This window comes from Arvicanthis niloticus, chromosome X (assembly GCF_011762505.2).
Source record: "Arvicanthis niloticus isolate mArvNil1 chromosome X, mArvNil1.pat.X, whole genome shotgun sequence".
Taxonomy (NCBI): Eukaryota; Metazoa; Chordata; class Mammalia; order Rodentia; family Muridae; genus Arvicanthis; species Arvicanthis niloticus.
In genome coordinates, this window is record NC_047679.1 from 125,641,378 (window position 1) to 125,713,466 (window position 72,089).

A 72,089-nucleotide genomic window follows, 5' to 3' on the forward strand; every position below is an offset into this window, starting at 1 on the left:
AGGAACTTTCTGGGCAGCAGGTGAGGGTCCTTACAAAGCATACATTATCCCAGAATAAGCCCACTTCAAACCAGCTGTCTATCAGCTAAGGGATGAACAGTACTCTACCCTTACCCCTAAGATGTAGGCCTCTCCTCTCAGGACTTGGAAGTGGGAAATTGCCTGACACAAGAGGAAGACAGACTTTAGAAACATTGCAAAGACCCTGTAAAATGTTACTACATAATGTCCACCACCTAAGTCTTCTTATCCCACCTCAAGGAATCAGAGTTGTATTTAGAATTTTTAAGATAAATAGCTGGGGGAGACTCACTCCTCCTTCCCTCCAGGAACCTCTACACAGAGCTCTTGCACTGCAAAAGGATTGGACATGTTGGGCTTCAACATGGGTCCTCCTCTTGAGCACAGATTTGCCATGGTATTGATGTCTGCTCAGTGCATGACCCGGGACTGAAATACCAGCATGGGAAGCCACATATGGTGTGTGCCTTTGGGGACAAAGGGCAGACAGGCATTACTATACATCGCTATTATCCAGACAACAGTAGGACCAAAGTAAGCTTGAGCACAGTAGTAATTTCCAGGTAGATTTCCATTTCCATAAATGCCAAGGTACTTGGGGCTGTGTCCTTAAGGTCAGAGGGGCTAATGAAGAGGGAAGTCCTCATTGCCATGCTCTTACTGACAGCATAGCAGTCTGGATGGATATAGGAAAATACAAAGAGGGTTGTTCTCTGGAAAAAAATCATAGCTCTATGTAGCCTTGGCTTTAGACTCTGCACTGCAATACTGACTTGTCAGGGCTGTTGTTTAGCTGCTGCATTTGAACCATATCTGCCACCTCCTCCAAGCCCACAGTGAGCACAGCATCCTCTCCAGGGGACCAACCTCTAAAACCACTCCAGGAGTCCAGCGTCCTTGCTCCCTGTCACAGGCACTCAAGTATGCACACAATCATGCACACAGACCCATGCCACGAACCGACTCTTTTCTGACTTTAGCTCTAGGACAGGGACAGGAACTGAGGCCCAAAATGGAGTAGTAACTACTCCAGTCTGAGGAAGCCTGGCTTGTGAATAGCAGCTCAGCTCCTCTTGTGGGTCTTAGAAGGGCTTAGGATTCAGGAAATATCAAGATACAGTCTGCAGCTCACACCAGAACAGACCCTAAGGACTCCTTCCTAAGCAGTCAGCAGCAGGATTGTCACACTTGCTGAGAGCATCAGTCAACTGCTCTGTCAAATCTGCACCCTGGATAGGGCAAGGCCTCAATCTCCTTCAGGGTCATTGGCCACCACCCCTTCTGCATCAAGGACTGGAAAGCCATTTATATGAGCATGCAGTAGTCTGAATTGGCCTCTAGGAAACCAAGTTGGACTCAGACTCTGGGAAGCTCTGGATATTCAGTGCTGGGACAATGTCTGTGTGTCATCAGAGCCAGGGAGGAAAGCAAATTGAGAAGAAGAATGAAAAGGTTAAAGGAGTCACGGTGAAGCCGTGTAAGGGCAGTGCTGAGAGTGCTGAGGCCTTGCTGAAAGGTCTGGAAAAGGTCCAGAGGACAGCTGTGAATGAGCTGGGATGCAGGGCTGTGGGAGGAGCAAGGCAGGGCCCTGAGTGCTTGGGACAGCTGGGGTCCAACAGGAGAATCATCCCTGGCTGGACTGTTGGGGTAATGTAGGGGTGGGGCTCAGAGGGCTGACATAGAAGTCAGGGTAGGACGCTGACTACTGACATTGCAGGACAGGGATGTGGGACGAGCTGAGCCAGGATGTGAGTGGGGCTGAGAGTAAGGATGTAGAACCTGAAGGGCTGAGGAAGGAAGAGAGAGGGGCTGTGAGTTCTGAGGGAAGAAGTGGAGGCACAGCTGTGAATCCTGACCCAGGGAGGCAGACATGTAGAGTACCAAAGAGAGGTTGGAGCTGGAGTGTGAGGTGGGTGTCAAAGAAGGGTCCATGAATACTGATGTAGTAGGCAAGATCTATGTACTTGCAGGAAGGGAGTTGGAAATTTTGAGGCAATTTTGCTTTGAATTCTGAGGCAATGAGATCCCTGAGGTCGACTTGAAGGGTCTATTGGAAGAGCTGGTAGGCTGTGAGTTCTGAGGAGGAATTGGAAGGAGTATTCAGGACTTCCAGATGAAGAAGGGGAAAGTGGATATTGGTAGAGTATGGAGAAGTACAGGGCAGAGCTGTGGAACCTGAGGTAAGGTGTTTGGAGTGGGGCTGCAGACAGAGGAATAGATTTGTAATGTTTGGGCTGAAATAGGATTGTGGGTAGTCCATGTGCTTTGTTGTAAGGTGGAGAGAGGGCTGTGGGACCAGGTGCAGGGCTGGGCATTGGTAGGTATAATCAAACTGTCCTGTAGAATTGCTGGGATGAATTGGAGGAAGACTTAATAAATGCTGGGTTACAAGGGACTGTTCTCTCCTTTCAAGTGAGATGCTCTTCTCCTGCCCAAAATGCTCCAGAAAATAAGGATTATGGGATGGGGTAGAGGGAAGGTCTGTGGCAGAGAATGCTTTCCTCATGGGAGAATCCATGAATGTGGCCAGGGCCCTCAAGGTCACTGGTTACTCTTTCTACCTCTGCCAGTATCATGCAAAGCCCCTTCTTCTTTGATGGCTCCTACTTCAACCTACCTCTGGAGCACCACAGGTCCTCTGATCAGGATGTAAAAACTCAATCCTCTTCTGTATTGGTGGATCAATGATGGAGAAATCAGTATACCATGGTGCAGGCTTGTGGCATTTGTGTACCATTGAACAAATGACCAGAGTACTCCTCTGTCTTCATATTTAACTTCAAGCAGTCTACAGCATCGCTGTTAATGATCTGCTTCTTGAGGCACGAATGCCCTTCTCCTCAGGGGCTTCTTCCTTCATTCCACTGATGGGGTCCTGGAGGGATCCTGACTATTCCCTCCACTTATCTCCCCAAGGCCAGCCTTTGTTTCACTTTGTTCTTTGAGAGAGCACTGACCAGAAGCAACTTGAGGAGAGGACTTATTTGGCTTAGATTTCTAGATCACAATCCACCAAGAAGGAAAGTCAGGGAAGTAGTTTTAAGGTAGAAAGTCTGGAGAAGCTGGCTTCATGGCAGTCAACTATTCAGCTACCTAGATACCCATTGTTGTGATGATTTTAAGTGTGTTCACAAAGCCTTCAATCAGGAGTCTGTTTCTTCTTAATCCTCTCCACTCAGAGCTTAAGACATAAAGTAGAGTTTACAGATGTGTCTCTGGTGGGGACTTGTAGGTTTTTCATTCACCCTTTCTCCTTTACTTATGTAATAACTTCATTCCTTTCAGGTAAATTCTTAAGTGGTATATGTATATTATACATATATATATGTATAATTACATATACTTATAAATTAAATAAATATTTTACACATATAAAATATGTCAATATTTTATTACAACCTTTATTAGCAATCCCAGCTGGCTCCATGTCACTTCAATAAAATGGCTTTAAAAATATTTAAAAGGAAAAGTTTTAGTTGGCTCCTGGCTCTGGAGATACAAATTTGCTTGTCACATCTCTTCAAGTCTCTGTTGTGGGGAACCACACAGGCATATGAATGAGTGGTACAGAACCCTGCTGATACGCAAGCCAGGAAGCACAACTAATGGATAAGGTGGGCAGGGAACCCAAAATTGCTTTCCTAGGCATTCCAGGAGGCTTAAAGGCCTCTCACCATATCCCACATACAGGTAATATTTCCCTATTGGCCAGGGCTTTAACACAGGAAACTTGCTGATACTTTCAATATCCAACCTGCAGCATTAACATGTGGATTCTGCTTATTCCTTGCCTTCCAGGCTCCAATTCCCCATGTTTAGCTGCATGATTGAGAGAACAGCCTATGGGACAGACTCTAGGGAGGCACCTTCAGTGAGACAGCTTATTTGATTGGAGTAAATTAAAGGCCATTTAAACCCTTGGATGGTGAGTATGGCCTACTGGGGTGAGTGTCGATCATTGCCCTCTAAAACCAGGATGCTGGGGACACAGCACTTCTATAAGTTGGGATTCTAGTGGCTTAGTGGACCTTCACTTATAAGGGGAGAGATAGACTAACCTGGCTACTGGGTTATGAAGTGACCTCCTCTAGTGGGGCAAGCGGGGCCGAGGCCTACATGCACTAATACAGAGGTCTGGGGTCACTGGGAAGCTATCCTATTCCTGCTAATCTCCGGAGGCATTTGTCAAACACATGTAACAAACTGAGCATACACCAGAGATGCCTGCAATGCACAAAATGGTGGGCTTGTGGGTAACAGCCTAGAAAGCAGTGAAAAAGTAAGGCCTGTGCTATTCTGTATCACTCCCTTTCTTCTTTACACATCCCTTTCACCTTCTCCTAAACACTTGGAAGAGGACATGCCCCCCACCAGGGAGAGTGCATGGAGGTTCCTCTACCTCTTCCATCTACTGGTTCTAATATTCCTTTCCAAGACTTGTGGGGTCAGAGGTGCACCTCAACTTTTCTACTGCAGTCCATTAGCTGAGCTTTCTCCTAAGCAAAGCAAAGTGTGCATGTGCTGTAATTGCCAAGCCTACAGATCTTTAAACTAAGAGGGAACAGAAGATGACTGGGAGCTGATCTTCCTCTGCAAGGTTGTACAGATCCATAGTGATCTAGCACTGAGTGTGGGAGACAGATGGATACAACTAGGGAGTTGTGCCCTGCAAGTCAAGGGGCCTGGGCTTATATGGGGCTGACCATGGAACACAGGCAAACTAACCAAGAAGTGGTGCCCATCCAGAGGACACTTCTTGATCCTACACCCCATAGACTGTCCTGAATATCCAGCATTCACTCACCCAAATTATTCTTTCATTATTCCTTTCTTCTGCCTTCCTAGACATGTGCTGGGATGATGGGATTGTCAGATGCAGACATCTGTCCTATGCTGAGGAACCTGACATAGAGACTTTGTCACTTACAGAGTTCCCTAACACGTGCCATGTTCCTATGCTGAGTCCAGACAGCCAGACAATTCCTAGGTAATGGTGCTCCCTGCTTTTCTTCACTGTGATTTTCTTCCTTCTGCTCTATGTTGCCATAACTCTCATCAACTTTGTCTCTGGCTGCCTACCAGAGACTGACTGTCTTAATCCTGGGAGTATGGAGATGCCTTTCCCACATGAGAAGGCATTCACTTGAGCATTGGCTCCAAAGAGGTGAAACCTGTTTATTTCTCCTGAATGGCTAATTAGTAAGATGACTAAAGGCTAGAGCCACCCATCTAAGCATCCATCTATCTCTGAGCCTAACAGCACAATACCTGAGGACTTTTGTTTTTTAAGGAGATAGCCTTAGTACTGAGAGGGATACAACATGGCCAACTGATTGAAATCCCAACCTGAGATTCCCTGCCCAGCTGGAAACCCTTGTACCTTCTGGTTCATTCCCACATGTGCTGGCCAGGAGTAGAGCCCCAGTGCTGGACCAGATCCCACACAGCACAGGCCCCAGTTGTAGCTCGAATCCTCAGCTTGACTACCCAGGAAGAACAGGCTCCAGTTAGAGATAGCAAGGCCAGATAACATCAGAGGTATCCAGATGGCTAGAGGTAAGCTTAAGAACATAGGCAATAGAGACCAGTTTGACTTGGCAACATCAGAACCCAGTCTTCCCACTACAGCAAGTCCTGGATACCCCAACACACTCTTAAAACAAGATTCAAATCTAAACCCTCATTTCATGAAGATGATAGACATAAAATAACCCCCTTAAAAAATACAGAAGAACACTATCAAACAGGTGAAGGAATTTGAACAAAACGGTTCAAGATCTAAAATTGGAAAGAGAATCATTAAAGAAAACTCAAAGGGGGACAGCCCTGCAGATGGAAGTCCTAGGAAAGGGAATAGATGCGAGCGTCCCAGATGCAAGCATCATCAACTGGAGACAAGAGAGAGAATCTCAGCAGCAGAAGACACAACAGAAGACATCAATACAACAGTCAAGGAAAATACAAATGCAAAAAATTCCTATTTTAAAAACATTCAGGAAATTGAGGACACAGTGAAAACATTGCCCTGAGAACAATATGTATAGAAGAGAGTGAAGATTCTCAACTTATAAGGCCAGCAAATGTATTCGACAAAATTATAGAAGAAATCTTTCCTAACCTAAAGAAAAAAAATTGCCCATAAATATACAAGAAGCCAATGGGACCAGAAAAGAAATCCCTCTCATCATATACAAATTAAAATAGCAAATGCACAAAACAAAGAAAGAATATTGAAAGCAGTAAGGGAAAATGGTCAAGTAACATATAATAGCAGGCCTATCAGAATTATACCAAGAACATTGAATTAATCCCATGTATTCATTCTATGGAACCACCACTCAATAAGGCTGGTCTTCAATAGCAACAAAACCAACAGAAAGCCCACATACATGTGGGAGTGAACAACTATCTACTCAATGATAACTTGATCAGGGAAGAAGGAAAGAAATTAAAGACTTTTTAGAATTCAATGACAATAAAGACACAACATATCCAAACTTAAGGGCCACAATGAAAGTAGTGCTAAGAGGAAATCTCATAGCCCTGAGTGCCTCCATAAAGAAAGTGGAGAGATCATCCCCCTAGCAGTTTAACAGTTCATCTAAAAGCTCCAGAAGAAAAAGAAGCAAATATACCCAAGAGGAGTAGACTGCAGGATATAATCAAACTCCAGGCTGGAATTAACCGAGTAGAAACAAAAAGAACTATAAAAAGAATCAAACAAAACCAGGAGCTGGTTCTTTGAGAAAATCAACAAGATAGATAAACCCTTAGGCAGACTAACCAGAGAGCACAGAGACAGTATCCAAATGAACGAATTCAGGAATGAAAAGGAAGACATACTGACAGAAACTGAGGAAATTAAAAAAAAATCATCATATTTTAATACAAAAGTCTATATTCAATAAACCTTGAAAACCTCAATGAAATGTATGATGTTCTAGACAGATACCAGGTACCAAAGTTAAATCAGGGTCAGATAAATCTTCTAAACAGCCCCATAACCACCCCCATCCCCACCTAGTGAATAGAACTGATCATTAGATATCTCCCAACCAAAAAAAAAGAAAAAAAGAAAAAAAAGAAAAAAAAAAAAGAAAAGAAAAAGCTCAGGATAAATAGTTTTAGTACAGGATTTTATCAGACCTTAATACAGATACTCCTCAAACTATTCCATAAAATAGAAACAGAAGGAACACTACCCAATTCTTTCTATGAAGCCACAGTTACACTGATACCTAAACCACAAAAAGACCCAACAAAAAAAGAGAACTACGGACCAATTTCCCTTGTGAATATTGATGAAAAGTACTCAATAAAATTTTCACAAACAGAATCCAAAACACATCAAAATGATCATCCACCATGAACATGTAGGCTTCATCTCAGGGATGCAGGGATGTTTCAATACATGGAAATACATCAACGTAATACACCATATAAACAAACTCAAAGAAAAAGACCACATGATCATCTCACTAGATGCTAAGAAAGCATTTGACAAAATTCAACACCTCTTTATGGTAAAGGTCTTGGAAAGAACAGGAATTCAAGGCCCAGACCTAAATATAATAAAACCAATATACAGCAAATCAATAGCCAGCATCAAACTAAATGGGGAGAAACTCAAAGCAACCCCATTAAAATCAGGGACAAGACAAGGCTGCTCACTCTCTCCCTACCTATTCAATATAGTACTCGAAGTTCTAGCCAGAGCAATTAGACAACAAAAGGAGGTCAAAGGGATACAAATAGGAAAGGAAGAAGTCAAGATATTATTATTTTCAGGTGATAGTATACATAAGTGACCCCAAAATTCTATCAGAGAGCTCCTACAGCTGATAAACAACTTCAGCAAAGTTGCTGGTTATAAAATTAACTCAAACAAATCAGTAGTTTTGCTCTACTAAAAGGATAAAAAGGCTGAGAAAGAAATTAGGGAAACAACACCCGTCACAATAGTCACAAGTAATATAAAATATCTTGATGTGACTCTAAACAAACAAGTGAAAGATCTGTGGGACACAGAACTTCAAAGCCCTGAAGAAAGAAATCAAAGAAGACCTCAGAAGATGGAAAGATTTCCCATGCTCGTGGGTTGGCAGGATTAATATAGTAAAAATGGCCATCTTGCCAAAAGCAATCTACAGATTCAATGCAATCCCCATCAAAATTCCAACTCAATTATTCACAGAGATAGAAAAAGCAACCCTCAAATTCATTTGGAATAACAAAAAATCAAGGATAGCGAAAAATATTCTCAAGAACAACAACAACAAAAATCTTCTGGAGGAATCACCATCCCTGACCTCAAGCTATACTATAGAGTAATAGTGGTAAAAACAAAAACAAAAAAACTATTTGATGATATTGGTACAGAAACAGGCAGGAAGATCAATGGAATAGAATTGAAGATCCAGAAATGATCCCACATACATATGGTCATTTGACCTTTGACAAAATACTAAAATCACCCAGTGGAAATAGGACAGCATTTTCAACAATTGGTGCTAGTTCAACTGGAGGTCAGCATGTAGCAGAATGCAAATTGATCCATACTTATCTCCTTGTACAAACCTCAAGTCCAAGTGGATCAAGGACCTCCACATAAAACTAGATATGCTGAATCGAATAGAACAGAAAGTGGGGAAGAACCTTGAAAACTTGGGCACAGGGGGAAACTTCCTGAGCATAAACACCAGTGGCTTATGCTTTAAGAGCAACAATAGACAAATGGGACTTCATAAAATCGAAAAGCTTTTGTAAAGCAAAGGACACTATCAATAGGACAAAATGGCAACCCACATATTGGGAAAAGATCTTTACCAACCCTACATCCGATAGAGGGATAATATCCAAAATATACAAAGAATGTGAGAAGGTAGACTCCAGAGAACCAAATAACCCTATTAAAAGGTAGAGTACAGAAATTCAGAATTCTCAATACAGACTTCTCAACTGAGGAATCTTGAATGGCTGAGAAACACTTGAAGAAATGTTTAACATCCTTAGTCATCAGGGAAATGCAAATCAAAACAACCCTGAGATTCTACTCACACCAGTAAGAATGGCTAAGATCAAACATGCAGGTGACAGCAGAGGTTGGCAAGGATGTGGAGAAAGAGGAACAATCCCTCTATTGCTGGTGGGACTACAACCTAGTAAACCACTTTGGAACTCAGTCTGGCAGTTCCTGAGAAAATTTGAAATAGTTCTACCTGAAGACTCAGCTATACCACTCCAGCTATTATCTTTTGGGCATATACCCAAAAGTTTCTTCGTCATGTAAGAAGGATACATGCTCCACTTTTTTCATAGCAGCCTTATTTATAATAGAAATGTAAGAAAGAACTCAGATTTCCTGTATTAGAAATTCAAAGGACACGTGGCCCTTTCATCACATATGATTTTAGAATAAAGTAGCTCAGTGTGTCCTACTTGGGCATAGCACTATACAGGAGGCAGCCTGTCCCACTTGTAGTGAAACACATTCCTTATTCGGACCTATGTGAAGAGATGCAAACATCCAGCAGGAGCAGTTGGAAGTGACCAATGCCAGACCAAGAGAGGGGTGTGAGGTGGGACAGCTAGGTGATGAAGGCAAGGCTAGACCATGCTGCTTTGAAGGGAGAGTCTTCTAGCAGCCTATCTTAGCTGAGCAGTCTTGGTATAGCTGAACTTTGGACTTACACCAGGTTAGCCTGTGAGCAAAGCAGAGTTGGAAGAAACAGACTGCTGTCCTGTCTGCTGTCCCCTCCACTGCTTGAGGAATTGGAAAAGAAATAGTATCTGTTGTCAGTTCATGCAGAATAGGCTACATGTGCCTGTCAGAATACAGTAGTGTTCTCAAAATTTGCTCAATTTTGTATTCTTTTTGACAACTCCAATACAGTGAGATAGGCTCCTTCTTCAGACTGGCTGTGGGTCACCTTGTGACATCGTGTGACAAAGTGGATGATGACTTCATTAGATGGGTGCCCCATTACTGATGCTAGCATTCATCAGACAGTATTTGTGGGCCACCTGTAGTGGAAGCGTAGGTATTCTGGACTGTCTTGAGGGTTGTTTAGTGTTCTGTAGTTCAGAATATGCCTGATGGCCAGTAGGAGTGTGGGTGAGCACTGTGCCACCAAACTGAACCTGTGTGTTGGACAAGGGCTGGGCAAGAGAGACACCATTCAATCCTTCATCTGAACTACAGGTATATTTAAGGAAAGGTTTGTTGGGGCCAGGTGACCTAGTCAGTACAGGAGATAAAGCAGATTCAGCCTTACAAGAGAATCTCCACCCTGAAGTTCAATGTTCAACCTACAGCCAATGAGGAAGGTGACAATGACTTCCTGAGTCTTCCCTTCCTTAGTGTAGCGGCCAGAGGCTATGGGTACCCGGTTCACCTGAGAGGAAGGCTGGGAATGAAAGGGGAATGGAGGGTGAGAAAAACGTGGGGCCAAGACAAAGTATTCTGATCAAGGCCCAAAGTTTAATATTTTGCTTTCACATATAAAGGCTAAGCCCCATCCCCCAGAGTCTCTTCTTGGTTCAGCCCAGGGGTTGGGTAAGGAGATAGTAGCCAGAAGGTGTCAAGGCTAGCTCAGCAGGCGGTCCATTCTTGTAGCTCAGGTAGCAGACTGCAGGGTGCCAAGGCCAGCAATGCAAAGCCTCCTCCTAAGTCCTACTGTTGTTTGGTCTATTGTGGTAAATGGCTCACAGGCCTGCTCAGGCCTGGGAGAAGGGCACACCTTAGGAAGCTTTGGATAATAGCCTTTGAGTCCGTGAACTGGAGTGAGGACAGAGACAACATAACCATTGAGGTAGACATGTTTCAGAGAGAGGTCCTTCACCACAGGGGTGCAGGAAAGATATTTGAAATGGAAAGCTTGAAGATTTTCATTTGCCAGCTCAACCTGCATGTGTTCAGAAAGATTTTCCCAGAGGATTCTGCACTGTGCTCTGGAGAGAACAGCAAAATGATGGTAAAGTACAAATTCTTTGTCTCCCAAGTTTTGCGATGAGAACATATTCCTATCCGCACACCCCATGAATGATGTGCTTCAAGCCTCTCATATGGCAGGGGATGTTGTTTATTGAAAGGAAAAAGTAATAGACTCTGACACTAAACTCCAGGCTTCCCTTTGAACATCTGTATGCAGGCAGGCAGGTAGGCAGGCTCTGAGAAGCCAGTTAAGTCACATACATGCTTCGCCATCTTTACCGATGACTCATTGCTCTTTTTGGGGTTCCTGCTGCAGCACATATCACCTGTCTCTGGCATCTTCAGTCATTCTCCATTCCCCAAAAGGACCAGTAGAATGTGGTGGGCTCTGTATAGCTGCATTTCAAACTGGCTAACCTAGTCCATTTCATTTCAGGTCTATTGTAACTGAAAGGTCCGGGACTCCCCAAAAAGGGGTCCACTTAAGTCACAGGATAACACGCACCCAAAGGACACACGAGAGACCGTCTTGCTGTAAAATACATGAGGTGGTTTATTATATCAGAGCTCTGGGCCAGCCCATATCCCATATCTCACATAGGGGATAGAGGGACTGACCTCGTGGCTCAGGGGCATAGCGCTTATATATGGGCGGGGTAGGGAAAAATCGAACTTTCGCGCGGGTGCACAGGATTGGTTGTTTTACCTCTTTTGAACACTAGTAGGCCGTACCATGGGGGAGGGTGTAGTTCTTCCCTTGGCCAGTCAGTTTCTGGGATGTTCTTAACAGGCCTTTGTACTGTAACTCCCCCCTCCTCTGTAACTAATTAGATGGACCCAAACCTGCTGGCAGGTGCTTTTCTGCCCAAGGTCTAAGGCGAAAAATTTATACATATTTGATAAGATGGCCTTTATAATTTTTCACTCTACATCCCCACTTTTTCCGATTTGGTTATGTTTTTAATCATAAAAACTCAATTATTAATAGTCTATTTTCACCCCACTTTTTCCGATCTGGATCTTTAGAAAAATTTAAACTCCAGTATCATAATTACCATTTTCTTGACCCAAAGTCTTATATTGGTGGCGCAACACAAAAAGCTGAACAGCATTTATCCTTTCTCTAACAAAAGTTATTAATCTATTTTAAATGTAGGGGCCTATGGTTAAGAGCAAAAGTAAAATCACAAGGGGTCCAGCAAGGGAGGATTGAACCAACTCTCGAATCAAAGTTGCTGTGCATCTCTATCTTGTCTCTGGTCTAACTTTTTTTTCTGAATTTATTCTCTGGTCACTCTTGAATGGTCTACATAATAGTAACATTTTTTCTTAGAGCAGCACACAGACTTTTTCCTTTAAGAAACAGCAAGTCTAGTAATAACTTAACTTTGTTACTGACTGTTCTAGGGCTCTCAAATCCACATCAGTGGCAGCCCTCAGCTGATGAAAGTAATGAGGTGTCTGTATCAATGTAGTTACACCTGTCTCTATATCTATGGCCACTCCTAGTCACAATGTAACAGCTAGAGTCAAGGAAAATAGGCTGTCTGCAGAATCATCTAGGGTGTATCTCAAACTCAGTTCAAGAGTACCTGCGGGAACTAGCTGGACAAGTATATGATAATCTTTGACTGCAAGCTCACCATTTATTAATCTTAGGAACTAAGTATCTGTTAACAGGGCTTCTCGGGCTCTATTTTATTTGCTAGGTGTCTCGAAATATTTCTATTGCTTTGGAACACACTCTCAAAGTTGTCCTCTGACTTTTACACATTTTGTGGCACAAAGCTGTCTACATATATATAAAATCACATATATAATAAAGAGAAATTGTAAAAGGAACAAATCTATATAACTCTAGATTCACATTTTAACTTTAATCTAGTAATTATAAGCTGTCATTTAACCTTGGGTGTATATACCCTAAGCCCTACCCTCTAAGGCAGCATTACCCCAGTGTCTCTAGGGTGGGATGTCTCAGGAGTCAAGGCCTGCAGTTCTTTAGTCTTGTAGGATAGCAGGCAACCTTGAGCTAAACAGCAGGAGGTTGATCTGACATCTGGATGTTCAGGCACGTGCGTTGGTAGATTCCAAGGAGGTCGGATGGTCAGCAGCACCAGGAAGTCTCTTAGTAGCCTGAAGAATCATTTTTCACACAAAAGGGACATTCTGGGCGTGGAACAAGGACAAGGGACACTCTAGCCAGCGCCAGTTCCCAAGGGTAGTTTAATTTTAGGGTCCTGTATATTTTTTCTATCTGTCCTGAGCTTTAAAGACAATATAAATATTGGATCTTTAATTCCTGACTTACCTTAAAACTGCTCTCTGATCTAATTATCTAGGACACTTGAAACCTCGAGAAGGTCCCTATGCTAGGCTGTTTTCTCCTAGGTATTTCTTATCTACTCTAAGTCTTATTATTTTTCTTATACGCTTTAAGTCTCTTGGCTGCTTGGTTGCACTCATATCTTAAGAGTCTATCTGTGTGTTTAGCCTGGTAAATCCTTTGTTTTCTGGGGAGTATAGTTTTCCCTTCTTGTGTGTACCATTGTCTCTTTTTCTCTAGATAGTATCTGGCAGGATGGCTAGCAATCTGAGTTCTTTTTCTTACTCTGTGTTTTAAGTGAGGCCATCTCTTAGGCCCACAACTGGAACAGGCTGCCGTATCAAGACACTTGATCTGTCCGGTTATTGTCTCAGGCCACTGAGTCTCCTCCCTTTTGGTGTCCTGGGCAACGAGTACTCACAGTTGCTGGCTTCATCAGGGTTTTCTCTCTTGGCATATAGCCTTGCAGGCATGGACTGTGGCAAAAGCATACCTGTTGTCCATGCAGATGTTGGTCTTCTTGTCAGCCCCAAGTTCCAAGGTTGTTCTCTGCACCGATGATCTCAGGGGTGGGGAGTCAGTCCAGATGACATTTGTGTCCACCACAGTAGTGCTGGCTTGCCTCTGACCAGCATGGAGGAAAGTGCTCCCGTCTGTAAAGCACGTTACCTCGGCTCCCGGATGGAGTCAGTAGGAGGAGCCTTTCCTCTATCCGTGAGTTCTTGTCAGTTAGTTGTAGCCTGTCTGGACCCCAATCCTGGGGAGTAAGTCTCAACCCGACAGAGGGTAGGAACAGTCTAGGATGACCATAAATGAATGGGATACCCAGCCCATCTCTTAGTCCACCATTTTCGGGTAGTCCATAAATATATTTTGGCCCATTGGCCTGGAGGAGGACCCTGTCTATCTTAATCACTGTCTTCACACAGAGCTAATATCTTCACCATCTGGGATGTTTTTCAAGGCCTGGGATTTCTGGCCCTGGCTTCTATTTGTTAGGACCCTCTTGGACCCTGAAGCTGGCTCCTTTACTTGCAATGCACACACTGGTCTTTTTCAAAGAGTTTTATCTCTCTTTGATTGGAATCTCTTTTTTCTGCTTTCTGTAAATTCTTTCCTGTCACCTTTCTCTTTCTTCACCTCTCTCTAGTCTCCCCTATTCCTCTCTATTCCTGTGGACTCACAGCAACTGATCTCTATTTTTCTTTTCTATTCTTTTCTTCTAGACTTACACTAAACCTTCTCTATTCCTCTTCTCTATTCCTTTCTTTTAAATCTTCTCTCACTTGTTATTACCATTAATCATTTTAATATGTAGTATACTTCTTAAATCTTTCAATGACTTATCTTGTAGTCTCTGTAGCCTCTGGAGCCTTGTCTACACTGACAGAATGTCTCTATGAGCTAGTCTAGAAAGGCTGTGGGTAACTTATCTGATCTCTGCTTAACCTCATGTGTCCTGATCAAACTTAGTGGGGTCTCATATAATCTTCTCTCTCAAGACCTATCAGCGGAATCTGGCGTGGGCCTCTGGGTGTCCCTTACCTTCTGTCACATGGAGGTCTCAGTCAAATCTGCTCCAAATTGACCTGCTGCTGACCACGGCCTGATCAATTGACGGGGTCCCCAATCTGAAGACCAGAACCTGCAAAGGTCTTGTGAAAGTAAGGCTTTTACCTTATTTATTGTTTTGAACTCTGTGTAGACTGATGTATTTGTGAGGCTGCATGACTGCTGTTCACATCACACTAGAGACCACAACCTAATTCAGTCTGCAAACAGTACCTTGTCCACAGGTGTAATGTGAGCTCACCTCTGAAGCTCTAAGAAAGAAACCAAATCAGAATGAATAGCCTTATCTATAGCATTTCACAGCAAGGATTATTAAGATGTTGAAGGTTCATACAGTTATTAACAATTTTTAAAAGGCAATTTGAGTTACATTTGACACTTATTTGAATTTAACTTTTAACAAAATAGAAACTTTGGTCATAGTTTTATAAAAACCTTTTAAAGAGTTATTTCTGATTATAACAAGAACAATAAAGTAAACATTTTTATGTCTAACGTAAGAGCATAAGTCTTCAACACTTCTTTAATTTTATCTTGTCAGAACTCTCATCTTTGAACCAAATCTTAATGAAAATCTCATATAAATAATGAAATTGTCTCAAACAGTAATGGCTAAAAAATTTATCAAAACTGAAGGATATATATATATATATATATTCCTGATTCATATATATATATTCCTGACTCATATATATATATTTCTGACTCAGGGCAGCCTATAACTTTTAAGCTGTAATTTTAGAAAAAAGCACTCCTTTACTTATAAAACTGGGAAAAATCATTATCAACTTCCTTATTACATACAGAAGCTAAAAAACTGCTGGCCCCCCCTTTTTTTTTTTTTTTCTGCTTTCTGCTGGTGTCCTTCTCCTAGCCACAGAGCAGGGCGAATTATCAGTTTTTCTTGTGTAAATCAAGACTGCCTCACAAGTAAGTTTTAAACTAAATTAAGTAAGCGGTTTTAACCAGTTTTTTTCTTCTTTCCCTTTTTTTTTTTTTTTTCTACCCCGGCGACAGGGGAGGGGCCGGCAGCCATCTTGGCTGTAGTTACCTAAGCCACAGGGCCTGCTGGGTAACGTAGTTTTTAGGTTGGACACCATCTTGGAAGTGTCTCTAGCAGACAATCACTCGCGACCCGTGACGTGAAGAATGGCCTGAAGGGCCGGCGCAAACCGCCTGTTTTCCCCGCCTATCCGTGTTTACACAGCCTGCCCTGCCCGCGTTCATTGTCAGCCCACCGGTCCTCTCGGCGGCGGGAGGGCGTCTCTCCGTGCCGCACATGCGGTGCCACGTGGCGCACGGTGATTGTTTAAAGCTCGGCTCTTTCTCCCCAGCGTGCAGCTGCGGGGAGAGGCTGCCACATCGCATTAAAAAGAAAGTCAAAACAACATATAGACAACATATAGACAAAGGACATTAACATTAAAACATAGTCATCCGCGTCTAGACTTAAACAACCAGCTAAACTCGAGTCACAACCATCTCCCGTGCAGGAAGCACTCCAGCTCCTTCCTACTGGGACGTCTCCCAGATATTTGCAGCTTCAGGCCATTGGACCTCACGGTCTCACAACGGCAGCTGATAAACACTAGAATCAAACCAGAAAACAGAATCGGCAGCACACCCATTGGATCTCACGATCACACAATGGCAGCTGCCAGAAAAACGGAACCAGAATAGAAAACAGAAGCGGCGGCGGGTGCACCCAAATATAGCTCACTCACACAGACACACAGACAGTACACAGACTTAAACCCACCTCCAAGGGGTCTTCGGAAGTCCTGGGGTAGCTGCGTAAGCCTGGACGAAAGTTTCCCGGTCAGGGAACCAAGATGAAAGGTCCGGGACTCCCCAAAAAGGGGTCCACTTAAGTCACAGGATAACACGCACCCAAAGGACACACGAGAGACCGTCTTGCTGTAAAATACATGAGGTGGTTTATTATATCAGAGCTCTGGGCCAGCCCATATCCCATATCTCACATAGGGGATAGAGGGACTGACCTCGTGGCTCAGGGGCATAGCGCTTATATATGGGCGGGGTAGGGAAAAATCGAACTTTCGCGCGGGTGCACAGGATTGGTTGTTTTACCTCTTTTGAACACTAGTAGGCCGTACCATGGGGGAGGGTGTAGTTCTTCCCTTGGCCAGTCAGTTTCTGGGATGTTCTTAACAGGCCTTTGTACTGTAACTCCCCCCTCCTCTGTAACTAATTAGATGGACCCAAACCTGCTGGCAGGTGCTTTTCTGCCCAAGGTCTAAGGCGAAAAATTTATACATATTTGATAAGATGGCCTTTATAATTTTTCACTCTACAGTAACTACAACTTCCAGAGGGACAAGCCAGAGCTGGAGAATACTGAGAGAAGCAGAGGGGGAAACACCTTGGCTCAGGTATGTGAGGCACAATCTCATCTCACAAGTGCTGAGGAGCCAGGACCCGGTCCAATAACGATGAAACTTTTACCCACCAGGCATCCCCCAGGGTTACAAAAGGCCAAGGAAGATGGCATGGAGTCCCAGCAGGTATTTAGCAACAAAGAGACACCTGCAGGCAACCTTTCCAAGGGTCCTTTTTGTACATTTAGAAAGAGCGACATCCCTATAAGTGCCCCAGACACCTCTCCATCTCAGGAGACAAGTAGCCCATATAAAGATGGCTCTTTAGATAATGATACAGATTGTCCATCAGCTACTGTTGAGATGGAAGTGGCTGGGCATGTGCCCAGAAGCTCCTCATGCTGCCGCAGATATAGCTCCATGATGTCTGTGTTTAAGATATGCAGAACTATCCTGAAAGCTGCCCTCTCAGCCATATTTATAAGGGAGAACACTGTGAAAGAAGAGGAGGAGGAAGAAGGGGAGGAGAAGGAAAAGGAGAGGAGGAGGATGGAGAGGAGGAAGATGAGGAAGATAAATACTCAGAAAACAAGTGTATATAATCTGTACGCTGTTCAAAAGCAAAACACGTTCATGAACTTGAGATCCACTACAAACTGAGACAAATCACCATTTTTTTTTTCTGGAAACAAACCAGTTTTACTTCTTATTAAATAGATAACAGATCGCATGGAGGTAAAATAACAATCTTGAGCCAGAAATTTGTGTGCTAACTGTCTGTTTTGTTCCTGTGTCCTTGTCTTCTGTTCTCTTGCATTCACCTTGCCTTCCCATTAGAAGCAGCTACAGTGTTACAGTAGGCACATGTGCATTATCCTGGATCCCCAACCCCAATCAATGTCAATATGAACTTTCTAACATCCATCTAATGCTCTGGCTTCAGTTATCCACAAGATGACTATGTAATATATCTTGGAAGTCATTGATACATAGTACAAATAGTAAGTAGGGCATATGCTTAAAAATATTGCCTCAAATGGCCCACAGAATCAAGTAAGTGGAGCTCATAGAAATAGAATTGGCCACCATGCAGCCTGCATGGGTCTGACCCAGGTCCTCTGCATCCATACTGTGGTTGTTTAGCTATGGATATTTGTGGAACTCCTAAGTGTGAGAGTGGCTTTCTCTGACTCTTCTGCCTGCTCTTGGGATTCTTCTTCCTACTGGGTTGTGTCATCTAGCCTTGATATGAGGGGAGATGCCTAGTCTTATTGTATCTTGTTATGCCCTGTTTGGTTGGTAATATACCTAGGAAGCCTGCTCTTTTTCCAAATAGAAAGAGAGGAGCAGTGGATCTGGAAGAGAGGTGAGGTGTGTGTTTGGGGGGATTTGGAGGAGTGCAGGGACAGGAAGCTGAGGTCAAGAAAACTTGTATGTGAGAAGAAATAAAAAAATGTTTAGAAATTTGCTACAAGAAAAATACTAACATTTAATACTAAATCTTCAACTTCATGCTACCTGAGTAATATTTAGGATTCTCTAGGTAAAAAGTAGTTGGGTAACACCCAGTTTTTTGTTGCTTTAGGGACTGTCTCCACAGAATAAAAGCAAGGTTGGGCCACTGTTTGTTTTCTCCATTTGATTCCCTCTTCATCACAGACTTAGTGCACTGGGGTCAACTCAGTGACTGGTCCCAGACTTGTCACATGGCCCCCTGGATGCTGTTTATACACCGCATGAGTTTTGACTTCAATAAAGACATGGGAAAGAAGAAGAGGAGCTCAGGCACTAAGTGCTTAACCATCAACAAATTTATTTGTGCAATCCAGAAAACAGCAGGACTAAAGTGAACTTCAGCAAAATACCATTTCCTAGGAGGTTTCCTTTTCCCAAATGGCCAAAGTTCTCAAGGTTCTGTAGCTTTGCTGGCAGAGTCACAGCATGAGGGAAATCCTCACTGGCATCCCCTCCATGAGGGCAGAACAGTCTGGGAACAGCACCTAGTGAGCTGTGCTCTGTAGGGGTGGATTTCAGTTACCCTGATTGAGATTGGAAGGTGCACACTATGATGGTCTATTTGTGGAGTCTTTATTCAGTTGCTTTCCAGAGTATTCACTGCTCCATTCTTTCCTCCAGTGGGATCAGGTGCTCTGGGATGTCGACCTGGAATATATCCTTCCCCCCTTTCCTAGGTATGGGCTCCAGTAACCACCTGGGGTTTGAAATTTGAGTCAGGTACTTCAGCTGCAGGTTGGTTAGCACAGCCCGAGTTTCCAGTTCCACAGCCTCAGCAGCAGCTACTGTTTCTGGACACTGCAAAGTCTCTCCAATGTCAACAAGTCCTGGGCACAAAGACAGAAATATACAGATGTAGTCTCTTCTATACAACTAGTTTATCTTTATGACTGCAGGGTCAAATGACAGGGTATAATCAAAATGATAGGAAATTGGGATTTTTCTCACTGAGCACTGGGAATATGACCCACCAAACTAGGGAATCCTGGGTGACATAGCCACAGGCCTTGGGAAAAAGAAGAGGGTGGCTTATGCTCAGTGAGTCCTGCATTAAGGAACAGTCAGGTTCTAGCACAGTAGTAAGGCTGGTATTTACCAGCTGAAAGAGAACCAGCCCCATCAGGAAGCCTACAGTCAATAAGATTTCCAACTAGGTCAGCAGGTGACTGGATTAGATGTTGATTGGTATCTTATTTAAGGTCCTTATGTCAGGCATTAGAAGCCAGGCAGGCAGCCTTACTCTAGATAATGCTCCACTTTTTCAGTGTCTATGCTGACTGTCACAGGCCATGCCTTTTGCATTCATGCAATGCTATATGAGGCTTAGAGTTAAGAGGTAACTGAGTCTGTGGAACCCAGGCCTATTCACCCCATTCAAGTGACTTTGGCAGCCCTTAGAGAGGCTTCTTAGAAACTTTAGCATATGCCCCCTAGCTAACAGCAAAACAGTGCCACCAATCAAGCAGGATCCTGTTGGAATTGTCTACATCGTATTTAGTACAGCCCCACTTACCAGCTATCACCCCTCGGCCGTATTTTTCTCCTGCCTGTAGTAAGGTCTGAATCTGTGTCGGGGTCATTCCCAACCTCTCCATCAGCACTTCCTGCCATGTGTCATCTTCCCAGTCCTTGTGAGCAATGTGGATGGCAATGGTACATTTCTGAAGGCTGCTCAACAGGGGACGCCAACGTGTCTCAAGAGTCTTGACTCCATTTAAGATTAAACCAGCGTAGGGCTGCCGGAAGGATAGGCAGGGAAACTTCATTTTTCTGAGTCTCTGGGCCTAAAAATAGAAACACATCACAGCCCAGCTCTTCAGGCTCATATCCATTGGATCTTGCCTTCTCCAACTGATTCCCATGTGCCCTGAAACTCCACTGAACTCGACATGCTTCCTGACACTGATTAATAATGTCCTGTTCTCATCCTCTGAGCCTAGGCGTGGGAGTGTTCAGGATCAGGTGTGGGGAGGGACAGGAGAGATGACCAGATGTCCAAGAGAATGAATGGAAATCTGCAACTGACAGGGGTGTGGAGGTGTGTGTGGGGTGCATCTCCAGGATGAGTGAGAAATCTGGGATAAGGGAGGCACCTCACAGCATTGAGGATATAGAACCTGAAGAGTCCACCTCCTGTAGCCAGGCAGGAACCCTGGTGGAGGGATGGACACACCCACCAACCCACAAAACATTCAACCTAAAATGTATCCTGTCTACAGGAAACAGGGATAGGGATGGAGCAGAGACTGAGGAAATGACCAACCAACAACTGGCCCAACTTGAGACCATCCCATGGGCAAGCACTAATTTTCGACACTATTAATGATACTGTTATGCTTGCAGATAGAAATCTAGTATGGATGACCTCTGAGAGGCTCCACCCAGCAGGTGATTCAGAGAGATACAGAGACCCACAGCTGAACAGTGGATGGAACTTGGGGACTCTCATGGAAGAGTTGGAAGAAAGACTGTGGACCTGAAGGGGATAGGAACTCCATAGGAGACCAACAGTCAACTAACCTAGACCTTTGGAGATCTCAAAGACTGAATTCCTGCCCTGACTTCTCCCAATGACGGACTGTAACCTGTAAACTAACATAAACCTTTCTTTCCAGATCAGATTGTCCTGTGGGCATGTCTGGAAGACTATCTAGATTATTGATTCCTGCCAAGGGCTCATGTTCCAACCAGCCCAGAATCCACCCATCTCAGAAGAATCCTCAGGATTCTTTGTAATCTGACTGCCATGCTAAACATCTGCCCTCTTTCCATTTCATTCGCTGCCCTGTAGCCAAAACAACTGAATGTCCTTCTTCATGGTACTGCAGATAAACCTGCTCTGTGGATGAAGAAGCTGCCCTCTGTGGCTTGTTTCTGCTTCTCCACTTGGAGAAGCAGAAGGTAGATAAAGGAGAAAACATCAAGTAAAAGTTGTGTTAGCTACTGGCAACAGTAAAGACTTCTACTTGGCAAGCGTTGGAGATCAACAAAAGTTGGCCTTACACAACACATGTGTGCAACTCACTCACAGATTAGTTCTGCTACCATGGCAGCCGGAAGGTCCTTTTCTGCCTGGGACAAGAACTGCCGGATGTAGAAAGTTAATCCTGCGACTAGTTCCCATTATGAAGTCAAACATGCAATTTAACAGGAGGAAAATGATGCCGCACAGAATGTGGTTGCATGGAAATGCTCCGGTCTACCTAAATCCCAGTGCCTTCAATGTCATCTGGTAGATTAGACTGGGCATAATACCAAAGGTCACAGATCAGCACCTTCATAGTCTGGAGCCTCAGTGAATCCGTAGCCTAAAAGTAAGGAAGAAGCAGTGCCTTGGAGCAGCACATGTGGTTTCCATCTGCCTGCATTCACACTGCATCACTTAGGTTAGACAGTGAGAAGCTGGCAAGATGGGGCAGGCAAAGACTGGCCTTGGGCTAGCCCAGCAGTCGGGGAAGAGGGAGGCTGGGGTGCCCTTAGTGGGGTGGGGGATGGGGGCAACCTTGCAGGCTCCGATTTAACAGGTTACCTGCGTCCTTTGGGTGCTGTGGGTCTCTTAGCTTTCACTCGGCAACACTTATCAGTCGGCAGACTCCAATTAACACCCAGTCTTCTTCTGTCTTCCAGCGTTTCCAGGAGGCCGCCAGTAATAGAGGCCCCTAAGCGTGGGTGGATAACATCAGCTCTAAAGAAAGGAAAGCATTTGACCACTGCCTTAACACTAACTGGCGTTCTGGGACTTTAACTCTGATCGCTTTAAGATGAGGCCCAAACACAGAAAGGTATCCACGCCCGAATGTACACAATCTCGCGTAAGCGCACACACCACGCCTACTTACGCGTCTAAACATTCGCAGCCAATTAGAACTACAGCCATTACCCAACCCGGATAGGAAGGTACGGACTTACGTAATTGAGCAGTAAGCCACAACGAAAGCGAGGAGTTGCCGTTATTTTCTTAAAGCGGTCTTGCAAATAAAGCTGCGTCAGAGTCTGTAGTAGGCGGCTAGGAAGGGAAAGAAGTGAGAAAAGGAATAAGGGATTTAGTCGGAGGAGTCTGCAAAAACCCATGGAAGTAGGAGTAGGGTGCATTACATCAGGAGGGGCGGGGTTGGGGCTGTGAGGGGAGAGGCTTGTTGGGGAGGGGCCTGAAATTGGTACAAGGCCAAGCTGTGTAAGTCCAGAGGTTAGGTGTTGGGGTGGGGTGGGGCTGTGAGCACCTGGTAGAGGTTAGGAATGGGAGTTTGTGCTCTTGTGCTCGGAAGAATCCTTGGGAACAGATCGGAATTGCGGGTGCTTGGAGTCTGGGAAGGATGTGAGTGCTGACCTGCGTGGGTGGAGCTATCGGTATACTAGGGCGGAGCCTTGGATCCCAACTTAACTTGGCCCAGATCTGCTTAAGGAGATGGAAAGGCTGTGCAGGCTGAAGTGGTGGGCCAGACTGTCAGTACTCAGCAAGGTGGTCAGGGCCTCAAAAGTACCAGCTAGGGCTGTGTGTGGTGAGATTATCTTGACAGAGCTGAGCTTTGGATCCTGGCATTACTTGCTGGAGGGCTACGTGAAGACAGAGGCATGCCAGTGCGTGTGAGCCAAATTAGAAGTGACGACAGGGCTATGTATGACGAGGTAGAAGTTGAAGGTGGTTCAGTGATTGGTGGCATATGAAGTAGGAACAGAGCTTTGCATAATGACATAATAAAGGCCCAGAAACTCTGAAAGAGAAGGACAGGGCCATTTGAGATATAAGGACCAGGCTGTGGGTTGTGGATGGGGCTGTTAGTGCTGACTTGGGTCTCTAAAGTGCTGGCCAGGACTGTGAATTGTGAGTGTGACAGCAGGGCTGAGCTTTAAATCCTGATATAATGTGCCAGAAGGCCACTGAAGGAATAGGACATGGCTATGTATGCTGACATAGGAGTGCGGATTGTGTATGCTGGCAGGTTGGGTGCACGGCTGTGAGTATTGATGTATGAAGTGAGGGTGGAGGAGTCTGGCCATTTGTGATGATGTAAGAATGTTGGGTAGGTCACTGCTTTCTGAGTTAGTAGTGGTGGGTAGTACTGTGTATGTTGATGTCCAATGGTGGGAGGGACTGTACACACTGCGGTTGAAGTGGTGGGCAGTGCTGTGTGTGTGGAGGTGGGAGTGGTAGGTGGTGTTGTGAGTGTTGCCCTGGGCACTTAGGGTTTACAGAGTACTGGGAAAGGGCAGTAGGTATTAATTTATGGAAGGGGAGGGAGACCTTTGAATACTGACATACTATGACAGAGAATCACTGGAGAGGGAACAGCAAGACTGTATGCTGAAGTAGGAGTGGTGGGTTTAGCTGGGAGTGCTGACCTAGGTAAGCTGTGTCTCAAGAGTCACGGGGATGGTTGTCAATGGTAAGATGTGAAGTGGGGGTAGAACTTTGGCTATTAATACAACGTGATGCAGGACCACTGGAGGGCAGAGAAATGCATGCTGAAGTGGGGGGTGATTGGTGAAGTATGAAGTAGACTGCTCTACTAGATCTAGGGCTGGACTTTGAGTGCTCACCTCTATGGATGAATCAGTGGGAGCAGTAACGGAGGAAGTAGGAAGAGAGCAGTGAATTCTAACCTAATATGGGGTGATGCTAATGGAGAAGCAGGGCTGAAGGTGTTGACATTAGAACTAGAGGCAGAGATAAAGGAGAAGCAGGGTGGGCCTGTGAGTGCTGTGGTCGAGCTGGGGCAGGGAGTGGGCTCCTGGAAGAGCAAAGTAAAGCTGTTAGTGGCAGAGTAGATGGGAGAGGAGGATGTTTAGGGCAGACCTGTGGGTTATAACATAAGGCATTTGGAGTGGGACTACAGGAAGAGGAGCTGAGCAGGACTATGAGAGCTGAGGCAGGAATGTGGGCACTGTCCTATGTGTTGCTGGATAGATGTGGGTGGGACTTGGGAGGAGCAGGGCATGGCAGGGCATGGCATGGCAGGGCATGGCAGGGCATGGCAGGGCATGGCAGGGCAGGGATCTGTTAGGTATAGTCAAAGAGGCTTGTAGAGTAGCTAGGTGGAATTGGAAGGAGTCACTTGGAGATTGTGAAGCACATCCTTAAGTAAGAGAGGCAAAATGAGAAAGAAAGTGTGCCTTAGGGACCTAACCATATCATGAGGGTGATCTCCAGGGGACACCATAGATGGATGCTGCAAAAAGGCCAGGAACTTTTGTCTGGGACCCAGGTGTACTTAGGCTTGGTCTTAAATGGTAAGGCTCAATTTCTGAGGTCAGCCTCCTCCTCTCCAGGCACTAGTGTCCCAAAGTACCAATCTTTCTAAGGCTTATTTCAAGTGTGGATTTGGCAGCCAACTCTGGGTCCCTACCTCTGCAATTCCTAGAAGGAAATGTGGTCCTTTTCTAGTTTGCTAGGGCTATTACCCAAGGGCAGTCTTATCTGCTGCCTGAGCTCTTTCCTGAGCCTCCTGATGAGCTTGTCCTGGATATCTCCACCCCAGCCACCCTCCACACACAGGTTTCTAAGCTACACTTTCTCCTACCCCAAATAGTCTTTCGGATTATCTTGTTTGGGTATCTCAACACTAGATGTCAGTCCTATCTCTCTTCATTCTTGTTAACTTTTTTTTTTTCCCCATGAGAATTCGAACCCGCGGGTCAGAGAGAGAGCGCAGAGGGCCCTGCGCCCTCTGCAGGCGGACGCCTTACAGGCTGCGCCACCTTTGGTTCTTATTGTCCAATGTGGATCAGGGCCCCATATGTGATGCACTCCATTGTCTCTTGTCTCTGACCCAATAGATGTCACTGGCTCAGATTCTTTTGACTTCTTGGGGCTCATGCTCTACAATGCCTGTCCTACTTCTGTGCTAATTGACCCATTCCTTTAAGACATAACATTATCATGTAACACCTAGGATTTAGACACTTTTGTCTCTCAGCTTTGGTAGCATTTTGAAATGATCTTGCTTCCTGCATTAGGATCATGGAACACACCTAAGAATCGAATGCTGTTCTCTTGGGGGTTGTAGGAGGGATTCTGAGTTTTATGTTCTCTAAAGCAAAGGGGAGAGAATCTAGTACAGTGTTTTGGGTCCCTCAAGTTCACTGGTGGCCCATATTCTCTTCTGTGCTGGCCTCTTGTACTGGATTCCTTACTCCTTGGGTAGCTACTGGCTACCTCCTGATCCCTGAGCACATGCTTGGAGCAGTTTCATATCATGAAAAAGGACACCCTGAATGTAGACTGCTCCTTCCCCTGTATTCTGCTATGCTGAAGAGCAGGAACTCGCCCAAGGAACCAAGTCCTTAAAGTAGGTATCTTCTAGTGGGCTGGATTACAGAAGGGCTTCCTATCCTGACTCTCAGCTGTCTGAAAATATGTTGTGGTGAGTATGTTAAGTGGGATCCACACTGTAACACAACTTCCTGGGGGGGCAGATTGAGCAGCAGAAACCTGATCTGTTCTCTGGCATTAATGTACAATGTTAGTTTTCTGCTGCAGTATCAGATAGGCCTTGGAAGAAGCATCTCACTGGGTTCCAGCAAGGGTCTCGTGGTATTTTCTCTGGACACAGAAAATATCTTGATTTTCATGCCAAATGACAATTTACTACCCATCCTGGAATGATCTGTTTCTCACTCCTCCCCTCATATCACATTCTCTTTATAGAGTGAGTTCTTAACTACTGTTTTCCTAGTGTCCTAGTGGACACTCATCCAATACTCTCAGATCATCTCTTAGAACATTAGTCTTCATTCCTTCTCTGGCCTAATGTTATACAGCTCTTCCATGGTTGTTAGAGACATGCAGCTCAGTAAGCACTGGGATTTCCATAACAACTCCTATGCTCCTAGCCCCGTGGTTCTCAAGCTTCCTAATGCTGTGACCCTTAACTACAGTTCCTCATGTTGTGGTGACCCCCAACCATAAAAGTAATTTCATTGCTACTTCATAACTGTAATTTTGCTATTATGAATCATAATGTAAATATTGTAAATCATCATAATAATGTAAATCATAATATGTGACTCTCAAAGGGGTTTCAACCTATAGTTTGAGAACTGCTGTTGTAGCCCATAACTCCTTTGTCTCAACTCCTTATGCACCTCAAAAAATGCTGCTGTCACCCCTCCCTCGCTTCTTTGACTCAGAAATACAGGCTAAAGATGCCCTCCATTGGTGACGGTTCAGTTTTATTCTGGGTCCTAGGTTTCACAAGTCTGTTGTTCCCTTGACCCAAATTTGTGTCATCCCTTCAAACACCCCTTACTCAGTCCAGCTTCCTCCTCTGGGGAACACCTTTGGCACATTTCTCCTCCTGTGAAGTTACTTGTCTTGTGTGATTGGAATGACAGAGGCCACTTTTGAAGTCTACATGCACAAGACACTCCTGGCATAAGTGTCTATTTCTGTAGCTTCTCTGCCTTTGTCTAAGGGCTCCTTTTGACTTAATACTAACCAAGTGCTTATAAATATATCTGCAGGTCAAAGAATATCCTATTACCAATCTCCAGAGCTCATACCCTCCCCGAGTTCTGGTGAGTGTTTCCTGAGAAGGAGGTGCTCAGGTACTGTAACTCCTAGAGAGTGGCATACCTTTCCTTTGTCACATTTGTTGTCACATCCTTATCCAGGGCTAGATGACCTTACAGCCTACATATGCTGGAGAAGCTCAGGCTTCTGGAGACCTATGTGGTGATCATGCACTTGTTCTTTCCCCCTATCTATCCATTCCTGTTGTATTTCCCTACCCCTGGTGCTGAGCTCACCTATTTCCCAGATTCCCTCCCACATCCTTCTTCCTTCTTCATCTAGACAAATGGGATCATACAGTATCACTCGGAGTCTTACATTTATTGCTGGTTTTGACATTTCATATGGACAAGAAGAAGCTGTGCCTCAGGAGCCCTAGACATGGATGGACTACTTAGTCTATTGGGTAGGTTTTCTTTTCATCACATGCTATATGTGGTTGGAAGAAGTGGCACCCCAGCGAGCTTGCAGGCTTGGGGCAGGCTACTTTCACTTCATTGAAGAGATATTCATGGTGGGGAAGCAGAATTTGGACTTTCTGAGTTTCTTTGACCTGGCTTGTAGTGATTTGGAGGAGAAATGTTCTATATATGCCCATCTATTTGAACAGTTGGCCATCAGTTGGTGGTTCAGGTTGGGGAGGGTATGGGACCCTTAGGACACCAAGTCTTGCTGTTGGAAGCAAATCACTTGGGGTGAGCTTTGATGGCTTATAGCTTCATTACACTTCTGGTTCATTTTCTCTGCTTCCTCTGTATACATTGGCCAGCTTCTTGCTCTCGCCACCATGCTGTAACTTCCCCGCCATGAGAATTTTAGTCCTCTGGAACCATATGCTAAAATAAAGTCTTTCTGCATTTAGTTTCTCTTGACCATGGTATTTTTATTGCAATTAATTAATTTAATTATTAATTAATTATTTTTATTGTAATTAATACATGTCCCCAAGTGGTTATATCAGCTTTAAGTTTGAGGAATTCATTGCCTTTTTCCCAAGGCTCCAATCTCTTCAGCCACCCTTTACTTTCTTCTTCTCTTCTAATATTTAATCATGAGACTATTACCCATGTGTTATGATGAAGGGAGGGTTTCAGGTGGCATGTGATCATGTGGTCATGATCTTTGGTTATATGACTCAGGTTGGTGGACAGGCTCTGGAGAACATGATTGTAGACAAGAATTGTTTTAGTGTGCTCCTTCTACAAGACCCTTTCCTTTCTTCCACACGTGTACTTGCAAGCTTGCTCTAGCAACTCTCAAAATGTGAAAAGGTAGAAGACAGACAAGGGACTTGAATGTGACCATTTCAAAGAGGCCAAAGTGTTTTGGGTTTAGTCATAATCCTCCTGTTCCTTTTACTGTATATTTTCTTCATTGTATTAACTTGATGCTGTCTGATTATTTTGTTTAGTATTTTCTGTTGTGCTATTAGCCTATATTTTAAAAGGATCTTAACAAATTTAACCCAACATTCTCACTAAGTCTGCAGTCTAATATGAAGTATGTTCATTAGAAGTATTTACTCACTAAAGGCCAACAAGCAAATTCCCAGGAAATAGACTTTCTCACTTTGGATCTAATGACATCATTTGTTCAGAATATATGCACAGGAGGTCCTACTGAGTCCACTTTTCAGATGGACTTCATTGAGATGCCAGGTATAAACCTCACATGAATACCTCTTTTGAGTTATTCAAATTTCTGTGACATTTCATGACCCAGAACACAGCTATAGGCCATTTTGGAATGAGGTGTGTGCCAATTCAAGCATCTCCATGTTGTGATGCTGTAGCATTCTCTCTCCTGGGGACCTGAACAATTTAGTCATGGATACAGGTCTACAAACTAAGGTCGGGGCTGAAACAAAGCAGAATGCTGGCTGGTTTGTTAGGGTAGCAACATTCATTCTCTTTATGCCCCCCACCCCCACCCCCAGTGACCAATCTGCAGATGAGTGTTGTTCTTGCACTTTGTGTACCCATAACGAGACCACATTGCCGTCTCTTCTGTCAGCTTTGTCTAGTCTGAACTTGTGGTTCTGGCTGCTCAGTATTCTTCATTGCTGCCTCTGACCACTTCTTTGGTGCTGCCACTGTTGTGAAGAATCAGAATGGGAGGAGGAGGGGACTATACCCAGGATAGCACAACAGTGTATTGATGCTGTACAGGAGGCATTCCCAACCCTCCCAGGGGTCTTCATGTTCTCAATGACAAATGGCCCACCTTTCCACAGGACAGCCATTCCAGCAAACCTCTAATGTGGGAGGTGTAGCAACCAGGCAGCCAGCTTGTGCCTGTTGCTGACTGCGTGTGACTTTATTCTGCTTGCTTCCTGTATAGCATTAATGTAATGCTGTACCAGGCCTTAATTGACCCCAAACTTTCTAGAACGTAAAGAAGCAGCTGTATCATCATCGGTCATCTAAAAAGACACAGAAGTTAGTAGAGTAAAGGATTTTATTAGATCCACCTTACCTGAATATAGGAGGAAGGAAGCAGGGTAAGAAGGGTGGGGCATAACCTGAGCAGTGAGTCGGGCAGATGGGGAGGAAAACTTGCTCTTACATTTGTACTCTGTTGAGCCTCGATGGCCATGTCACATCCTTTAAGCACCTGAAACACAGTGGGCCATGGGGTCATAATGACAGACTGATTGACTGACTGACTGAATTAATGAATGCATGAATGACAGGTGCTTTGGAAAGAAGAAAGTGAGTGTCAGCTGAGAAGTATTAGGATGCCCCAGTGGCTGCCTTCACACAGCAGATTCATCTTTAATCCTGTGGTACCCTTTTCCCCACAGCGCACTTCCTAGGAGGTGCTTCCAGTGGCCCCATGTGTATCAGTCACCTGTCTGGATGGTAAATACATCATGGCAAATGCTTACAGGGCTTCAGGAGACGTGTTAGCAAGGGCGCATGCACAGCCTGCTTCAGGAGAGCATGTCTCCCAGCATCAAGAAACACCACAGAAGCGTGAGATCAGCAGATTGGGCCCTGTCCTGTTAGATGCTCCCTGCAGATGCATACTTACTTTACTGACAGGGCTGCTGGGTGTGTTGTCCCCTTGATCTTTCAATGATGACACTTGAACAGAGGGAGCGGGAGAAGGGGTGGTGGTGGATTTAAGGTGATGAGGGAGGGTGGTCTTGAATGTCTGCAAATGATGCTTCCAGAAAGCTCTGGGAGAAAGGCCCTCCTGCAGGATGAAATGCCTCTAGGCAGTGCTTTGCCACAGTCTTTAGCAGTGCATTTCCCCACAGTGCCATCTGCTGGCCCATCCCTCCAACTTCACTGGGAATGAAAGATGAAGAGTGATCAGGAGAAGCAGGGGCAGTGAGCAACTTCCATGGTGGGAGTTCTGTCATGCTGAGGGAGCAGGAGTGGAGGATGAGGATGCTTTGCCTTCTGGGCAGATAATCTGAGAGACATTTCTTCCCCTTTTCCTCAGGTTCTTCCCTCTTCCTCCTGGGCTCCAAGGTCTCTGATGAGAAGAACCCCCACCACAAACACACACACACACACACACACACACACACACACACACACACACACACACCTTTCTAATTGTTTTAGGCATATCAACAAAGGATGATTTCTCTTTGACTGCTTCTAAGGTATTCTTCCTTTGTTCTCAGACCTTTGATGTGGTTTGGCTGTAGATTTATTTGGGTTTAATCTTCTGATTCTGAAATGTGTCAACTCGTGTCTTGACAAAATTTGTACTTTTTCTCTTCTCCCTCCTTGTAGTGAGTTTAGTGCTCCTGCCCTCAGCTTCTGGAAGCCCTATGCCGAGACATTGGAATTTTCTCTGTAGTCTCTAGGATGCCCCTCTGAGGCTCTGTTCTATGTTTTATGGTGTGTGTGAGTAAGCAATCTTATTTTTTTGCAGGGGGAAGTCCCACTGTGTGGACTGGCTACTGTTATTAGGCAAACTTTGATTTTTAAGTAGTTTTTTTCAAACTACTTCTTGTTCTCAGCATATATTTTCTGTTTTTTTGCTCGACTCACTAATCTCTGCTGAGGATGACCTTGCTGATTTCTTTGTGCTTCAGAGATCAGATCATTAATTTTGAAATGTCCACTGGGTTCTTTGTCTGTTCTATTACTTCCTGAGACATGGCAATTTTAGTGTATTTTTCTGTAAAACGATTTATTTATGTTTATGTGTGTGACGGTCTTGACCGCATATATGTATATTCAGCACATGCATACAGTGCCCACAGAGGCAAGAAGAAGGTGACAAATTCCTTGTAACTGGACTTACAGACTTGTGAGCTGCCAGGTGACTTCTGGGAAGCAAAACTGAGTCCTTTGGAAGCGCAGTGAGGACTGTTAACCACTGAGCCATCTGTCTTACCACAGGTTTCAGTTTCTTGAGAGGGGGGTTTTGTTCTATTGCTCAGTGAAGCATTTTTATGAACGTTAATTGGCAGGTAATAGAAATGAGCATCTTCAGTGTAGACACTTCAGTTCTTTAGATGGTAAGTGACTTTTTGTTGGCATCTGCACATGCTGTCATTGTTTCCCTCAGCATCTTATTTAGACTGTGTTGTAGCTGGAACCCTGTGACACCACCACATCAGAGGAAAGAGGAGATGCACTACTCCCTGAGTGAATGGAGAGTCTATCTCTACATCTGTCCTCCTTGATTTCCACAAATCCCTCGGTCTCCAGGGAAACTTCATGTGATTTCTCATCGAGGATGGACGGTGGGATTCTGAGCAGGACTTCGTGGTTGCTTTCTGGCCCGGGAAGGTGAGTGATGCCTCATTACTGCCCTCTCTCGTGTAGTCTCCTACAACAGCACTACAAACGATTGTTCTTATTACCACTCGGTCAAATACAGCTGTATGGTAAAGCTGACAACATATGGATGGGTAAGGGGGCACAGTGTGATGGTCTCAAAGAGGACTAGAACCTGATCATGGTTGGCACAGCCCTCCTCTGAAGACACCAAACTCAAATGACCTTCTGAACAATCAGTGATCAGAGCAGAGTTCAGCACCTTGTGGATCTCTGAGGGTTCTTGTAAACTGTGTTTGGAAAAGGTGGGAAGTGAGTCATGTTGTAAAGATCAGTCTAGCAGACTGGCTGAGGGGCAGCACTGTATCTATATCTCTGCAGGAGAACAAGGCAGCATTGAAAAGTGGGGGAGGGTTGGGTGTGATCTCCCAGGGCATAGCAAATGATTCATTTTACCCCCATGTGGCAGGAGGCTAAGAGGTCATGGGTAGGGAAACCCAGGATATGGGAACATGAGAGAACCCAGCCATGGGACCACAGGAGGCCATATTGGCTTGCATGAGTCAGGTGCTTGTATGGGCCCATAAAATACATCAGCCAAGTTCTCTGTGCCACTCTGAGCCTGCATGTCTTGACCAGACCTGGTGGGCTGCCTGGCACCATGCAAGGTCAAATCCTGGGCCCATCACAAATGCTAGTACACAACACACATGTAGTACCTAGGTGCTGTTCATAGCTCCTAGCTGCAAAAACACAGTCACCCATTGTTCACTGTGGGCTGCTGGAGCTGGGAGCAGATATGTGAGCATGATCCCAGGTTTCTGAGATCCTGAAGGGTCTGTCTTGAGAGGAGGACGAATGAAAGCTGGAAGTCCTTGGCACAGAGCTCAAGTTTGCTAGCTCCTTCTGCAGAGACATACACTAAGGGCTGGGCAGCCCAGGCTGGCAGAGGAAGTCTAAGCTAGAGAGCTGGAGAATAGGAAGTTAGAGCCACTGTTGCAACCCGAGCTGCCCCACATTGGGCGCCAAAAATGTCTTGGACCGTTCTGTCAATGTTGGAATCCGCACTGCCAAAAGCCTCGGGGACTAACTTGTTAGCCCACACTGCCCCAAGCAGCTCAGGTCCACGGGTCAGAGTTCAGCAAGAGAGACAGTGAGGACAGACTGGAAGAATGGAGAACAGACAGAGTGTGATTCAATCCTGTTTATTCTTCAGTCTCTCTTCTTCTCTCCAAGTCCCTAGTTCCTAGTGCCTCCAAGTTCCAAGTTCTTTCTCCAAGTGCCAAGTGCCTAATTCTCTGTTCCAAGTGTCTAACCTAATTCCTAGTTCCAAGTTGTACTCTAAGTTGTTCTCTTCCGAGTGTCTAATGTCTACTCCTACTCCTAGTGTCTGAATCTCTGTTACTCCAAATTGTTCTGAACTCTCCTGTCTGCCTCTCGCCTTTTATATGTCTCACTTCTAAGCCACACCTCTAAGTCACGCCTTAAATATGCCCTTAGGTCTTGTCTCTAAATCTGATCTCTAAGTCACACCATTAAGTTTCAGCTCTAAATCACAGCTTTAAGTCTCACACACCCAAGGGAAGATCCTGGGTATCTAAAGCAAGATGTTATCAGAGTGTGCTCAGCTGTTGTAGGCTATTGTAATCAAATCTCTTAGCAGGGTATATGGCTCAAGATGGCTGCATGGATGATAGCCACCTTCTGTCTGCTCCCCACAAGCCACTGGAGGTAATTGTTCAAGGCTGCACACTTTGTGCCTAGCTTTATGACTACCTGAGTGTGTGCACACAACTCTCTCTCTCTCTCTCTCTCTCTCTCTCTCTCTCTCTCTCTCTCTCTCTCTCTCTCTTTCCAACAAATTCTGATCCTATTCACAGGGTGGAAGGAGACCCAAAGAAGCCCTTTCAGTGACCATCAAGTCCACACAGCATCTCTGGGCTGCTCATGAGGTCCTCAGACCTGTCTACCCCATCCATACTTTACAGAGAGAGCACCAAGATACCAAGAGTCCAGCCCCCAAACTTCACTTCATACAGCATTGTTCCACCACAACTAGTCACCTCCCCTCCCACCAAGTAGTCCAAGAACCACCAGCAGCTTCTAAGGAAAACAGGCCCCCCAGGCCCCCAAACATAAAGTTAGGTTGAAAACTGGTGGGTTTTGGTTTTTGTTGTGGGTTTTTTGTGGTGTGTGTGTATTTTTGTTTGTTTGGTTTTTTTTTCTTGTTTTAGAAAGGCATCATCAAAAAGGAAGCCTTCCAGCTGGCTGGAAGAGGTTGCTGAGAACTTTGTTTCCAGCAAGCACCTCCAGGAGAAGCTGATGGAATAGCAGGCAGGTGGTGTCAGGCTGCCTCTGGGCCAAGAAGGATACCTGGCTAGTGTGCACAGGCCTTGTTGTTAGGGAACAGTAGCAGAGGTGAATGTCACCAAAGACAAATACAGCTGTAGCCGCAGATGCAACTAAGCAACCTTCACAGGTCCTCAGCAACAGCCTGGCAGCTGAGCCACGGAGATATTAAAGCCAAATGGAGGGATATGGGCTTCCCCCACATGCTGGATATTGCAAAGGGAAGCAGGAATCAGTCCCTCCCACCAGCACACGCTGAACTCTTCTAGGCGATGCCATCTATCCCAAGGTGCCCTCAGAGGGCAGTGGTCTTGCAAGGCTGCCCTGAGCTGGGCTTAGTGGGGCAGGCCACTGTGGCCAGCTGACTCACTCTTCCCATCCCTTGGTCAGTCAGAAAACCCCCAGGTGGCATTCTGAAGCTCAAGGCAGTTCCTGTTTCTGAGAGAAACCTGAACAGGCCCCTCATGAGCATGCCAGGGCCAGGGCACAGCTTGCGCTCGAGGAAGGGAAGGAAAGCCCACAGACACAAGCTTTCTTTTCTTTTAATTTTATTTTTACTTGTGTGTGTGTATGCCTGCGTGTCTGTGGTTCTGTGAGTGTACGGCACATGCCCTTGGAGCCAACATGATAGTGGGCAATTCCCTGAAGCAGGGTGTGTGTGCTGGTAGCTGTGAGCTACCCAGGTCCTCTGCAAGAGCAGGAAGCACTCAACTGTTGTGCCATCTCTTCAGTTCTGGGTGCAACTTTCTTAGGACTGGACACGAGGTTTTCCCACGCTACCATTTTCTGTATATTATGCTTCCCTCTTTCAAGGAGGTGTCCAGAGCAGTGAGCACCACCAAGATTTAGCTGGAGAGCACACAGTCTCATTTGCTAGTGGAGACACACATCTCTCACTATACCTTGGCAAAGGCATTCTGGAAGATTAGACTCTGGGACACCAGTGCTTGCTGTCTGGAGACTTCACTAGAGTGCAATGCCTTTGCTAGATCTCCTTACAGGAAGGAGTATGGGTGACTTCAAGCAGCTGCACCACCAAAAGTCCCACCCCAGCAGCAAGGATGGCCACTTCTCCAGAGCTCCAAAGGTGGAGTCTGCTCTCTTCCTCCTCCATGCTCCAGTCCCTCCTTAGACCACAGGCAGCTGGGAAGGGTGACAAGGGGCAGTGTGTATAGTGTGAAGTGAGGATCAGCCCCCACTCCTGTGAATGAATGCCTGTAAACCCAGCCTTTGGAGAGTGTGGTTTAGGCCAACCAGCAGGGCTGCGGTAGTAAACATGGTCAACCACAATGCTATTTCCAGAGGACAGCATTCACTGGAGCCTTCTTCATTCCTGCCCTTCCCCGAGAGGCTTTATAACATAAGGATAGGGCCAGTTGAAAAATCAGAATCCTTCCTGTGTCCGTGTTAGAAATCCAAGGGGAGGTGAGCAGAAAAGCCTCCTTCGTTCAGAAAACAGTAAGTGCAATGGTGACAGAGGGAGCCTGCTCACTTAGTGACAGTGGTGGTGACACACTTTCAAAGATCTGATTAGGCATTTGCGGCTCAAATATTTGGTTTTTAGCTTATGTTTTAAGTGAGGAAATCTGTTGCCTTTAGTGTTAGTACTTGAACACTTGCGCGTTGGCGTCCCCTGGTGGATACTTTTAGCATCTCTGCTTTAGCCCACTGCTAGCAGTAACCCTGGGCTTGTGTGTTCCCAATAGATACTACCTCCTGCCCATCTAGAGCTGAGCTGGGTTGTAAATGAATGGTCTGGGGGAAGAAATCTGGACTCAGAAATGCAGAGCAAGGAAAGTGGGGGAGAGCTGGACAGAATGTGAGGCGAAGCGACAACATGGCTGTTGATAAAGTGATGTGAGACACCTGAAGCAAGCAAGGTGTGTGTGGCCTTCTGTTTGTCACCATATGTAACCCAGGGCAGTAGCTCTGCAGAGGTCAGGACTTGTGAGAATCGCATCTCCTGGTCTGTTTCGTGTGTTCCTTGGGGATCCACATGCACCTTTAGGGAAGGAAGACAGAGTCAGAGTCTGGTTGTGATGCAATTCATGTTCATCTTCTGTAGCTAGGACCAGCCTGAACTGCTACAAGCCATGGTCACCCAGCCCTGCCTGTGTCCATCCACTGTTTCTAGATAGCCAGAGAGCAGAGACATGAGGTTGCCTTGTGCATGTGGACACATAAGCTCCTAATAATAAACCCCATGTGCTCATCACTGAATGTCATATGTTTGCACCCAATTGCCAATTTTGTTTCATCTGTGGTTTTGTTTTGTCTTTTAATGTAGAGTTTACATCACCATTTAAATATTTCATTTGGATACCTTCATATGTTTAATAATTATGTTTTGTAGGTTTTTCTGATATATAGCTGCATATATCCCAGCTTTACCTCAAATTTGCTATGAGGTGGATCCTTGCCTTGAACTCTAGATTCTCCTGACTTTACCTCAAAATACTTACATCATATATGTACAACACACACACACACACACACACACACAGAGAGAGAGAGAGAGAGAGAGAGAGAGAGAGAGAGAGAGAGAGAGAGAAATCTTTTAGATATTTCTGAACCCCGATTATTATTTAAACTGGGTACAACAACTATTTAATGACTCCTTTGGTTTTTTTTTTTTTTTTTTTTTTTTTTTTTTTGAGCTAGGGTCTTACAATATATTTCAAAGTTAGCCGAAAGTCACATAAGCCCTCCTACTGAATTATTCCCAATTCTGAGATTACAATGCAAATTGCCATACCTGGATTTACTTCCTCCCTCCCTCCCTCCTTCCCTCCCTCCCTCTCTCCCTCCCTTCCTTCCTCTCTCCCTCCCTTCCTTCCTCTCTCCATTCTTCTTTTTGTTTATCTATCTGTGTTTTCTTCCACCCCCAACCTATTTCTTTCTCTCCCTCTTCTGGTGGTTTGGGTGGTATTAAGACAGAATCTTAAATAGCCAGTCTGGCTGTGAGCTTGCTTTGAATTTCATGTTGTCCTTGAACTCCTGGGCATCCTTTGGCTAATTTCTAGTGCTGAGAGTACAAGGCCATGCCACTGTTGCCTAGCTTCTACTTTACCCATTTAAATGTGAATTTAATGCGCCTATACTCCCCTCTACTTCTCTTATTCTGTTGTCAGCTTTCTGTCAGTTGTTGCTATAATTTGGGATGCCAGAGAAGCAGACTCTAAAATAAGCCAATGTATAGGAAGCTTCTTAGACAGAGCTCCTAGCATCAACACTAGTGAAAAGGAGGGGGAAGAAGGGAGAAAAGGATGATGGGAAGAGATCAGGATTAGGCAAATTGAGAAAGCATTCTGTAATGGAGTCTCCAAAAGAAGTTCTAAGGCAAGATGGCCTTTCAGAGATGTCCCAACTTGGGGTCTGCAGTTGGACATTTTTGAATGAGGGCTTTTTGAGTACAGATATGACTGTGAGGAAGGTGACTGTCACCATACAAGGCAGTTCCTGGGAATTTGGCATCTTACCTAAGGATGTGGTTCACACATTCTGAGTGCACACCACATGTTCTTCTATGCTCTTTCCACAAAATCTTCCCCACTTCAAGAACTTCCAATCCCATGTTGCTACTCTATAGCCTGACCCCCAAGTCTCCCTTTCAGCCCCAGACTAAGTGTAAGATGCAAAGTGGCAAAGACAGAGTGCCTCTAGGACCTAGCATAAATCCCCAGAGTACTCTCCAAGTGGGGCACCACAGAGGTCATAGGGCCTGCAAGAAGAGCAGGAACTCTAGCCTGAGACTCAGGCAGTTCAAGGCTGAGTCTTTCAGCACAAAGCTGAACTCCCTAAGCCAGCATTCCTTTCTTTAGGGTCCACTGTCCGTATTGTCCAGTGGCACTAATTTTGTTAAGACCTATTTTGCAAAGGGGAAGCAAATCTCTACACATGTAGTCTGCATTCCTTAGATGAATGTTGGCCAAAGCACCGTCCAACTTCCCCTGATGCCTGCATTTCCAGTCTTCCACATTGCAGTTGGGGATCCAGTCTTCCTTCGGGGCCACTCTGCTCTGTTCCTGTGCTCCTTTACAGAGTCCAGCTCATTACTGTGGGAGTCAAGGTATGGAGCTCAGCCTCTGCAATGCCTAGGAGAAAATGAGCCTCTCCTCCAGGCCATGAGGCCTAGCTACTTCCTGACGGCAGTTCTCATTTGCTATCGACCTTCTTCTTGAGAATCTGATTGAGACTGCCTGTGTGCTGGATATCCCCCCTCTTTTACCCACAGGTTCCCTTTGAACATAGCAAATCCTCTCCTGTTGATCCCTATTTGAAACCTACCAAGCCTTCTTGTGTTTAGGTGTCAAGGTCATACTTCAAAGATAGTTCTATCTTTATGGTGTATCACGGCTCAGGGTTCTGCTGTGCTATGTACTGTCTTGTTTCTGACCCACTGAGAGAATTCCCTTTGACTGTATAGTAGCTATACCCCACCATGCCTGCCCTGTGCATGTCTGAGCTGCCCTTTTCTTTAAAAGTACAGCTGTATGTCACCTTTACTGTCTTAACCAAGATATTTAGGTACTTTTGTCTCTCACTTAGTTAGCATTTTGTCTTCTGCTTCATGTGCCTTGCAATAGGTGCTTGAATGAAAGCCACAGTGATACACTTCCTCCAACAAGGCCACATCTACTCCAACAAGGTCACACCTACCCCAGCAAGGCCATACCTCCCAATAGTGCCACCGCCTATGTGAATCTATGTGGGCCATTTTCATTCAAACTACTACAGCATGAATATAGTAAGATACATTCTGTACATAAATGATTTTCAATTAATAAGTAACAAAACAGTGAAAGTAGAATACTGAGGGAAGAAAGGACAAGAACCAGTTGAAAGACAGGAAGGGATGGGAGGCAGTGGGGGGAGGAAACATGAGAACAAAGTACAATAACACAAAGAAAGAACAAATAGGAGAACAAGGTGTAATAACAAAATACATGAAGCTGCCATGATAAAATCCCTTAATTTGTATACTAATGCACCTAAAAGTAGAAATTCCTTCTCATATAAAATCATGTCTTCAGGAAAAATGAGGAATGAGGAAGGCTATGTTATAAATTATTTCTCTTAACCCTGTCTTATGGTATAAAAGTTAAAAATAATATAAAACTAAATTAATTTGGCCCTTAAAATAGATTTTATAGAAAGTTCAAAAACAGATTAGTCCTACTTTCTGCACATACATAGTCTGAATGAATGGAACACTACTACTCTATGGTTGTTTTGAGCATAAGAATCCTGATGAAAGCAGGCTGTCACTCAGAATTATTTTCTCTTGGGAGGTTTATTGTTCTATTAACACACAAATGATCATACATTTATTTAAGGATTCAAACTTAGGCTTTCTCAGTACATTAAGAAATAATGTTCTTTGGAGAATCAACCATAGAAGAGGATGTCTCTCCAGAGAACAGTTAACTCTATTGATTATTCTGCTTTTTATCTCAATGCCAAAATATCTCTATCTTCTACAGGTATACATCAAAAGTTTCAAGGAACTACATTGTGATTTCTGCAATGTCTGTGTACTAGGGACTCACTAGAAAGGGTGAGAGAGCCACAGAAAAAGTAAACACTGTCTTTTGTCTCAGGCTTTGTATTACTATGAAAAGAAGTATTTGGAGTTCATCAGTTACATGACATGGGCCACTTAACTTTTCATATATAAATTTCCTATATCTAATATCATCCCAACAACATTGGTTTTATATGATGCATGGGAGGATCAACTGTAATAGGCAGAGTCAAGTCATTAGTGAATTTCAAAGCATGGCAAACTGAGAAGGGACTATTGTGACCAGCATTTCATTATTAGTAGTGAATGCACCTAGGTCCCTGGATGTAAGCCAGATCTCAGGTATCATTCAATGCAGAGATCTTTTAAATATCCCACACATATTCTTAATAACTTCAGCATGAAGAGCCCTTTCAGTAGAGAGTTTTATTTTTCTAAAAAAATACATTTACTTGGAGAGAGAGAGAGAGAGAGAGAGAGAGAGAGAGAGAGAGAGAGAGAGAGAGAAGGCGAGCGAGCAAGCACATATGACATGGTATGCATGTGGAAGTCAGAGGATAATTTGTAGGAATTTATTCTCCCCCTTTACCATGTAGGTTCTGGGAATCACACTCAGGTCAGGCTTACCAGTGCGATGCGCTACCTCGCTGATAAGGAGAACGCCACACTCAGGATTCTTCTGACAGCATTTATTGAACAGCTCTTCAAGATGGAGAAAAGGGGAAGGACGCTGAGCTCAGAAAGCCCGCTGCTTAAATAGAGCTTTGGGAGACGTGCAGATCCCTCATTGGCTCAAATCTTTCATCCAATTGTCATACTCGGTTTTCGCGCCATGCGCAGGCGCATTCTCAAGTAAAGCTTCCGTGAAGAACCAGGAAGCAGAAGCCAGCGCCATCTTGTAATGGCGAATGCGGCTCCTCACATACCAGCAAGTGCCTTTATCCACTGAGTCATCTCTCTGCCAGTAGAGCTTTCCTTTGTGCTTATTGGCCAATTCAATGGTACTGTACAGCAAGATCTGGATTTCTGAACTCCCATGTTTGAGGAGAAAAAGACTTCGTAATACAAGAACTCTGGTGTATGATTGGTTCTGTCTATCTTTTGGTCTGTGAACTATGCAGCATCTCATTTGTATGTCTAGTCAGTTTGAGTATTGTCTTGGTTTAATATAGAATGTTCTCTATCTAAATCCACCGAAATTCCTAAGGGAAACCTAGTGTCAGTCCATCTTCCTTCAGGCTTTCTTTGGAGTCTTTTAAAGAAAACTCTTACTTTGAAAGATCAAGATCTGCAGAGGCATCTCAGTTGTATACTATTAGTCTAGCATTCTTGACTATATTCACTACTTTGTACTGTAAAAACAAACAGATGCTTCCATTCAAAGATCAAAGTGACCCATGGTTCTGGGGCAGCCCAAGTATCTAGCAATTTAAGAAGTTGCATAACAGGATGATGAAGAAGAAATATTTATGTAGCAGAAAGAACTGTTTATCACTGTCACATTAGTTAAAATATATTTATACCAACCTCCTCCTTTTGAGACAGAATTTTTCTACATATACCTGGCTTTCCTGGAACTCATTCTGTAGACCAGGCTAGCCTCAAACTCACAGAGATATTTCTGCCTCTGCCTCCTGTGTGCTGAGATTCAAGGTGTAGGCCACCACCACCTGGCTTAACCTTCTTATTACATGGGAAAATAGTTCATAAATTTCTTTTGAGACTGGATCTTACATGTAGCCCAGTCTAATCTTAGACTTAGAATTCTACTGCCACAGCTTCTTAAGCATTGGTTTTTTCAGGCACAGTACACATAAATGGCTAGTCACAGGATCTTGAATTACTTAGTTTTGCAAATAAAATAAAATAAAATGTGTGCAGCTTATTTACATTACTTATTTTCAGCTTGTAAGTTACAAAGTGATACTTTAATTTTAATTTTAATTATCAAATTGATCAGATTACGAAATGCCTATGGTATTGGTGAGGCACACTTTGGGCTGTAATACTGTGGTGAGTGTTACCATTCCATGGTCTAGGATCCCTAACTGAATAAAAAGAGGAAAGGGAAAAAGCCAGTTGAAACCCTCCATTCTCTTGAGATGTGAGCAGTCATCCATGTCTTCCTACCATAATAGATCATATAGAATGACCTATGAGGCAAAATAAACCTTTTTCTTAGGTTTCTTCATGTCAGATATTTGGCCTTCATCACAAGAAAGGAACTAATACAGATTAACTAAAAATTAGCAAAATACTTTCGTTATTTGTAAAAGAATACAACAAAGCTCTCCAGAGGTCTTTCCCAGTTATCAGGTCTTCAAATTGTGGGTTTTGCTTTACTTGGAGATACTATAATAATAGCAAGTGGGGGAGAGGTGACTTAGTAGTTAAGAGCGTGTGCTGCTTTTCTGTTGCACCTGAGTTAGGTTCCCAGCATCCAAGTCAGGAAGCTCACAATTTTCTGTAACTTTAGCTCCAGGGGATCTGATGCCCTCCTCTGGCCTCCTCTGCACAAATATAGCATATATATTCCAGTCAGACACCAGCACACATAAATTGAAAATGTGCACAGTAACTGAGTGGATTATTCTCTTAGCACATTGTATCTGCTATAAGAGAATTCTAGACTGAGTGATGTTAAAGGCTTCTGGAGTCCGAGAAATCCATGCTCATGACGCTGGCACGTAGTTTGCTGTGTTGTAAAACGGGAAAATATTAGAGTTGGTGGGAAAAGAGGCTTTTATAGCAAGAATCTCTTAATGGAGCCTTCATAAACTATACTTTTCCAGCAGGTCACAGCTCCTAACTTCGTTTCACTGAGCAAAGTTTCAAACACATGAAACTCTAAATATGTATTCATATAATACATTTATAAATAATGGAAATAATCTAGATAATATAATATTTGAATTCTGATGACAGCTCATTTGAGAATCCACATTGCTGTCATTTTGCTGCGTTCTCTTCTCATAGCAGAAAGAATTACTAGTTCTCTGTCCTGTTCCAGATAAGCTATTAAATCCCATTCATAAAAGCACCATGCTTGTAATTTCCCACAGAGACTCCACCTCTTATACTATCATGTTTGGAGCTGGAATTTTTTTGTTTGTTTGTTTTTCGAGACAGGGTTTCTCTGTGTAGCCCTGGCTGTCCTGGAACTCACTCTGTAGACCAGGCTGGCCTCGAATTCAGGAATCCACCTGCCTCTGCCTCCCAAGTGCTGGGATTAAAGGCGTGTGCCACCACTGCCTGGCGGAGCTGGGATTTTAAAATATAAATTTCATGTGGGATGTAATCATTCAAATACTCTTCTAAAATTATTTTATAACACTTCACACCTATCCCAGTGTACTTTGGATGTTCCTGTCATCATATAGGAACTAATACAGGACGAACAGTAGCCAGATGTTTGCTTGCCTTCCCTTTGGTCTGAGAGTCTGATGACTCGTGGAACTGTTATTTGTAATTAGAGTTAATACTTAGATTCTCCATTGAGTCTTGCTTCAAATAGTTAAAGCTTTTATAGAGACAGTTGAAATAAATGAATTCTATCAAAAGGAATCCACTGAATTGTGATTGCAAATGAAATAGCTTTGTAGGGACAAGATGTACTCTCAACAAGGGAGCCTTCTGTTTCTCTCCTCCCACTGCTTTACTTCTAATCTTGCTGCAGAAGGAAACAGTTCAGCCAGGAACCAAATAGAAATTATAACATTATCTTCTCAAACTCCTGAACTCACAGCAGTACCTCAAAAGGGCTTCTTTGTACATAGAAACTAAAGATAGTTTTTTGAAGGCCAGTTCCTTCAATCTTTTCCAAAGGCAATTATGTTTGGATGTTGGATTTATACTTTACCAACCAAGCATTGCAATCTACAACTGTAAGTTTAGCAATATGCATTTATTTCTGTTACCTAAAGTAATTTTACATGTATGTGTTATGAGATAATATAATTGTATTTCATATTTTGTTTGTTGGTAATATGTTGTTGGAACAACATCATACTAGGAAAAGGAGATTTTGGAGTTAGTTAAATGACATTATCTGGGTTATATACACCTTCTTTTTCTGGCGAAAGCAATGGAGTTTTTTTCAATAGATACAATGTGTTCTCATAATATCCAGGCTGAGAGACTTGGGGTAGGATAGGCACAGAACTCACCCTCATTTTGTAGGTGGAAACAGTTAAGCAGGGAGAGGGGAACATATTAGCCAAGGATAATCTTTTAGGATAATCAAGCTCATCTTTTAGACATTTCAGGGTATCTTACAGAATCTTGAAATGCTTCATCAAATTTTTAGTTGATTTTGATTGAATCTGCAATGGTGAAGCTATGGTTGCTCACGGTTAGGTATAAATGTTACAACATAGGACACATTGTGTAAAAAAATCTGTTCTGAAAAAAAATCTTGTCTTTTTTAAACTAATAAATCTTGTTCTTTGTCAATTTCATACATGTATATGATGCTTAGTGGTGATTCTCCCCTACCATCCTTTAGTTCCCTCTTACCTTTATGCTAGTCTTACATTTCCCTGGCATATCTCTTTCCCATATTTACTAGGTTTTCTTTTGTTTTGTGTCACACAGAGTTTAGCTAGAGCAGTCTGGATGACCCAAGTTTGGAACTGAGTATCAGAGACTGGGAGTCAGTCAGTCACCAATAGATTTGGAGTTAGCGTTAGGACCAGATGAACTACTTCTCGGTTAAGAAGGTCCAGGTTATCTGATCTCAGTGCTAGTAGGAAGGGGTGTGTGGTTTTGACGGTTTAGAGGATGGTGTTTTGCACACTACTTTCTTGTGGCCCTTGCTTTTTTTGTATACAAATCAGTTTAAGTGATTAATTTTTTGGAAAAGTTGTAGCATTCTGGGGATAGATTGGGTGAATTTTCCAAAAATAATCTTGAGTAGAACCAAGAACTTATGAAATACCAAAGCCTCAGAAGCTTTAAAGAGAGTAGACCAATCAGTATCAAGGTAAACATTGAAATAATCTACATCAGGTGCTGAGAGGTACAAGCTCCTCCATGAATCTGTTTTTCCAAAGATAATGTCTCGTGTGATAGAACATCTGAGGATACTTCACTTCTAGACAAAAGTTTTTAATTTTTATTTATTATTTTTTGGGGGGGTTGTTTGTTTGTTCATTTCTTTTTGAGACAGGGTTTTTCTGTGTAGTCCTGGATGTCCTGGAACACGCTCTGTGGACCAGGCTGGCTCAGAAATCTGCCTGCTTCTGTCTCCCAAGTGCTGGGACTTAAGGCGTATGCTACCATCATCCAGACAACAAATAAATACTTGCAATTATTTTTGATAAAAATGTTTTCCATTATGTGGCCCTTTAAGAAAGGAGCTTTCTCCCAAAATGTATTTTCTCACAAGTGAAACAAATGCTTATCATTCTTACATTAAGTGAGAAAAAGCTGCTCAGAATGTCAGAATCATTTCACAGCTGTAACAGTAACCACAACAACTTGAAGGAAGTACCATGAATCCTGACCATGAGAGTTAATTTGTCTCTTGCAATTAGAAGAGGTATGTTCCTTTATTTTAAAATGAAGAAAGCTGCTGTTTTACAGGTAAGTTTATATATTTATGACACATTGAACTTATTGCTTTTGTGTCCTATGTCTAGTCTCACCATTCTACTTATGATAATAGCTGGTACACTTCGATATTAACGATCTGCTTGAACCAGCTTTTATTTCTTTGCGGTTTTCATCGTTGCCTATGCTCACCCTCTTCCACTAGAGGGCAATCTTACCTCTGAGACTACTACAGCCATGCACAGTTTTAAAAATCAGACAAGCTGAAAACAGGTTTTTGCTTACTAGAAAAGCTGACAGGTCTGCATTATTGGTATCCATGTCCCTCTCCTCCCAAGTCAGGCACTGTTTCATACTTGCCTGTTCTTAAAAGTCTCATAAATATCTATTGACTGAAGATTGCAATATAAGGTACTACAGTGGGCACAGAGATAAGCTTTGAGTTAAAACCAGGTTAGGCCCTTAAGAGCACACAGTAGAATGGCATAGATGGTATGTAGCATATGAGAGCACCATGGAGAAGGAAAAAAGCTTTGGATGGTTGACTCTGCATGATCAGAGACTCAGAAGGGTTAGAGCTTCTTTGCCTTAGTTGGTGGGGCTTCTCTGGTATACAGTGACTAGAAAGAACAACATTATTTGTTTGCATTACTGCACTGGTTGTCAGTCCCCTGATGCTCAGCTCTGGGGATCAGGAAGCAAGGAGTGGTACATGGCCCAGGAACTGGTAGTGTTCTCCTGTGGTCTCAGAGATCAAATGAACCAGTGCACTAAAGAGTAGAAATATTTATTGTATCTGTTTTCATTGGATTTTTGTCAATTTTTAGACAATATCAAAATGTACAGCAAACCACACATGTTCCTATCAACAAGAGTTGCCCATTCTTAATCTCTTGATGTGTTTGTTTCCAGACTTTTCTTTTTTTAGACTTAAAATTCATGCATGGGAGCATGGAGAAATTGTTCAGTGGTTGGGAGTACTTTTGCCCTTGCAAAGGACCCAGGCTCAGTCTCCAGTCCCCACATGTACCTCACAACCATCTGTAACTCCAGCTCTAGGAATCTACTGCTCTCTTCTCGCTTGCATGGGCACCAGGCATACATGTGGTACACAGGCATACATGCAGGCAGAACAGTCAGATACATAAAAGAAAAGTAAATGTTTTCTAAACTTCAGAAACACACAACATGATATTGCTTCTTTGGGAGCTTGTTTTAATCTATGCTTTCCCATTCATCTAGGACCAATTCTTGGTCTTGGTTATGGGGGACATAATACTCTGACAAAAAAAAAAAAAAGCCTCACAGTATAATGGCAGCAAATTTATTATGTTCCTCACTAGTTTTTTTTCTCTTTCCTCAAAAATGCAAGCCTAAAATTCCAGATCTTGAATATGTATTGAATATATGTGTGATGGTTAATGTTAGTTGTCCATTTGATGCCATTTAACAATCACCTGGGAAGGAAATCTCAAAGAGAGATTGTCTGGATTAGGTAGGGCTGTGAACTTGCTTAATCCTGTTCAGTTAGAAGACAGAGCCTGGATTGTATAAGACAGGAACGAGGTAGCTGAGGGTGCATGCACATGTTCACTCATTGCCCTCTGCTATTCACTGCCATGTGAACAGCTGCTCCAAGTTCCAGCCACCTTGACTTCCTAACAATCAAGAGCTAGAACCTGGAACTGTGAACCAAATAAACCCTTCTGCCTTAAATTACTTTTAAATCACCGCAACAGAATGGGAAATGTAGACAACATGAAACATGACTGAGGAAAAGAGATGGGAGTGGGGCAGGCTTGGGGAAGATGCAAGTGGTAGGGATTAGGGATAGGCAGTAGAGGAACAACTAAATCACAGTGGGTAAAAATGCCACAGTGAAAATTATTACTTTGTTTTGTAATTTAAAAAATTTTAAAAGTAGAGTTTTAAAAAAAATGTAACGTAGAAAAATGTGTAAAATTCAGAAATACTCAAATAAGCAAATTACCTGTAGCTCACTACTTGAAACCACAGATGAAGCTAATTTTGATATATTGCCCCCCAATATTTTCTACACACTGTCTTAAACATGATCCTTGTATTGTATTTACTACTTTATAATACATCCTTTGTTTACTTATTGAGGTCTTTTTAGGTTTTTTTTTTTTTGCTCTAAGGATTGTAATAATAGTCCATTCTGTAGTTGTAGCAAGAACACACATAATACTGCCATCAATTAGACGTTTTGTTAGCTTCCTTTCTGCTATTAAAATAATATATGCTCTTGTATGTAAATGTGACAGTCTGGATAAATTTTCTACAATAGAGATTCTTTGTTGGGGATTAGAAATTAGAGTACAATGTTATATCTTTATTTATCTAAATAATACGTGTTTCTTATACACCATGTAGAAAACACATACTGAAAAAAGAGAAAAAAATTACCTATCTTGCTATTCAAGAATAACCACCATTAACCCACCCAGCAGTTTTTTCTCTACACTCCATGTGCTCTTTCATAAGCATTTTACTTACTATAGGCTGAACATCCTCTTAGTTTTGCAATTTTTCCATGCTTTCACTGATTCTGTAGAACATCATTGTATGAAAATACTACAATGTATTTGACCAAGCTACTACTGTTAGGCATTGATATTGTCTTATTTTCTCACCCATTGTAGATTGTGGACCATACAATCTTTATAGGAATAATTTTTTATTACTTAAATTTCTGAACATTTAATGGTTATTTCCACCTGCATACATAGTTTAAGGCTTTTAGAAAAGCTTTATTTATTGATCTTCATCTTTGAAACAGAGTATTAGATTCTCTTCCCTTCCCCTCCCAAATTCTTGTGATGACTATTTTACCAACTTGAGTACAAATAGTTTATATTTTAAGATTTCTATTTCTTTAAACACTAGTGAAACTGATTTTCTCCACTTTGGTCTAATTTTCTTTGCTGGCGTGAGTATTCTTTCTTAATTTTAAAAGAAATTTAAAACTAAACTTTAAAGATGAATTTCTTGCTGTTCATGAAGATTTTCTTCTTTGACTCACTGTGAGAACTACAAGCATTGTGTTTTACTATCCTATGCAAACTTTAGAAGCCTCGCTCCTTACTCATAGTGGCATGCCATGTAGGAGATTTGCGTTTATGTTTGGAAGTGGCCTTACTTAATTCTCTATTTCCTTCTGCATGTATTTATGTGGATATTTGTCAGGTTTTGTGGTCAGGATAATCTTAATTCTACAAAATGAATGAAGCTTATTTCCTTCCTTTCCTTTATACGGGGACCACTTTCAGAGCATGGAAATTATCTGTTCCCTATGAATCAGAAAGAGCTTGCTTGTAAAGCTGTCTAGGTATTATAACAATCATGGGAGGAATGGCTCTTTTTGGCAGTCTAATTTCCCCATGTTTTATACTTATTTGTGATTCCAGTTTGCTAATTTTCCTAGTAAATTATCTGTTTTTGAAACATTTTCACATTTGATAGTGCTTTTCTATGTTATTGAAATATATCTTAACATGCACATAGAATAAATCAAGCATCCATGGTAATTTTGACTGTATCAGAGATCAAATACCATCACCACAGTCACCACATTACATCTACATGTTGAAAACATCCAAAAGAAATTCAGCATCCATTAGCAACTATGGTTCATTTTCACTCAAATGCCACCACCCCACATACACCATGCCATGGTCATAAGCAGCTACTATTTTACTTATTGTTTCAAAAACGTACCTATTCTGAATACTTCTTATGAATGGAATCATAGGCTATGCTGACTTTTATGACTGACTATGATGTATATGTCAATACCTCAATCCCTCTTTCTACATTTTTAAAATTAATAATCTATTTTCAAACAGTATTAACAATTAAAATGTATGTGTATAGTTAATAGAGTTCCCCAGGCACCTTTCCCCCAGTTCCTGAGCAGTTTTTGTAACATCCCACCTTGATAAATTAATATTGATATGTGATTATTAATTAAAGTTCATGGTTTAAACTAGGGTTTACTATTTCTATTGTACAGGTTTAGGTATTTGACAAATGCTTCATGGCAGGCATCCTCCATTGCAACATCATAACATAGTTTAGATTATCAATTTTTAACCTGTGTTGCAACCCCGCTGGAGTGTCAACTGACCCTTTCACAGGGATCACATGTCAAATATCCTGCATATCAGATGTTCACGTTACAATTCATAACAGTAGCAAAGTTACAGTTATTAATTAGCAACAAAATAATTTTATCGTTGGAGGTCACTGCAACATAAGCAAGTGTTGTGGTCACAGCATTAGGAAGGTTGAGAAACATTGGTTTAGATTAATAGGTGAAACACAGAAGATTTTTTAATCAATCTTTCCTTCTTTCCCTCAGGTTCCCAGCAACTGTTGATCTATTTATTGTTTCTTTCATTTCTCTTTATAAAAAGTTATATAATTATAATTTTACAATGTATGGTATTTATAGACAAGATTCTTTTACTAAATAATATGCACACAAACTTTTATTATTTTCTGCAATTAGATACTACATTTTATAGCCTAAAAATCTTCCCTTGTGTCTCAGTTTTCTTTCAATTGCTGTGATAAACACCATGAGCAACTTGTGGCGGAAAAGGTTTACTGTTTACAGTCAGTCATCTTAAAGGGAAGTTAGGGAAGGAACTTAAGGCAGAACTTGGATGCAGAAACTAAAGCACACAGAGTGGAAGAACCCTGTTTGTTGGCTTGCTCCTGTATGGCTTACTCATTATAGCATCTAGGGCCAGCCCAGGGAGTGGTACCACCCTCGGTGGGCTGGGCACTCCCTCATCTATCATTAGTTAAGAAAATGCCCTACAGTCTTGCCTATAGGCCAGTCTTATGGAAGAATCTTTACAATTGCGGTTGTCTCTTCCAAGGTAACACCAAAATTAAACAACAGCAACAACAATTAACCAAGATACTCTGTGTGATTATATTTCTGTGCCAAGATCTCCTTAGATGTGATGTATATTTAGATACTCCCCCATTTTCAATTGAATTTTCACCTTCCTATAGTTGAGATTTATTAATTCTTTGAATGTTTTAGATGATGCCTTCATTAAATAAGGTTCTGAAATCTTTCTCCAAGGCTGATGCTTCTCTTTGAATTTTCCTAAAATTGCAGAACATAAATATTTTAATACAGATATACTACATTTTAGTTTAGTTTATAAACTGATCACTTGGAATTTGCTATTCACTTTAATAAATAATGTTATTATAAACATTTGAGTAACTTGTTTTATTTCTCAGAACCTCTCCAATTTTTCTAAGTGTGAACCATTTTATAGTCACACAAGCATTTTCTCCTAAGCTTTATCAATATTTCTTATTATCAACATTTTCTATTGCAACATTTATGTAGATACAAAGTGGTATCTTCTCCTGTCTTTCTTTGCATTTTCCAAATGGCTAACACAATTGAGCATATTTTCAGGTACTTATTTGCCATTTATATTTTTCTCTACCCTTTCTGATATTCTTTTCCATGGGAATTTCACCTATTACTCTAATACTTTTGTGTAGACTATTTCCAATATTTATTTCAAACATTGACCTTTCTACCAGGGTTTCACTTGCTTACTAGATGTTGACATCTATATTGAATCTCAGAGTCTGTACATTGTAACTGAAACTCATTCCTTCGCCAAGCTCTGTATTCTTTTTCTTCATTTCCTGTGTCTTTTATACCATTATTCTTATAACCACCCTCAAATTAAAGTTAAAATTTTATCTATATGTGAAAGGTCCATTATTGTCATTATTTCACTACGACTTTATGTCTATTTCCTCTCTTATTGTTGTACTTCTTGATCTCTATCTTTTCTTATTTTGATCTTTTATTCTATTGGTTCTCCTATTTTTCATTTTTATCTTAAGCATTTTTAACTCTATCTTAAATAGCCTGTCTTTAGTGATCAATATATACTTCTTTTCTTGTTTATATTTTTGTAAGTCCAAGACTTGAACTATTATTTACACCTTTAAGTCTAAAATATATATTGTTAGTCATTTCATATTCTGAAATGTTCAGAAAATTGGTAGGACAGATGTTCTATTTGCTGCACAGACTTCTTCTATTCAGACTTCTTGAATTTTCTGTGTTGCATTGGGCCTCTTCATCTTACCTGTCCACAATCTTGATCCCGATTTTATCCTTATAACTGAAAGTAACATTCACATGGAATTTTCAAAACAGAAATTTCACCATTGTTCCTTCTCTTCCTTTTCTTTTTTTTGTTTGTTTTTTTTTGTTTTGTTTTGTTTGTTTTTTTGTTTGTTTGTTTTTGGGGTTTTTTATTGGATATTATATTTAACATTTCAGATTTTATCCCCTTACCCCATTCCCCTCCCCACCCAGAAACCCCCATCCCGTACCCCTCCTCCTGCTTCTATGAGGATGTGTCCCCAACCTACCCCCCACTTCCACCTCCCCACCCTCAAATTCCCCCATACTTGGCGGCATCCAGCTTTCATGGGACCAAGGATCTCCTCTCCTACGCCATCCTTTCCTACATATACAGCTGGAGCCATGGGTCCCTCCCTATGTGCTCCCAGGCTGGTGGTTTAGACCCTGGGAGCTCTGGTTGGTTGGTATTGTTGCTCTCCCCATGGGGTCACAAACCCTTTCAGCTTCTTCTGTCTCCTCTCTAACTCCTCCATTGGGAACCCCTTGATCAGATCAATGGTTAGCTGTGAGCATCTGCCTCTGTATATGTCAGACTCTGGCAGACCTCTAAGGAGACAGCTATATCAGGCTCCTGTCAGCATGCACTTCCTGGCATCCACATCAGTGTCTACCTTTGGTGACTGCACATGGGATGGAGACCCAGGTGGAATGGTCTCCAGATGGCCCCTCCTTCAGTTTCTGTCCCACGATTTGTCTCCATATTTGCTCCTTTGAATATTTTGTTACTCCTTCTAAGTAGGACTGAGGCATCCACACTTTTGATAAAGGAGAGATAAGCTTGATGAATGTTTGCCTTTAGTAAAGGAAGAGAAGACCAAGTGTGGGTGCTTCTCTTCCTTTTTTAAAGGCAAACATTCATCAAGCTTATTTCTCCTTTATCATTATGCTTTTTTTCTGTCTACGATTTTATTTTAATCTTATTTTCCAGTGTCTAATTTCTTAGTTTACCCACTCAATATCCTTTAAGCAGTCAGCTAACATAAAATAATTTTTTTCAGACTGAAACTTTAGTTAAGCTTCTTCCCTGAAAAGAAAAAAAAAAATACTAAGTATAATAATAGCCACAAATCAAAACAGGAAAAATATGTGAAATGTCAATGGATTCATCTATCTTTTGTTCCGTATCATATCATCCAACTCTTTTTTTTTTCTGGATGCAATCAGCAGAGGTTTATTTGGGAGAGTTGGCTAGCCAAGGTCAAAACTGCTCGTTCATGCAGGAACAGAATTTTGACAAAAGGCCAGCAAGCTGAGGGACCTTTTTTTATAGCACGGGGTGGCGAAAAGGAGGAATTTTCGCACGGTTACACATGATTGGTTGCATTTTTGCGCGGTTACACATGATTGGTTGTTTTACAAATTTTGAATATCAGCCGGCTATAAAACCTCAAGGGTGCGGGGTAACCAAGAACAGTGGAAAGTTAGCTAGTTCTTGGAACCACCCAGATGACTTGCATCTTTCTTTGTGGTCAGGAATGTGTCTTCCAGCTTTGGCCCTTCCCCACCCTGAGGCTTGAGGAGTGTTAATTCAGCAAGTGTCCTCTGATTCAGGGATAATGCCCTCCACCCAGAATGTGTCCTGGGGCAGTGAAGGCCTAAAATCTTACATTCAGTTCCGCCTTCTGGAACCTGCATTCTCTTGCTCAGGTTTAGGGTAAAGAAAAAGCCTATATATATTTCATAAAATGGTTTTTATAATTTTTCACTCTACATCCCCCCATTTCCTCTAATGAAAGTTTTTAATTATAAAAACTTAGACCTCAGTATCATCATAATTTTTATTTTCTTAACCTAAAGCTTGATATTGATGGCACAACACAAAAAGCTGAACAGCACTTATCCTTTCTCTAACAAAAGTTACTAATCTATTTAAAATGTAAGGACCTATGGTTAAAAATCATAAGAGGTCCAGCAAGGGAGGATAATAGGGTTGTCATCCAAGGGGACTTATTGAATCAACTCTCGAATCAACTTTTCTGTGCCTCTCTATCTTTCTGTCTTTGGTCTAATCTTTCTCTGAGTTTACTCTCTAGTCACTCCTAAATGGTCTACATAGAAGTAACATTTTTCTCTTAGAGCAGCACACAGACCTCCTTCTTTAAGAAACGGCAAGTCTAGTCCTCTTAGCAGCACCTGTCTCCACACCTGCGGCCACTCCTAGTCTCAATGTAACAGCTAGAGTCAAGGAAAATAGGCTCTCTGTGGAAGCGTCTAGGGTTTATCTCAAACTCACGTTCAAGAGTACCTATAGGGTGGTAGTAAACCCAGGGAACTAGCTGAACAAGTACACAATAATCTTTGACCTCATCAAGGACAGAAGTAGATATATAAAGGGTTAATATTGAACTGCAAGCTCACCATTTATCAATCTTAGGCACTAAGTATCTGTTAGCAGGGGTCCTCGGGCTCTATTTTATTGGCTAGGGGTCTCAAAAAGTTTCTATTTCTTTCAAACACACTTTCAAAGTTGTCCTCTGACTTTTAACATATTTTGTGGCACATAGTTGTTTACATACACATGAAATCACATATATAATAAAGAGAAATTGTAAAAGGAACAAGTCTATATAACTCTAGATTCACATTTCGATTTCAATCTTGGAATCACAAGCTGTCATTTAACCTTGGGTGTATACACCCTAAGCCCCACCCTCTAAGGCTGCATTACCCCTGTGTCTCTAGGGTGGGGATGTCTCAAAAGTCAAGGCCTACTGCTCTTTGGCTTTGTAGAATAGCAGGTGACCTTGAGCTAAACAGCAGGGGGTTGCTCAGGCTGTTCTCCAGTTGGCATCAGTCACAGGTGGTGGTGAACTTCAAGGAGGTCAAATGGTCAACAGCACCAGGAACAGTCTCTTAGTAGCCTGAAAAATCATTTCTCACACAAAAGGGACATTCTGGGTGTGGAACAAGGACAGGGGACACTCTAGCCAGTGCCAGTTCCCGAGGGCAATCTAGTTTTAGGGTTCTGTATATTCTCTCTACCTGTCCTGAGCTTTGGAGACAGTATAAACAGTGGAGCCTCTAATTAGTCTCTAATATCTCTGAAAATTCCTGACTTACCTTAAAAACAAAAGTAAAACTGCTATCTGATCTAATTACCTAGGACACTTGAAATCTTGGGAAGGTCTCTATTCTAGGCTGTTTTCTCCTAGGTATTTTCTTATTTAAGTCTCATAAGCCTTTGCTTGCTGGCATATCTTACACTGTCTTATTATTTCTCTGGCCCAAAACCTGAGGTCCATTATATGCTTTAAATCTCTTGGCTACTTGGTTGCACTCATATCTTAAGAGTCCATCTGTGCATTTAGTCTGGTAAGTCTTTTGTTTTCTGGGGAGTATAGTTCTCCCTTCTTGTGTGCACCATTGCCTCTTTTCCTCTAGATAGTAACTGGCAGGATGGCTAGCAATCTGAGTTCTTTTTCTTACTCTGTGTTTTAAGTGAGGCCACCTCTTAGGCCCACAACCAGAACAGGCTCCTGTATCAAGCCACTTGATCTGTCTGGTTATTGCCTCAGGCCACTGAGTCTCCTCCCTTCTGGTGTCCTGGGCAATGGACATTTACAGTTGCTGGCTTTATCAGGGTTTCCTCTTTTGGTATATAGCCCTGTGGACATGGGCTGTGGCAAAACATACCTGCTGTCCATGCAGATGTTGATTTTCTTGTTGGCCCCAAGCTCCAAGGTTGCTCTCTGCACCAACGAGCCCAGGGGTGGGGAGTCAGCCCAGATGACATTTGTGTCCACCACAGTAGCGTTGGCTTGTCTCTGACCAGCATGGAGAAAACTGCTCCCATCTGTAAAGCAGGTTACCTCAGCTCCCGGCTGGAGTCAGTAGGAGAAGCCTTTCCTCTACCTGTGAGTTCTTGTCAGCTAGTTTTAGCCAGTCGGGTAGGAAGTGTTGTATCTGAACCCCATCCTGGGGAGTAAGTCTCAACCCGACAGAGGGTAGGAACAGTCTAGGATGACCATAAATGAATGGAATATCCAGCCCATCTCTTAGTCCACCATTTTCGGGTAGTCCATGAATACATTTTGGCCCATTGGCCTGGAGGAGGACCCTGTGTCTTTCAAGAGTTGGGTGGCTCCAAGCCGCCCCATCTATCTCAATAGCTGTCTTCACACAGAGCTAATATCTTTGCCATTTGGGGTGTTTTTCAAGGCCTGGGATTTCCTGGCCCTGGCTTCTATTTGTTGGGGCCCTCTTGGACCCCGAAGCTGGCTCCTTCACTTGCAATGTGCACACTGGTCTTTTTCAAGGAGTTTCTTATCTCCCTTTGATTGGAGTCCCTCTTCTCTGCTTTCTGTAAATTCCTTTCTTGTCACCTTTCTTTTTCTTCACCTCTCTCTAGTCTCAGCAACTTACACTAGGCCTTTTATCTTACGCTAAATCTTTTATCTTCTCCACTCTTTTTCTCTAGACTTACACTAAATCTTCTCCACTCCTCTTCTCCACTCCTTTCTTCTAGACTTTCTTAGTAACTTACACTAAACCTTTTAATGACTTATCTTGTAGTCTCTCTAGCCTCCCTGTTTAACCTCATGTGCCTTGGTCAAAATTAGTGGGGTCTCATGTAGCTCTCTCTCTCAAGATCTATCAACGGGATCTGGCGTGGGCCTTTGGGTGTCCCTTACCTTCTGTAACCCGCTGTTGACTACGGCCTGATCAAATGATGGGGTCCCCGTGTCTGAGGGAACATTCTTTTTCTGGTATCTTCTCTTGTTCTTCACTCCTGAAGACCAGAACCTACAAGGGTCTTGCGGAAGAAAGGCTTTTATGGGGGGAAGGATATTCTTCTACTAGATTTATCTAGGTGACTATATTGGGCACTAGATCTAGGTGTCTGAGGGATCCTGGCCTATCTATTGCTTTGATAACTAACTTACTTTTTACTATAAATTTGTATCTGTACCAAAACGGAGGCCTATTCTTTTGGCTCTCTGACTCAGGACATCCTGTAACTTCTTGTAGTAGGCAACCTGCCTGACCTGTCTGACCTGTCTGCAGGCAGGTTGTTGGTTCAGAGTTTCTAAGCTGGAGTCACATCACGTGACTTGTCTCAGTGCTACTTATTTACTTTTCCCCTTTTTAGAAATCTCAGCGCTATTCACTCACTATACTTTTAATAAAAATATATAATTATAACTCTCAGGTGAATAATCTTGCTGGGGCTGTTTGTCCAGCTGCCCTGGCTCCATTGCCAGGTCTTTAACCACCTGGGCCCTATCTATCTTCATAGGCGGCAGGTGGAAAGCTGCCGATTTGTTACAGCAGTGACCCAGAGGTCCCCAGTACAACCACGCACACCAAATTAGGTAGCTGTCACACGCTGCCCCCTCCGCTAACAGCAGAGGGACAGAGTTTTTTTTTTTTTTTTTTTTTTCTTGGCAGCCAACTTGCGTGGCTGGGTGGTTCAAGAGGGCTGTGCTGGGGAGCCTCAAGCTGTCACCTGCCAAGTGTGGGCTGGGCGAGGGCACCCTCCATGTGGTGTTATCTAGAGAGCACCCTACATGTGGTAGGCAGGCTGTCCAAACCCGAACCGCGGTTGGTGCCCCTTACTAAAGGATCTGCCGCCTCTCTGCTCTGCAGCAGCGCTCTTGTACCTGCGGCTTCATCTTTTTCTCTGCCGGTGATCATGTTATCTCTTTTTAACTCAGGATGTTTAACACAGATTAACAGCTAACACAGAGACGATTTGCCAAGAAAACACACACAAAAAAACCAACACAGATAGCTCACCCCTTTTACGGGCACACATAAATCAGGTGATACAGACAGTTCTCACCCCTGCCACGGGCACAGTGACCAAGTTACACAATAAGGGCATAGAAAGACAGCCAGAAATCTGCCTGCCTCTGCCTCCCAAGTAAGACTCCAATAACCAGACAACGCGGTCAATCTTCACAGATTCAGATTTAACAGATTCAGACGACTTAGCCAGCTGGACCAAGTCTAACAGATTTCTAACACACCAACAATGAACAACCCCAAAATAGACACACTGCCATGAGAGCACAACAAGTGAGAGCACAACAACCGCTGCCCTAGGCTGCAGTGGCCATTTCTGACCTTTCCTCTCTGCCCCATTGTTAACACACAAAGAGACTAACAAAAGCCCATCTCAATCACCAGTGCCAGCTGAGAGGGATTCCACGTCCTCTCCAGCACCTAGATGAACCCAGTGCCGGCCAAGAGGGATTCCACATCCTCTCTGGCACCTAGATAAACCCCCAGATGTCTCTGGGGGTGCAGCAGCTAGTGACCTCATAGCACGTCTGCTAATCACTCGTTTATCTCCTCTCGAGACAGAAATGGTTTACTGCCCCTCATGAGATAGAAACAGCTGCCAGTCCAAACCGAAAGTGCACTTTTCAGAAACCAAATAATTCAGATAGATGGGCACAAACAACTTAGAAACCAAATAACTCAGACAAACCAGCACACGAGAAATCAGATGATTTAGACAACCCAGCACATGAGAAACCAGAAACCAGGCAATTTAGACAAAAGGGCACACAACAACCAGACAGAAAACTGCTGTGTTCCCTCACCTCCCAGTGGGGTTCTTGAATTAGGGTGGTCGGAAAAATCCAGGACGAGCCCCCAAATAAAGACCTCCAAACTCAGGAGACCCTTCGTCAAGTCTCGGGAAATCACAGCTCTCTCTTTTGTTCATGTGCTAATCTTCCTTACTAGTCTGTGAGTCTTCCAGTAAAAAAACTGGAGCTCATAATTTTACAATTATTCTATGCTCAGGAAATTTTATAGAGTTAATGTTTTAAAGAACACATGAGCTGAATTTTTCTTGTCTTGTCTTGTCTTGTCTTGTCTTCTCTTCTCTTCGACAAGGGCTTATTTAGTAGAGGCTGGCCTCAAACTTGTAGTGAAGTATGGCCTTTAACTTCTGATACTCTTACTCTACCTCCCATGTGCTGAGATTATCAGTTTTCACCACCACTCCTTGTTTCAGGGATGCTGAAGATCAAACTGAATGTTTTGTGCACACAATGTAAGCAGTCTACCAACTGAGCCACTTCACATATTTTTGTAGTGAGTGTGTTTGTATGTGTGTGTGTTTGTGTGCATGTCAAAGATTCACTATGTAACCTAGAATGACCTTGACCTCACCTGAAATCCTCCCACTTCAAACTTGCATGTGCTGAGATAGAAGCATATTCTACTATACCTGATGACTATTGAAAGTCTAGCTATATGACTTTTAAATACGGAAATAATATATTTCATCCCTTTTATTTTCTCTCCCAAATCAAAGAACTTTCAACTTTGAGATTTCTTGGAGGTAGAAATGATTTTTAGGCTAGAGTATACAAAAAATTATGGATATGAATATTCATTAGTAGATAGATATTCATGTATATTCTGGGACTTCTGTGTGTAAATGATTTACTTCCAATCCTTACCTATCTATTACCATAATTTTGCTTGCTCCTCTGTTCAATGATTCACTTCTTGGCCAATGAGTTGTCTGATTTCTTTAGTAGAATGGACAAAATGTCACATGGAATAATTGATAGATGCCTGAAGAATTTGAGATTGTATTATTTTATTCCCCTTGGACAAAGACATACATCATTAGAATAGTTACTGATGTTCTCTCTGTTTATTATAGGACCTCTTAACAAGGAAATTTCCTCATATTAGTGCCTCTATTGTATATCAATGTACCTGGTAAATTATAGTTTTATTTGTTCACCATTTTTTCCCAATGACACAGTATTTTGAAGTGTATTTTGGAGTTTTTTCTTTAAAATTATTGCTTTCTAGATTAATTGAATTACATTTAAGAGGTTATTTTAAGGTATTTTGTTATTTGTTAGTATCTGCCTTTGTGCCTTAAATATTATGTTTTAGAACAAATTCCAGGCTAATGAAAACCAATGTGATTTTCATCAGTTTTGGATAAGATAGTTTATAGATTCTGTTAAGTGTATATGATATATAATTTAACTCTAATTTTTTATGATTAAATTTTCTTCTGGATGATCTGTCAATGAAGGTGAAATATTAAAGTTACCTACTATTATTATATTGGGGTCTATCTCTCTTTATGTCCTGTTTGTTTGTTTGTTTGAAACAGAATCTCATGATGAAGCCTTGACTGGCCTAAAGCTACCTATGTAGACCAAGCTGCCTTCAGACACATGGAGATCTACCTACCTCTGCTTCCCAGTGCTTAGATTAAAGCCGTGCACCACAGGCCTGGCTCATTTTAACTTCTTGACAGATTATCACTTTCATCAATATGTAGTGACCATCTTTGTCTCTTCTAACTTGCTTTTGCTGGAAGTCTGTTTTATTGGATGTGGATACTACTTCTACTTGCTTATGGATAAGGTTCATTTGGAATACCATTTTCCATCATTTCAAATTCAATTACGTTATGTATTGTATGTGAGGTTCTTGAATGCAGCCAGAGTTGGGCACTGAGTTTTGATTCAATAAGCCAGTCTGTGTCTTTTTTCCAATATATAAGTCGTTTATTGTCCCCAGAGAGCCCAAATCAAGGATCTTGTTTCTGAAGCTGGGTACCTTAGGTCTTAGCCTGCTGCACAGTTCCCTTTTCAGACACATAGATGCCATCCCAAAACCTTCTGACATCCTTGTTTTTAATTGTTGTTGTTTGGTGAATCAGCTACTGAATTTGAAACATGTCCAGTATCATTTCCTTCAATAATTAATTTATCCTTCTGGACTCGAGAGCCAGAACAAGCAAATGCCTGCCCTCAACTGATGTATTTTTCACTCAGGAAAATTTGAAGTTCAACCAAAGACCCTTTCTCCTGATTAAGGACATTGATGGGGAAGTGAGCATACACAGACCTCATCCTGTAAGGGAGGCCCAGCATTACACTCTTGATCATGTTCTGAACATGACTGCACATGGTTCTGACAGTGGCCACTTCCTTTCTGTTACCCAACCATTTGTCAATCCAAACCCTCTTCTTTTTCTTCCCATGAGACTCAACTCTACATTGATGTGATTGAAGTCCCTCTGCGGAGTTTCCCTGGGGCCCTTCACAATGACTGTGTGCCCTGTCAGAATGATGCTGACATTTTTTGGGAAGTCCACAACCTGATTGCTGAGAGTGGTCTTTATTCTCACAGTAGGTAGGGCAAAGACTATGTCTTTTAATTAAAGAATTAAGACCATTTATATTTGGGGCTAGTATTGAAAGGAATATATTACATTCATCATTCATTTAGCTGTCTAAACTTCTTGTGTCACAGCAATTGCAGAAGCAGTGGTGCTAGCAATTAATGTAATTAAAGCTGTTATACCAGCAATAATCAAGCCCACAACCCTCTTGCTTCTGCTTAAAACCTGACTCATTTCTTCCAGTACATGCAAGCTATTTTTAGAATACCAAGGTTCTGTGATACTCAGGGCAATAAAACAAAAGCTGATTGATAGACCTCTATAACTGAAATGCCAGATTTCAGCACACTAACACAATTGGAAGATACACAATCAATGCAACTTACATTAAATACTGTAGAAGAAACAAAAGTATTTTAACTTGACAATTAAAAGAGCCTTAACACGTGTGCTAACACCTGTTTGAAATCCAGATCCTGCCCCAACTTTATCTCTTGCTAACATAACATCATAGAGAACTGCAGCTAACTTCCAAATATGTCTCTGAAAGTGTCCAGAAGCAGACTTCCAAATGAAGACTGTTATTTTCAATATTGGATTGATTTCTAGACCAGTCCATGATTGAGTTTGAATAACTGGGCACATTTAAAAACAATACAAGCATCATTATGACTTCTCTTTTTGATTCTCTGTTCCACAAGGTCTAAAAAATTATGGCAAGGCAGTTTGTCCCATCAAGGGTATAGGTAAGTAAAGGTGGGTCTGGAACATAATGTTCAATACAGCTTCCCAGTCTCCATTGCCAGGGCACTCAGCAAGCTCACAGGTCAGCATCATTCTTTGTCCTGGCATCAGCATGTCTCACTGGTCACTCTGGAAGCCTCCATGCTCCTTCATCATCCTGCAGAAAAAAAAAAAAAACACAAACATGCCCTCTTCCCCACATTAAATATCTGATCGGGATCATGCCTTATGCCAGTAAGTGGATTCTTTCTTTTCACCTAGGCATAAGTATGCCTAGTTGTAGAGTGCTATAGACACTCAGCAGAAAGTTCCTTGGCATCCATTTTTTTAAATAAAATAAAATAAAATAAAATAAAAGAACATGATTTAAATAAATTTGTGGTGTACAGAGATATATCTTCCCCTTTTTTATTTTATGAAGATATTGTTTTAAAATCCCATGGGCCCGTTCCATAGTCACTTGTTTTTGACAATTTTAAGGAATCCCAGCAATATGGGTAATGTTAAATTGCTGCCAAAATGTCTCAAATGTTCAACTGCCATAGCTAGTTCCATTATCTGGTTTTGTTTGTCTCTCTCTCTCTCTCTCTCTCTCTCTCTCTCTTTCTTTTTTATTATTGAATACTTTATCTACATTTCAGATGTTACCCCCTTTCCCAATTCCCTTTTCCCATTTCCTCCCCCCTAAAACTCCTTATCCCACCCTCCCTCCTCCTCTTTCTATGATGGTGGGCCTCCACCCATCTACCCACTCCCACCTCCCTGCCTTCAAATTCCCTTCACTGGGGAATCCAGCCTTCAAGGGACTAAGGCCCTCCTCTCCCACTGATGCCCAACAAGGCCATCCTCCCCTACATATATAGTTGGAGACATGGGTCCCTCCATGTGTGTTCCCAGACTGGTGGTTTAGAACCTCGGAACTCTGTTTGGTTGGTATTGTTGCTCTATCCATGGGGCCACAAACCCTTTCAGCTCTTTAGGTCTTCTAACTTCTCCATTGGGGACCCTGTGATCAGTTTGATGGTTAGCTGTGAGCATCCTCCTCTGTATATGTCCTGCTCTGGCAGTGTCTCTCAGCAGACAGGTATATCAGGCTCCTGTCAGCATGCACCTTCTGACATCCACAACAGTGTTTGCATATGGTGATTGCACCTGGGATGGATCCCCAGGTGGGGAGGTCTCTGGAGGGCCTCTCCTCCAGTTTCTGGCCCACACATCATCTCTTATGTGCTTCTGTGAGTATTTTGTTACTCCTTCTAAGAAGGACCAAAGCACCCACACTTTGGTCTTCCTTCTTCTTGAGCTTCATGTGGTCTTCGGTATTGTGAGCTTTTGGGCCAATATCAACTTATCAATGAGTTCATACCATGTGTGTTCTCCTCATTCAGGATGATATTTTCTAGTTCCATCCATTTGCCTAAGAATTTCATGATTTCATTGTTTTCAATAGCTGATTAGTACTCCACTGTGTAAATATACCACATTTTCTGTATCCATTCCTCTGTTGAAGGACATGTGTTTTTTTCCAACATCTGGCTATTATAAATAAGGCTGCTATGAACATAGTGGAACATGTGTCCTTGCTATATGTTGGAGCATCATTTAGGTATATGCCCAGGAGTGGTATTCCTGGATCCACAGGTAATACTATGTCCAATTTTCTGAGGAACTGTGCCAGACTGATTTCTAGAGTGGTTGTACCAGTTTACAATCCCACCAACAACGGAGGAATGTTCCTCTTTTTCTACATCCTCACCTGCATCTGCTGTCATCTGAGTTTTTAATCTTAGCCATTCTGACTCATGTGAGGTAGAATCACATGGTTATTTTGATTTGCATTTCCCTGATACTAAAGATCTTGAACATTACTTTAGGTGCTTCTCAGTCATTCAATATTCCTCAGTTGATAATTATTTGTTTAGCTCTGTACCCCATTTTATAGGGTTATTTGATTGTCTGGAGTCTAATTTTATGAGTTCCTTGTATATTTTGAATATCAGCCCTCTATCAGATGTAGGATTGGGAAAGATCTTTTCCCAATCTGTTGGTTGCCATTTTGTCCTATTGACAGTGTCCTTTGCCTTACAGAAGCTTTGCAATTGTATGAGGTCCCATTTGTCAATTCTTGATCTTAGAGCATAAGCCATTGGTGTCCTGTTAAGGAACTTTCCCCCTGTGCCCATGTGTTCAAGGCTCTTCCCCACTTTCTCTTCTATTAGTATCATTGTGTCTGGTTTTATATGGAGGTCCTTGATCCACTTGGAATTGCGTTTTGTACAAGGAGATAAGAATGGATCAATTTGCATTCGTCTACATGCTGACCTCCAGTTCAACCAGCACTGTTTGTTGAAAATGCTGTCTTTTTCCACTGAATGGTTTTAGCTCCTTTGTCAAATATCAAGTAACTATAATTATGTGGATTCATTTCTGGGTCTTCAATTTTATTCCACTGATGTTCCTGCCTATCTCTATATCAACACCATGCATTTTTTTTTATCACTATTGCTCTGTAGTACAGCTTGAGGTTCATGAATGGTGATTTCTCCAGAAGTTCTTTTATTGTTGAGAATAGTTTTTGCTATTCTGGGTTTTTTGTTATTCCAAATGAATTTGAGAATTGCTCTTTCTATCTCTATGGGGAATTGAGTTGGAATTTGATGGGGATTGCATTGAATCTGTAGATTGCTCTTGGCAAGATGGTCATTTTTACTATATTTATCCTGCCAATCCATGAGCATGAGAGATCTTTCCATCTTCTGAGGTCTTCTTTGATTTCTTCTTCAGGGACTTGAGGTTCTTGTCATACAGATCTGTCACTTGCTTGGTTAGATTCACACCAAAGTATTTTATATTATTTGTGACCTTTGTGAAGGATGTCATTTCCCTAATTTCTTTCTCAGCCTGCTTATCCTTTAAGTAGAGGAAGCCTACTGATTTGTTTGAGTTAATTTTATATCCAGTCACTTTGCTGAAGTTGTTTATTAGGGTTAGGTGTTCTCTGGTGGAAGTTTTGGGGTCACTTAAGTATACTATTATATCATCTGCAAATAGTGATATTTTGACTTCTTTCTTTCCAATTTCTATCCCTTTGATCTCCTTATGTTGTATAATTGCTCTGGTTAGGACTTTGAGTACTATATAGAATAGGTAGGGAGAGAGTGGGCAGCCTTGTCTAGTCCCTGATTTTAGTGGGATTGCTTCAAGTTTTTCACCATTTAGTTTGATGTTGGCTACTGGTTTGCTGTATATTGATTTTACTATGTTTAGGTATGGGCCTTGAATTCCTGTTCTTTCTAAGACTTTTTACCATGAAGGGGTGTTGAATTTTGTCAAATGCTTTCTTAGCATGTAGTGAGATGATCATGTGTTTTTTCATTGAAATTGTTTATATAGTAGATTACATTGATGGATTTCCAAATATTGAACCATCCCTGCATTCCTGGGATAAAGCCTACTTGATTATGGTGGATGATTGTTTTGATGTGTTCTTGGATTTGGTCTGCAAGTATTTTATTGAGTATATTTGCATCAATATTCATAAGGGAGATTGGTCTGAAGTACTCTTTCATTCTTGGGTCTCTGTGTGGTATAGGTATGAGTGTAACTGTGGCTTCATAGAACGAATTGGGTAGTGTTTCTTCTGTTTCTGTTTTGTGGAATAGTTTATAGAGACTTGGTATTAGGTCTTCTTGGAAGGTCTGATAGAAATCTGCACTAAAACCATCTGGTCTTGGACTTGTTTTGGTAGTGAGACTTTTAATGAGTGCTGCTATTTCTTTAGGGGTTATAGGACTACTTAAATGGTTTATCTGATCCTGATTTAACTTTGGTGTCTGGTATCTGTCTAGGAAATTGTCCATTTCATCCAGATTTTCTAGTTTTGTTGAGTATAGGCTTCTGTAGTAGGATCTGATGATTTTTTAAAATTTCCTCAGTTTCTGTTGTTTTGTCTCCATTTCAGTTCTGATTTTATTAATTTGGATACTATTTTTTAGTTTATCTATCTTGTTAATTTTCTCAAAGAACCAACTCCTAGTTTATTGATTCTTTGTATAGTTCTTTTTGTTTCTACTTGGTTGATTTCAGGCCTGAGTTTGAGTCTTTCCTGTGTCTACTCCTCTTGGGTGCATTTCCTTCTTTTTGTTCTAAAGCTTTCAGGTGTGCTGTCAAGTTGCTAGTGTGTGCTCTCTCCAGTTTCTTTTTGTAGGCACTTAGAGCTATGAGTTTTCCTCTTAGTGCTCCTTTCATTGTGTCCCACAAGTTTTGGTATGATGTGTCCTCGTTTTGATTAGATTCTAAAAAGTCTTTAATTCCTTTCTTTATTTCTTTCCTGACTAAGTTATCACTGAATAGATCATTGTTCAGTTTCAACATGTATGTGTGCTTTTCATTGATTTTATTATTATTGAAAACTAGCCTTAGTTCGTGGTGATCTGACTGGATGCATGGGATTATTTCAATTTTTCTTTTATCTGTTGAGGTCTATTTTATGACCAATTATATGGCTGATTTTGGAGAAGGTACTATGAGGTGCTGAGAAGCAAGTATATTCTTTTGTTTTTGGATGAAATGTTCTATAGATATCTGTTAAATCCATTTGGTTTATAACTTCTCTTGGTTTCACTGTCTCTTTGTTTAGTTTCTGTTTCCATGACCTGACCATTGATGAAATTGGGGTATTGAAGTCTCCCACTATTATTGTGTGAGGTGCAATGTGTGCTTTGAGCTTTAGTAAAGTTTCTTTTATGAATGTGGGTGCCTTTACATTTGGTGCATAGATTTTCAGAATTGAGATTTAATTATTATTGCTCTGTAGTAGGACTTGATGTCAGGGATGGCGATTCCCCCAGAAGTTAATTTATTGTTGAGAATACTTTTCACTATCCTGGGTTTTTTGTTATTCTAAATGAATTTGAGAGTTGCTCTTTCTATCTCTATGAAGAATTGATTTCAAATTTTGATCAAGATTACGCTGAATCTGTAGTTTCGGCAAGATGGCCATTTTTACTATATTAATCCTGCCAATCCATGAGCATGAGAGATCTTTCCATCTTCTGAGATCTTTTTTGATTTCTTTCTTCAGAGACTTGAAGTTCTTGTCATACAGATCTGCCACTTGCTTGGTTAGATTCACACCAAGGTGTTTTATATTATTTGTGACTATTGTGAAGGGTGTTGTTTTCCTAATTTTTTTCTCAGCCTGTTTATTCTTTGAGTAGAGGAAGGCTACTGATTTGTTTGAGTTGATTTTATATCCAGCCACTCTTTGACGAGTATGAAGTGTCCATTCTTATCTTTGTTGATATCTTCTGGTTGAAAGTTGATTTATTCGATATTTGAATGGCTATTCCAGCTTGGTTTGGGGGACCATTTGCTTGGAAAGTTGTTTTCTAGCCTTTTATTCTGAGGTAGTGTTTGTCTTTGTCACTGACATGCATTTCCTGTGTGCAGCAAAATATTGGGTCCTGTTTATGTATCCAGTCTGTTTGTCTATGACTTTTTATTGGGGAGTTAAGTCCATTGATGTTAAGAGATGTTAAGAAAAAGTGATTTTAGATTCATGTTATTTTTGTTATTAGTGGTGGAGTTATGTTTGTGTGGCTATCTTATTTTGGGTTTGTTGGAACAAGATTACTTTCTTGCTTATTCTAGGGTATAATTTTCCTCCTTGTATTGGTGGATTCCTTCAATTATACTTTGTAGTGCTGGATTTGTGGAAAGATATTGTGTAAATTTAGTTTTGTCATGGAATATCTTGGTTTCTCCATCTATAGTAATTGAGAGTTTTGCTGGATACAGTAGCCTGGGATGGCATTTGTGTTCTCTTAGGGTCTGTATGACATCTGTCCAGGATTTTCTGGCTTTTACAGTCTCTGTTTGAGAAGTCCAGTTTAATTTGATAGGTCTGCCTTTATGTTACTTGACCTTTTTCCCTTACTGCTTTTAATATTCTTTCTTTGTTTTGTGCATTTGGTGTTTTGATTATTATGTGACAGGAGAATATCTTTTCTAATATAGTCTATTTGGAATTCTGTAGACTTTTTGTATGTTCACAGGAATCTTTTTCTTTAGGTTAGGGACGATTTCTTCTATAATTTTGTTGAAGGTATTTATTGGCCCTTTAAGTTGGGAATCTTCACTCTCATCTGTATCTATGATCCTTAGGTTTGGTTTCCTCATTGTGTCCTAGATTTCCTGGATATTTTGTGTTAAGAAGTTTTTGCATTATGTGTTTTCTTTGATAGTTGTATCAATGTTTTCTATGGTATCTTCTGCCCCTGGATTCTCTCTTCTATCTCTTGTATTCTGTTGGTGATGCTTGCATCCATGCCTCCTGATGTCTTTCCTAGGTTTTTTTTTTTTTTTTTTTTTTTTATCTCCTGGGTAGTCTCTCTTTGTGATTTCTTTATTGTTTCTACTTCCACGTTTATGTCCTGAATCTTTTTTTTTTTTCAATTTCTTCACCTGGTTGATTGTGTTTTCTTATAATTCTTTAAGGGGTCTTTTTGTTTTGTCTTTAAGTGCTTCTACCTGTTTTCCTGTGTTCTCCGGTATTTCTTTGAGGGAGTTATTTATGTCCTTCTTAAAGTCTTCTATCATCATCATGAGAGGTGATTTTAAATCTGAATATTGTTTTTCTGGTGTCATCACTTATTTAGGACTTGCTATGGTGGGAGACCTAGGTTCTGATGATACCAAGTAACCTTGGTTTCTGTTGCCTATGTTCTTGTGCTTGCCTTTTGCCATCTGCTTATTTCTAGTGCTACCTTTACTCACTGTCTCTGACTGGAGCCTGTCTGTCCTGTTATCTTGGTTGTGTCAGAACTCCCCAGAGTCTAGCTGTCTTTGTGATCCTTCCATCCTGAGATCCTAGGTGTGATAGCTCCTGAGATCCTGTGATTCTATTATCCTATGTTCTAGGGCATGTTAGAGCTCCTGGGAATCCAGCCTCCTCTGGGTTTTCAAGAATTAGGTGCAGAGCTGACACCCTAGGACTGCTTCAGGAGCAGGCGCAGATCAGAAGGCCCCTTTAGTCAATTTTCACTATGCCTTTTCACTAAACTGTACTACAGCTATGACAACACATAGTCGATATTTTGTAAAAATAAACATATCTACTGTTCTATCCCCTACTTCACTTCTTATACTTGCTCCTCATCCATAGTAATTGGCAGACTAAAATAAAAGGAGTACTCTTGCTGTGGTGGCCTAGAATTTTGTGTCTGAGGATAATAGACCAGTATGGGGAGGTACTAAGTTGTAATTTTCAAGGATAGAATATACAAAAGAAGAATTTTTGAAGAGGAGAGAATTAGCAAAGATCTTTGAGTAAAACCAAAGAGACAAATTTAGGAATGCTATCTTGACCAAAATCACAGACAGTTGGGAAAGAGGTGGTGATACAAGGAACAGTGGGGGCATATTCAATCCTAAACCCTGTTTGCATCATGGTGTCATCTTTTAATCTTTTAATACAGCATGCTGTTAAGCTTTGATCTGATCCATAGGGAAGCTAATGAAAAGTAAGTTCTGTAAAGAGTCTTGAAGTGTTTGTTCTTTTACAGCCCCACAAGTCTGACTATATAAGCTAAATTCTATATAACTCGTTGCTTGAACACTTTCCAGTAGCCTAACTTTGTGTGTGTGTGTGTGTGTGTGTGTGTGTGTGTGTGTGTGTGTGTGTGTGATAGAAAGTCTTTCCTGTGCTAGACAAGCAGGAATACTGAATTTTAGTTCATGTTCTGGTTCCCTTTGTCTATGAAATCCCAGGGCTTCATTAGCCCTGCCATATAGAATAGGGAGACACAAATATGTAGCATATAAATCAACTGTGAGTTCTCGCACAGAAAAAATAGTCTATGGACTTGGGAATGTAATTTGTTTAACCTAAAAAAAGTAAATGCATCACAGACTGAGCAATATACTTGCATTAAACTTCTGAGTGTCTAAACCAACGGTAGCTGGGTGTACTAGTATACACCTGTTATCCTAGATTCTATTTGGCAGCTAGAAAGAGAACTTCAAACTCTCTTTAGGCAAATTTAAGGGCAGCTTGGATAAGTTAGTGAAACTCTGTCTCAAAATAAAACTTCTAAATAGGGCTAAGAATGCAGCTTAGAGCTAATGTCCTCGCGTGGTAGATCCTGTGAATGTAAACCATCACAGTACAAAACAAAACAAAAACCAACCACAGTAAAATCCTTTGCTTCACTGTTTTTGTCAAATACAAAAGGTGTTGAAGACAACTGTCCGGCATTTACAGAAATGGAAGGAAGTAAGCTGAATTGAGAGGAACCCGTATGCTTGTCAGCTGCTGCAGGTGCAACAGCTGACATATTGGTATTAGTCCAGAAGTCCTCTGTGTTCCAGGGCCTCTGATGGAGCCGATAGACTTCTAGTGATGCACACACCACCAACAAGCCAGAGCCCTTTTGTCCTTTGCCAAAATCCTACATGGCTCATTTGTTGAGAACTGTAGTAAGATTGAGTACCTCTTCTGAATGGTTCATCCTGTGGGTTCTGCCAGTATGGGACAAAAGATGTAAGGGGTGCCAGTGGACTTTAAAATACTCATTTTAAAAATAGGCCTTCATTATTTTTTTTAAAAAAAAAACCTTAATTATAAACTACTGCAGACAGACCTCACATTTCTGAATAGTTAAACAAATGAGGGAATAAGGAAGTAGTTGCTGAGTGCTGGTGGGTTTATTTGCATCTTGTCCCATGCCCAAATTGTAATACTGCAACATCACAATTTTCAGCCAAATTACTAGCTCAACAAATTAACATAATTTGTTAATTTCCTTTTTAATTGCACTACAAGCACTAGCATTTCCATCTTTTAGCTTTTTTGACATACATGTTTCTTCAAAGCAGAAAGACTTCAGTACAGCTAAATCTATTTCTTTAACAAGTAAAGCTTGTTTTCAGTTTCCTTTCCTTGCCAACTAAGATTTGTACATTAATTATTCACCGGATACATCTTAAACATTCTAGTTAAAATACACAGGGCTGGGCAGGAATTGTTTAACCCATAGTGCACATTCATTTGCCTATAAAGAATAAATACTGAGAACTGTAAATGGGTAAACTTAATCTTCCCATGCAGGGAGGTCAAATGAACTCACGCTGAACATATCAAAGGGAGGGGACTAATTGTCATTGAGATTCAGGTAAGTAATTTCTTAAACATTTTTAGCTGTCATGCTGTGGAATAATTGTTAACTCACCAAGAAGGAATTGCAAAGCAGAACCTACTTATCCATTCCCAAAAGGCTAAATAGATTTTTTTTGTCCTACAGTTTGCAGTAACTCTCTAATCATTAAAAGAAACATTTTAAGAATTGCTTCTCCAATAATAGTATTTGCCTGAAACCCTGCAGAATGGTGACCTTGCCCAAAGTGGGGCTTCGATGTGTTGGTGGAATTTGAGACAGTTCATACTAACGGAGTGCACAGTTCTGTAGCATTTTATTTAAAGTTTCATTTAATCTAATATTAAATCTGCCTAATGTAACAATCTCTATCCAGCCCCATTAATGACTACATAAAGTTTTCAAACACCATTTCATGTACACCAAGTGCTTTGCTTGGGTATAATCTTATGATCATGACTTATTGTATTACGTTATTAGTATCATTTACTAATCATGACTAGCCACAACAGCAAATATTCACAGCATATCACTGAAACCAAGGTTGTTAGTACCACAGCATTGTGAAGAAATTCTTCACGCTTTTAGTGATTCATTTTTCAACCTTCCTTTTTCTGACCCTTTAATACAATTCCTCATGTTGTGGTGACCCCAACTATGAAGCTATTTTCATTGCTGCTTCATAACTGTAATTTTGGTACTGTTATGTATTTTAATGTAAATATCTGATATACAGGTTATTGATATGTGACTTCCCAAGGGGTCACGCCCCAGAGAACCTCTGATTTAGTATTTTTCTTGTCTAGGACTGTCCTTCAAATTCTGATTCCAAGAGGTTCCCCTTTCTTCTAGTATTCTTGATAACTATACCCATTTGTTTGCTCCACAGTATTTATCACAATTTAAAACCACACCTATACCCTATTCCTGTCTCCACATTTAGACTATAAGCTGTGTCAAGGAAGAAACTATGTTTAATTTGTATTTACTACTTTTCCATTTTTAATTTAGATACAAAGTGTCAAATTTTATCTGCATGTATTTATGTAATACAAAGTGATAATATGATTTAAAAATACTAATGGAATAGAGAAATAAACTATTTAACGCATCTACCTCTTAAAAAGTTCACCCATGTTTTCTTTAATCTAGCAAAATAAGAAGGGACTCTAAAAATTTTTCCAAAGGAGAGAAACACTAAATATTGTTATGAGTAAAGGAGGCAAGGTGGTAGAGTTGTTAAAAGATTGGATCTGTCCCTATATGTTGAAGATTTCCAAATTAATATTATGGCTGCATTTTATCTTGCCTGGTCCTATGAGATTTATGTAGGTATACCAAAACACTTGATTGGCAGTTGTACCCTAAAATATCCACAGACATCTCAGTATTCAAATTTATAACTTAATCTTGCCTCTCAAATATCTTTGCTTCTAAGAGTAACAGCTTGGATAATAATACCAGTGTAAATG

The 72,089-nt window shown here is 41.8% G+C and overlaps 1 protein-coding gene and 1 long non-coding RNA gene across 13 annotated transcripts; one reads left to right on the forward strand and one right to left on the reverse strand.

The window, feature by feature from the left end:
* Nucleotides 1-18,984: 18,984 nt before the first annotated feature.
* On the reverse strand, nucleotides 18,985-23,011 carry Eola2 (endothelium and lymphocyte associated ASCH domain 2). Of its 6 annotated transcripts, none has more exons than XM_034484729.2 (5): nucleotides 22,927-23,005; nucleotides 22,616-22,712; nucleotides 22,236-22,365; nucleotides 20,220-20,490; nucleotides 18,985-19,533 (listed from the first exon to the last, which is right to left on the reverse strand). In XM_034484729.2, the coding sequence occupies exons 4-5, from the start codon at nucleotides 20,470-20,472 to the stop codon at nucleotides 19,304-19,306; spliced, it is 483 nt and encodes a 160-aa protein (XP_034340620.1). In that variant the 5' UTR covers nucleotides 20,473-20,490; nucleotides 22,236-22,365; nucleotides 22,616-22,712; nucleotides 22,927-23,005; the 3' UTR covers nucleotides 18,985-19,303. The 6 variants fall into 6 exon arrangements, with proteins under 6 accessions (XP_034340620.1, XP_076774811.1, XP_034340622.1 ...); XM_076918696.1 differs by lacking the exon at nucleotides 22,927-23,005 and adding an exon at nucleotides 21,736-22,014 and having other exon boundaries at nucleotides 22,616-22,793; XM_034484731.2 differs by lacking the exon at nucleotides 22,236-22,365 and having other exon boundaries at nucleotides 22,927-23,011.
* On the forward strand, nucleotides 22,887-44,290 carry LOC143435561 (uncharacterized). Of its 7 annotated transcripts, none has more exons than XR_013105975.1 (7): nucleotides 22,910-23,021; nucleotides 27,167-27,220; nucleotides 27,498-27,621; nucleotides 30,019-30,831; nucleotides 30,965-31,072; nucleotides 31,749-31,972; nucleotides 40,430-44,290. It is a non-coding gene; the product is annotated as an uncharacterized LOC143435561 (long non-coding RNA). The 7 variants fall into 7 exon arrangements; XR_013105974.1 differs by having other exon boundaries at nucleotides 30,019-30,076; nucleotides 30,666-31,072; XR_013105972.1 differs by having other exon boundaries at nucleotides 30,019-31,072.
* Nucleotides 44,291-72,089: the final 27,799 nt, after the last annotated feature.

Excerpts from the sequence above, each read along its gene's own strand:
- Eola2 (XM_076918695.1), bottom strand. The coding sequence starts at position 22,777 with ATGGGTTTTTGCAGACTCCTCCGACTAAATCCCTTATTCCTTTTCTCA. Across the intron at positions 20,491-22,615 it reads GTGGCTTACTGCTCAATTAC|GCCCAGAGACTCAGAAAAAT; the intron begins GTAAGTCCGTAC and ends TTCTATTTTTAG. Across the intron at positions 19,534-20,219 it reads CGGCCGAGGGGTGATAGCTG|GACTTGTTGACATTGGAGAG; the intron begins GTAAGTGGGGCT and ends CTTTGTGCCCAG.